This window comes from Lissotriton helveticus, chromosome 12, assembly GCF_964261635.1.
Source record: "Lissotriton helveticus chromosome 12, aLisHel1.1, whole genome shotgun sequence".
NCBI classification, from domain to species: Eukaryota; Metazoa; Chordata; class Amphibia; order Caudata; family Salamandridae; genus Lissotriton; species Lissotriton helveticus.
This window is the reverse complement of record NC_136073.1, coordinates 399,773,286-399,845,374: the sequence shown is the minus strand read 5'-3', so window position 1 is coordinate 399,845,374 and position 72,089 is coordinate 399,773,286.

Sequence of the window (72,089 nt, the reverse complement as noted above, 5' to 3'; positions counted from 1 at the left end):
CATATTTTCAGGGTTCACCTCCGCCCCTTCCACCTCCGAGCTGGACTTGATCTTTTTGAGCGTCATCTTTAAAGCGCCATAAACTGGGGCTCTATGTGGTGAGGTTCGTTTTCTTGTATGCTTATTTGTTGGGGTATCTCACCTATGGGGGCCTTATATTGCTTGTGTGAGTCTGGTTAATATTTCTGGTTAGTATTTCTAGTTCACCATGCAAACAGTACTGGTCAGGGTCCTTACAGGAGGAGAGGGAGGCGGCAAGCGGTGCACACAGGGGGGCCGCGATCTGGGAGACGTAGTCAAGCAGCCCCTTGGTCCGCACCCTCGGCTCTTACTTTGCATCCGCCTCTACAGGCAGCCACGCTCGCCACTGCCACTTACCTCCCGCACTGACTGCACAGTTAGACTCCAGACACACCAAGACACTCCAAATGCTCCAAGCTCCAAATATTCCAGATAAACCAAAGTGCTCCAGTTACCTCCCAAAAGGCAAAGGGCAGCAAAAGGCAGCCAGAAGCTCGCAATGCTCGATGCTCAAGCTCTCGAGCTCAGTTTAAATGTCTGTGCTGCACAATATGTGAGTAAATTACCCAGGCAAATTCTTGAACCAACTAGCACATGAAAGGTAACTCAATACATATTAAAAAAATGAAAATACACTATTGCATGTACATATAAAGAAACAAATTTAATAACATGATATTCATTAAAACTGATACATAATTATACACAAAGGATAAAAAGGTTTGTAGCATTTAAACATATGCATATTTTCAATCATGTAAGTAGTTCATTGGTATGAAAGATTAGATGGTTTCCTGTTTTTTGTCTACGCGTTTCGACACTTATGTGCCTTCCTCACGACTGTACCATCACACTGTAAAAAGATTTAAAAAAAGATAATTTTACAATAGTGTTTTGCTATGTACATAACAACTAGTGCAATAGCTTTTCTACCATGTGCTCAAAGTTGGTTATCTTCATGGCTGATAATGCCGCTTTAAACATTCTAACATTTTGATGAAGCTGCCAATAAACTGCATATAATACAAAATATTTATCTTATATTATCATTGGATAATTATTCAATAGATCTTGTTTTATTCCGAAAAAGAAAGATGCTGTTCATTTCATTCTCATGGCAACATTATATGTATAATTTAGACACCTACTATAACAGAATAAAGACCGATAGAGAGAGGAAACAGATGCATACCTTTCCTACATTTCTAGGTATATTCTAATATTAATAATATTGTAGAATATACCTAGAAATGTAGGAAAGGTATGCTGAAACCCAACCTACTTAGAAGTGCGACGTATTGTCATGCCTCATACAAATGATGCATAAATGACACTTTCTATGTGGCATTACGAAGAGTAGTTTAGAACAACTAGTGGCTAAAATCTTGAGGAATACTCTTCTTAATATGTTAAATAGGGGCCATATACCCACATTCTTTCTTCTTTATTCTTTTTTCTATTCTCTATCCAAATTAGGCCATAAATCTGTCTTTTCTGTGCATCTGTTTCCTCTCTCTATCGGTCTTTGTTCTGTTATAGTAGGTGTCTAAATTATACATATAATGTTGCCATGAGAATGAAATGAACAGCATGTTTCTTTTTCGGAATAAAACAAGATCTATTGAATAATTATCCAATGATAATATAGGATAAATATTTTGTATTATATGCAGTTTATTGGCAGCTTCATCAAAATGTTAGAATGTTTAAAGCGGCATTATCAGCCATGAAGATAACCAACTTTGAGCACATGGTAGAAAAGCTATTGCACTAGTTGTTATGTACATAGCAAAACACTATTGTAAAATTATCTTTTTTTAAATCTTTTTACAGTGTGATGGTACAGTCCTGAGGAAGGCACATAAGTGTCGAAACGCGTAGACAAAAAACAGGAAACCATCTAATCTTTCATACCAATGAACTACTTACATGATTGAAAATATGCATATGTTTAAATGCTACAAACCTTTTTATCCTTTGTGTATAATTATGTATCAGTTTTAATGAATATCATGTTATTAAATTTGTATCTTTATATGTACATGCAATAGTGTATTTTCATTTTTTTAATATGTATTGAGTTACCTTTCATGTGCTAGTTGGTTCAAGAATTTGCCTGGGTAATTTACTCACATTTGCTCTTTGCCCTGACCCAGGAAACCAATCCGTATCAGGGGGTCTTTGTTTGCTTAGCATAAATGTGCGGCACAATATGCCACTGTTACTGCTGTGCAACTCCACATTGGCGCTGTGCTGTGCTCCGCTGTGCTCTGCGGATGTGGGCTCCGGGCGTGAGCTCTAGACGCACTGACCGCCAAACCCTGTGCGGCTTCACAACAGTTTGTCGGTGCAGAGGCTACCCCCGGCTCTCTGACTTCTGGCCGCAGAGTCGCGGGGACGCGGGGTCTGACGGAGAAAACCCCCGGACCCGAATTCAACAAAACACGGCTGGCACGCCGCCGCCGCTGCTCTAGCTCTCACTCACGACACACTGCACACTGCGCTGCTCACTAGCTACTCACTAGCGCTTGGATAGGTGTTGGATTTCTTTTGGAGAAAGAAGTGTCAAGCAAGAGGTGCTCCTCACATACATATGCTACTATGGATTAAAGATGCACCAAAATTTGGAACAGATTCTGATGAGAAAGTGATGAGTTTCATTGAGCAGTATTCTACATGTGCTGTTCCGAAAAGTACAGAAGGAAACAATTTAAGACATCAAGTTTTACGCTTTCCAACCCATCGTTGTGGGAAATACTGTCGTTGAAAATACAAATCCAAGGACAAGTTCTACACGAAATGTCGTTTTGCATTTCCACGTCCAGTAACATCGAAAGGAAGAGTCAACAATTTTATGTCTTCTCTGCGACATACTGTGACAAGAAAATCACCCAAAAATACAAAGAACCTAAGAAGAAATGAGGAATCCAAATTCATAAATGACTACTACCCAGTCATTTTGTCCATGTGGAATGCTAACATGGATATTCAATATGTGGCTGACAACTCTATTGCTGTGGCTCGATATGTGACGTCTTACATCACAAAATCAGAAAAGACAGAACTGAAGGAAATGTGGGAGGAAATTTCACATGAAAAGAGTCTAAGCAAGAAATTATACAGCTACAGTCTGAAGATGTTATCGCATCGAGAAATTGGAGAACATGAATGTTCTGATCGATTATCAGCAAGTCTATATGCCAAATCTAGAACCATCATTTGGGTGAGTCTAGGTCTTGCTGCAAAACGAAACTGAGTTTTGAAATCTGTACAAGAAATAGAGTATTTGGCGGAGAAAGAACCAGACAGTACAGATATTTTGAAGACAAACATGTTGGATACATACTATCCAAATAGAAGTCCTCATCTTGAGAACGTTTGTCTCTATGAAGTTCTGCAAACCTATACTTTTAAAAACAACGTCACAGAAGACATCAATAAAGGTGTATATGCTGTAATTGGTTGTGAAGGCTGTCTAGTGAAACAAAGAAAAGGCCATTTGATTAATCATCGAAAATTGAGTTGTGATTCTCCAGACAAAAGGGAATTTTATTACTTAGCTCTTTTGCAACTCTTTAAGCCTTGGCGTACAGAAGAGGAACTACTTGGAGATTTTCTTACTTATGAAGATTCGTTCAATGCAAACAAGGATACGATAGAATGTCCTGTTTTTTCAAATTATCTGCAAATGTTGAACGAGGAAATACAGCAAGAAGCTACAATTGCAGCAGAGATTGCTAGAGACAGTTCTCAAGATAGTCAGAGTTCTGCTTCATTGAGTCAGGATCCACCAGGAGGACCAATTATATAAAATGAAGCTGCCACTACCATGGATGAAGTTGAAAGAGCCATGGAACAAGCTCAGGAGGATGGAGTTCACTTAGAAGATTTGGAAAAAGAACTAAACGTTGAGCAGAGACAAATATATGACGAAGTCACAGAACACATTGAGCATGGTTTATCTCATGAGAAAAAAGAGTGCTCATGTACATCATTTATACCTGTCCAACTGTATGTGAGTGGAGAAGCAGGAACTGGAAAAAGTTTCCTGATTAAAGCGATTGCAACATATTAGCAGAAAACAACGGAGTCATTGCTGTTGTTACTGCTCCAACTGGATTGGCAGCACACAACATTAAAGGGATTACTTTACATCGCTTATTGATGCTGCCAGTGGAGCATGATAACAAATTACGATACCACAAGCTATCTGGAGAAGCTTGTTGTGAAGTTTCAAGAGTCCTAAAGAAAATAAAACTTCTTATCATTGATGAAGTAAGCATGGTATCAAATGTAATGCTCTCTTTTGTGCATTTAAGAATGCAAGAAATTCTTAGAACAGACTATGATGTGTTATTTGGAGGCAAACACATCATTGTTTTTGGAGATCTACTGCAACTAACTCCAGTGAAAGGACAGCCAGTGTTTAAAATGCTTACGCATGAAGATACCAGGAAGTGCTTAGTAAGCATTGGAAATGTTAACATATGGTTGAATTTCAAATATGCAGAACTGCTTCAAAATATGCGACAGGCAAAGGATGAAGATTATAAAAATATTCTACAAGATGTAAGAATTGGAAAACTAACTGAGCATGGCAAAGAAGCTTTACATGGACGATTAATTTCAAATTTGTTTCCAAATGAAAATATTCTCCCAAAGAATATTTTTAAGAAAATTCCTGAAAACAAATCTGTCATATGCTTAATGCCAACTCTGCAAGAATGTTCAATGTTCAACAACAAAATGTTAAAGTTGGAAAATCAAGAGATTGTGAAACTGGAAGCTATTGATAAAATCGAACATGAAGGAGCAACTATTATTTTGTCAGAAAAGTTGAAATCAAAATTGGATTCTTTAGAGAAGACAATATCTAAAACTGCTGGTATGGAAAAGACTGTACGCATCTTTAAATTGTCGTATAATTGTATGACGTAATTTACATGTGGAAAGAGGTTTAGTAAATGGAGCAATGGGTCATGTTGTGGATTTTGTGAATTACCGAAATAGAGATGGAATTGAATTTATAAACATTAAATTTGATGGTATTGAAGAAGTACAACAAATCAGTCATTGTTCTGCCCGATTTTTGCTTGTGAAAGATTTATATGTCTGCAGAAAACAGTTTCCTGTTTCTTTGGCATATGCAGTGACTATTCATAAATCTCAAGGTTTAAGTGTTGATAGTGCTTTGGTGAATATTGGAAATTCTGTGTTCAAGGAGGGTATGGCATATGTTGCTTTATCTCAAGTCAGAACTTTATCAGGATTGTACTTGATTGATTTTGATGAGACAAAGATTAATGCAGATCTAAATTGTGTAAAAGAATATAATAGGTTAAGAATAGAGTATGCTCCAAATTTACCTCAATATCCTCTATTTGAAAAGCGTGTGGGAAGCCGAAAAAGAAGAAATGAGAAAAATTGTAGTGAAGTTGTAGCAAAAAGAAAAAAGCTAGATGAACCAGTAATTGTAAGCAGAAACGAAATGGATTCAGTTAAAGATGTTGTTGGATTTCAGTTTGAAAATAGTTCTGGTGTGAACTGCTATGCTAATGTAGTGGTTAATGTTGTTTTTTTTCTCCAAACTGTACAAGAACAGATTGCTGAAAATCGTGATCAAACATTTTGTTGTTTATTAAATTCTGTGTTAGAGAAATGTAGCAGTGATAGAACAAAAATACAAAGTGTTTCTGAAATTCGAAATGTTTTAGACATATGTTCTGGTCTAAATCAATTTTCACAGAATATTCAGCAAGATTGTCAGGAATTTCTAATGTATATGCTTGTTGTTTTGCAAGATGAAGGTGTAGATGTAGAAAATCTTTTTGGCCTTTCTTATAAATGGCGGCATGACTGCGACAATTGCTACTTTTCAAGTAGTACTACAATAGACACTGAAAGATTTATATATTTGGCTTTACCAGACTGCAAATCAGTGTGATTTAATAATCTAGTTAGACAAGCAAATCAAAGCATGGTCTGTACTCAATGTAAATCAGCAATGCTATCAACAATATTTATACAAAGATATGGACAGTATGTTATTTTAATGTTCCAACGATGTAGACCTGATGGAACTAAATTGACAACATTAATTAAAAATTGTGTGGCTTCTCAATTATCAATTTCTGGAAGAACCTTTACAACTGCAGCAATTATTTACCACGATGGTCCTTCCACAACATCAGGACATTACACAGCTTATTTAAAATGTCAAAAAGGATGGAAACACTGTAATGATACTCAATTGACTTTCAAACAACGTTTGCCTTCTGACCTACAAAATTCTTACCTAGTGTTCTTACAACCGAAATTTTAGGGAAGGTAATTGGCCTATGAAGATTGCAGCAGTTAATATAACTTAGTTTGCTGTTCAAAATTACTTTCTGAATGAGAGTGATGAAGATAATAAAAAACATGTAGTTCTCATAGAGATAGTATATGTATATCATATAGTGTGTGCTGTGAGTATTATAGAAAATATTTATAAAAAGTAAGCTAGAGGTGGAAATAAAACTCTTATTTCATAATGTAAAAGATGTTGGAGCTTTTCTTTCAGAAACTCGGGTAAATGAGACATTAAGAATACTCTGGACTAATTTCCACAGAAAAGGACTTTCCATATACTATTTGGCCTCGTGGAAAAGTGGATGGATCAAAAGTGAGTTTAGATATGTTTTTTCGAAATTTTACATTATTTATTAAAAGATTGTATGTTTTTTTTTAAACACAATCATTTTGATTGTGTTTTTTGTTGCCCACTGTTATATGATGAGTACTATTGAAGTCACTGTTTAAGTGAATTTCAATATATTCTAAGAACAGCAAAAATAAACCATGTGACATGTTGTTGAAATTATTTTGTATTTTCTATTATTAAATATATATTATTTTCCCATTCTCTTATGCTCACTCATCTATTTCCACCCTCTATCACTCCTCCTACCTCACCCTTACTGGCCTTTTTTCACTCTCCCTCACCTCCCTTCCCTTATTCCACTTTCCTCACTTATTCTCATTATCTACTCCTTCACGGCCCTTTCCCTCTTTCCCATCCACCACTTTCCAGCTGTCAGTCACTCTACTTCACTCCCCTTCCCCTTATTTCCTTTCTTTGTTCCCTCAATAATTCCCCTTCTCTCACTCACCTTATTACACTTCACTCACTCCTTCTCTCACTTCCTCTGTCCTCTCACATCCTCACTCCCTTTCCCTCACTCCCTCTTTCTTAGCTTCAGTCGGTCGATCCTCTCACTCTCTTACTCCTCTTCCGTCACGCTTACTCCCTAAAACTCACCCACACTCCCTTACTTACCTTTCTTTGCTCTCTTACTCAGTTCCTTTCTGCCACTCTTTTCGTCACTACCTCTATGTTCTCACTCCTTCACTTCCTTTGTCTCAAGCTCACTTGCTTTTATCCTCTCTTTATTTTCCCTTTTCATCAACCTCACTGCCCGTCACTCACCCTCCCTCACCATTGTTCCCTTACTCCAGTTCCTTCAGTTATCCTCATTCGTCATCTTTAACTACCCTTCTTCTTTCTCTCGTCACGCACTCACCTTTTCCCAGTCCCTTTTTTTCTTCACTTTTCTTCCCTTTCTTCCCTTCCTTTGTTCCCTCAGTCATTCTCCTTCCTTTACTCACCTTACTGCCGTTCACTCACTCTTTCTCTGACTCACCTCTGTTCTCTCATATTCTCACTTGTCTTCTCTCACTCCCTCTCTGTTACCTTCACTCCCATTGTCTCCTCACTGTCTTACAACCCTACATTCACCCTCACTCACCTTCCATGCCTCATTGTCATTAATCCACCGTTATTCACTCCTGCTTCTCTGTCACTCACTCCCCTTTCTTTACTCCCCTTTCTGCCTTTAGTTTTCCTAATGCACATTCCTTTAGGATCTTACTCACCTTCAGTTAATTTCTCTCTCCTGCTCTTGTTCACTGTCACTGAATGTATCCATGTCATTATCCTTTTAGTAATTTGCTCTCTCTCTATTTCTTTTTAACTCTCTCTGACCTTCACCATTCCTTTGTTTTTCTTTCTGAGTCCTTCACTTCTACTTTATCTCTTACTAACCTTTTATGACTTTTAATCTCCTACTTTGTCTCTTGTATTGTAAAATATATATTAAAAATATTCTAACTTATTTTTTTTGTCTTTCACAGATATAAATTTTTATGAAAATATGTAATTAAGTTTACATTACTTATAAGGTAAGTTTGATGTACAAAATGTACTTTCCCTATACTCTTTTCCTTAAACTCACTACTCTTCTCTGATGCTCCCACACCTCTGTTCCCTTATTGCGCTTGCCTCACTTATTCTGAATCCCCACGTTTACTCCCCTTTTCCTCACTCCTCTCTCACACTCACCTTCTTTCAGACCTTCTCCTTTACTTTCCTTCCTCTCTCTTCTCTTACTTCATTCCTTTACTCTTTTCCCTTCCCTTACTCTCCCTACTCCACTTCACTAACTCCTTCTCTTACTCCCTCTGTCCTCTTACTTCTACACTCCCCTTCCCTCATTCTCTCTCTGTTAGCCTCATTCTCTCCATTTCCTTAGTCTCTCACTCCTCTTCTGTCACACTCACTCTCTATAACTCACACATACTCCCACACTCCCCTTCTTTCAGACCTTATCCTTTACTTTCCTTCCTCTCTCTTCTTACTTCATTCCTTTACTCTTTTCCCTTCCCTTACTCTCCTTACTCCACTTCACTAACTCCTTCTCTTTCTTCCTCTGTCCTCTTAGTTCTATACTCCCTTCCCTCATTCTCTCTCTGTTAGCCTCATTGTCTACGTCCCCTTAGTCTCTCACTCCTCTTCTGTCACGCTCACTGACTATAACTCAGCCATACTCACCTTCTTTCAGACCTTCTCCTTTACTTTCCTTCCTGTCTCTTCCCTTCTTTCGCTTCTTAACTCTTTTCCCTTCCTTTACTCTCCTTACTCCACTTCACTAACTCCTTCTCTTACTCCCTCTGTCCTGTTAGTTCTACACTTTCCTTCCCTCATTCTCTCTCTGTTAGCCTCATTCTCTCGTCCCTTTAGTCTCTCACTCCTCTTCTGTCACGCTCACTCCGTATAACTCAGTCATACTCCCACACTCACCGTCTTTCAGACTTTCTCCTTTACTTTCCTTCCTCTCTCTTCCCTTCTTTCGCTGCTTCACTCTTTTCCCTTCCCTTACTCTCCTTACTCCACTTCATTAACTCCTTCTCTTACTCCCTCTGTCCTCTTACTTCTACATTCCCCTTCCCTCATTCTCTCTCTGTTAGCCTCATTCTCTCCGTCCCCTTAGTCTGTCACTCCTCTTCTGTCACGCTCACTCCCTATAACTCAGCTACACTCCCACACTCACCTTCTTTCAAAACTTCTCCTTTACTTTCCTTCCTGTCTCTTCCCTTCTTTCGCTCCTTCACACTTTTCCCTTCCCTTACTCTCTTTACTCCACTTCACTAACTCCTTCTCTTACTCCCTCTGTCCTGTTAGTTCTACACTTTCCTTCCCTTATTCTCTCTCTGTTAGCCTCATTCTCTCCGTCCCTTTAGTCTCTCACTCCTCTTCTATCACGTACACTCCCTATAACACAGCAATACTCCCACACTCACCTTCTTACAGACCTTCTAGCAGCCATTCTTTTCACAAAAAGGTAGAACAGTAAAGAACAGGTCTTGCTGTCTCCAAAGTGAAAGAAGAAGTGAAGGAAATGGGTGGGGTTTTCATTATTTGTAAAAAAAAACTGTTAACAACCAATGAAAAGAGTTATTTTAAGGTCACATGACTTGACGCGCTTACGCTGCGCGCACCGGAGCGCTTCCGGGGGCGCTTACGCAGCATGAACGTAGGCGCTTCCGGGGGTGCTTACGTAGTGCGCCTAAATGACATTTTGCTAGCTTTTTGGAAATGTAAAATCATTTTAATTCGGAAAATCAAAAATACTACTTTTATAAGTATGGTACTGAATGTCTTGCATTATTATATAGTTTAAATACATATTTTTTTATGCACACGGAAATAGCGCTCTCGGTACGCTCTCGGGTGAGCTTACCGGTGCGCGCACCCTGAGCGCTCCAAGAAAAAATTATACAAAAATAAAAACATGAAAAATACATTGAAAAAATTATTTTTGAAAAAAATAATAATAATTAATAGTTATAAAAAACAGCTAATAAACAAAAAAAACTTTAAAAATTTTAGGTTACAAACTCGATATACAAAGGAATTAGCTTTTAAAAATCTTTAAAGGTTCACTGAAAAAACCATAGGTTTCACAATCGTTAAAGTTAGGAATTAGCACTTAAAAAACCATAGGTTTCACAATCGTTATAGTTAGGATTTAGCATTTAAAAAACCTTTGAAATTCACTGAAAAAACCATAGGTTTCACACCGGTTATAGTTAGCTAAACATTTTACTCATACAAAACCAATGAAATTCCCACGTTATAGTTAGTTGGACTCACTATAACTCGCGCGCCCGCAATCCACTGCTGATGATGTCACATATTACATCATTCATGACATGGTCAGTGACATCACTGATGACATCACTGTTGACATCTCAAATGACATCACTGATGACATCATCCATGTGATAATATAATGCACCTCCTCACACTCTAATCTAACCTTTGATACATCCAGTGATGAATACAGACTACCATTCCTGAAACCATTGACACACCAATACCATTTACTACATTCACACTCACTGATTCCTAAGTCTACACACACATCCACACATTCACCCATACACTCACTCATACATACAGACACTCATCAATACAACACTATCATATGTACTCATACACCTATACAGACACTCACACAGTGCCACTCATGCATGGAGTTACTCACAAACCTAGTCAGTTATGCAAAGAATCAATCACACTCCCATTTCCTCATCTATACAGTTATACACACATAACCTTACTTATTAAAACATATACTAACACATACTTACTCTCTTTTACAATCACTGATACAAGTACACATTGATCCATACAGCCACTTACGCAATCACAGGCTCCCATGTATAGTCATTGATATATGCCAACTCTCAAATGCACTGTGTTTTACATATGTACTTACTTGGACATGTAGCACTGAGATATCCATTCACTCTTCAACACAGCCATGCACACAGTCAACCGCACATACAACTGTTTCCATATGCACTCTTGAACCCATATACCTGGTGAATCAACTGCTCACACCTCTATGCAGCGAGACACACACCTCCCAGCCACCCACACACACACACACTCAGACTCATATACAAATACTTTGGCAACCAATCAATAATCCACATAGCCACTGATATAGCTATTGATCAACACATGCAGCAGCTTGCACAACAACAGACATACTGATGCACACATTCAGACAGTTTAGTCACTAACCCATGCATTACGTAAAACACATTTAATCACCCACTCATACAGTCAGACACGCACCTACTAAATCCTTTATCCAGACACTCATACATACACTCATTCTTCAATATGTTAAACATATTTTAACTTTACAGAAACACACAGACACTGGATGATGTCATCAGTGATGTCATCAGTGATGTCATTTGAGATGTCATCAGTGATGTCACTGACCATGTCATGAATGATGTAATATGTGACATCATCAGCAGTGGATTGCGGGTGCGCGAGTTATAGTGAGTCCAACTAACTATAACGTGGGAATTTCATTGGTTTTGTATGAGTAAAATGTTTAGCTAACTATAACTGGTGTGAAACCTATGGTTTTTTCAGTGAATTTCAAAGGTTTTTTAAATGCTAATTCCTAACTATAACAAATGTTAAACCTATGTTTTTTTCAGTGAATTTCAAAGGTTTTTAAATGCTAATTCCTAACTATAACAATTGTGAAACCTATGGTTTTTTCAGTAAATATATATATTACCTACTGGCGGTCGCCAGTAGGTATATATAGTTAGGATTTTTTCTCTATGGGATTTTTGAAAATTCTATGTCTAATAACTTTGGCGTTTGTGGACGGAATTGGCTGAAATTTTCAGGAAAATGGCACATTTTGTTTCTGAGCAGCCCTTGAAAATTGGGGGGGGGTTCGTCAAGGGGGGGCCGAGAAAAAAGGGGGGTCCCAAAACGTGTTTTTAACATTGAGTTTTCCATAGGGCGGTTGGCCTCACTTTTAGCCCGAACGGCTGAATGGATTTGCACGAAACTTGGCAAAATTGTAGGGACTGGTAGCCCGATGTGCCTTTTGTAGGTCTCAATATATGTGCTACAGTGGATTTTGAGAAATTAACGTTTAAAAAAAGATATATATCTGTAACAGCGGACCGGGCAGGGCTCCAGGACGCGTACTTTTCGCGCAACGGAGCTTTGTGAAGCGAAGCTGATTGGTTCTCCGGCGTCTGTCAACATTCCAAACAGTCCGTAGCGGCCGCCATCTTGTCTCTCGGTAGGATCGAGAGACAAGAGGAGGCGAAAGCGAAGGGGCAAATGACCATAAGGGGGAATAGTAGATCCTCGCTGACCCCCTAGGTTTGATGTGGAAGTTTTAAAAGGGCCCCGCGGGGCAAAAAAAAAAAAAAATAATAATAATCGAACGGCTGAATGGATTTGCACGAAACTTGGTAAAATATTAGGGACTGGTAGCCCGATGTGCCTTTGCTAGGTCTCAATATATGTGCTCCAGTGGATTTTGAGAAATTAACGTTCAAAAAAAGATATATATCTGTAACAGCGCTCCGCTTCGCGTAACGGAGGTTTGCGAAGCTGATTGGTCATTCTGTCACTGGGCTATAGTTGGGCTACATCTGGCTGATATTTGGGCTACATTTGTTTTTTTTCGTCTCTGGCGGCCATCTTTGGGCTACATTGGGCTACATTGGGCTTCATTGGGCTTCATTGGGCTACATTGGGCTACATTTGGGCTCCAACATATATATAGGCCAATGTAGCCCAATATATATTTTTCAAAGTTAATTTTCGTAAAAACCACTGGAGCATATATCTTGAGACATAGCAAAGGCACATCGGGCTACCAGTCCCTACAATTTTGCCAAGTTTCGTGGAAATCCATTCAGCCGTTCGAGCTAAAAGTGAGTCCAACCGCCCTATGGAAATGAAGGAAATGAATGGGTAATTTGTAATTAGCAAATAGCTCATCGCAAACTAGGAATGGTAAAGAATCGCTATTTTTTCCTTATAGTTCGCTATTTAGGAAATGCAAAAAACTTTGATGATACATATGGCGGTTCATCTCTAACAAGATAAGAAGCATAGGGATAGATTTATGATGACTGGCGCATCACCAGGGATGTGTTAGTCATTCTGTGCCGCTTTTCCGTCACCTATGGTGTGCTGCATTTACAATGCGGCGCATCATGGGGCAAAAACAGCACAGATGCGTGATGTATCTGTGCCGTAAAGGTGGCGCATTGCTGGAGTTGTATCGCAAGTGTGATGAAGCTCCAGCAAGGGTCGGGGGTGCCCCTGTCGCAGGGTTTCTGTTCTCACACAGAACTGTGGACAGAGGATTGGAACCTCGGCAAATTAGGGTGTCCCAAAACTCACCTTAGTAATCAAAAACCCCTTAGCAAGCTAGGTACAGTGTCACATTGGATATAACAAACTCTCAATGTTTAGACAATCCAGAATATGAACTTATAGTACCTCAGGATACGTGGAACTCATGAACAGTCGGTCGTTATATATTTCTTAGAAACCAGAACATGGAGTTAAGAAGAACACATGTGTATTTGAAATGTTTATTTACTAATGCCGTCTTCTCAGGCGTAGTATCTTAGATAATACAAGTACACATATTATCAGTAGCAAAATTACCAGCATAGTTACTAGTACATAAAAAGCGAATGGTGACAGTATGTTAACATGCTGTAAATGAATAAGAGTTAGCAACACTTATAAGCAGCCGCGGGCCGTGGAGGGAGTTACGGTGGGGCAGGGAGGCGGGGAGGGGGAGGGGAAGGGTGGGGAGGGCTCCACCCTGCTTCTCCCCCTCCCCGCCTCCCTGCCTCACCGTAACTCCCTCCACGGCCCGCGGCTGCTTATATCTCACCCTCCCTAATACACATATTATATTATTTGCTAAGAAGGTCTCTTTGTGTTGGTTTAGGGCGTGCCCATACTTTAGTGTCTTAGATTTGAAGGAATCACATCAGCATACACCAGCTCTCTCTTCATGTGAACCGCATCAAGTGTTGTGTATGTGTGTTCGGCAAAGCAATATAAAACCCGCCTCATGCCCAGAATTGGCAGAAGTTGCACTTATGTTATGAGTATGAAGTCGTGGAGATCAGACCTCATAACAATTCTGTATCGTGTTGTTCTTGAAACTTTAGCACTCGCTGTACAGATATAGTTTAACAAGCAAAGCAGATAGTAGAGCAATAACATATTATTCTCATGTAAACCACGATGAACTACTAGGTTGAAAGCTAAAGCAACAACTAAGTGTCGTGTGCAGAAGTTGCAAAAAAGGAAAAATGGCGTTTAAACCGGTAATGAGCCCATGCTAACTTAACACGGTGTAAAGATATCCAGGACCTAGATGACACCTCCCCATGATCCGGAAACGAACTGAATAAGATAATAGAAGTGCCATCTCATGAGAGCAGATTGCAAGTTTATATGTGGACGGTCCGCAAGGTAAAGCATTAAAAACTAGGAAAATTTAATGCTAAAGAAAAATAAAACAGCCAAGTACTTTATCGAGTCTTAAGCCAATAGGCAAGGTAAATAATAAAAACTTGACAAATAAGTCAATGAATTGTCAATGAAATGCTAGTACTCAGCATATCAAACATGAAAAAGGTCTATGACATAACTGTGTATGCAAAATAAGCTGCAACAGCCTCCAATAGGAAGTCACCGTCTTCATCCGAAAACAGTTCAGCCATCCAATTTAAAAGTGGAAAAGAACATACGTGCTCTCCCAGCACCGGATCCTCTATTACCATCAGAGGACAGCTCGGTGGGTTTTCAAGAAAGCTCTGTTCCAAGAAAGACTGTGTTGCCGCCAGTAAATTCCAGGGACCAATTAGTCCATGCATCAATGCCACAGCCATAATCCTTTCGCCAGGACAAACCAACTCGTGAGTAATGATAGGAGTCATCAGCTGATTAAAGTCGACGTCAGGAGAAACCGGTCCGCAGAGACACAAATCAATGGCCCAATCGAAATCACAGGTCAGGCAGTGAAATACAGGCTGGACACAGGTGAAGTAGGAGAATCGAAAAGATAATCCATATGCCGTGCTTAATATCGCCAACGGCATTGTGCCATAATATTCTAGCATGCGATTGCGGAACAGTGTCAGCAGCTGCAGGGCGGGAGGTTGCATAGGAGGGACATCCATATTTAAAAATGTAAAAAAGCACAAGAGCGTCCGCTGGTAATGCAAGTAAAAATGGCAATCCACGAAGCAGAGTGGAAAAAATAGAATGAAAGAAAGCAGGGATGACTCCAAAGATTTTCTCAAATGAAGTCACGAGACCACTGGTAACAACTTTAAAAAAGTGCGCCAGGGCCTTTGTGGAGGATGCGTTAAAGATAGTCCGAACCATCTTGCTGAAATGGAAAGGCAAATCTGAATTGAAAAGGGTCTGCACCTCTGTACGGGTGTTCGCTATGTGAAGCACGAAAGTTTCACGGGCCGAACTCAAGGCCACCTCTCTCTGAGACAAAAGAGCTCTTAGTCTTGCCATGCCGTTGAAATCTGCTCCCAAGGTTGGTATTTGTGGCGAGATTGAAAACTCCCTATGTTCATGTGTGGGAGGAAATAGAACATTTCTGCAGCAAATAACCCGTTCACTTACTGTTACGATAAAAGGAATACTTTTAATTAACCCAGAACAATCTTCATTATTGAGCATCAAATAACTACCATTTTCCAACAACTTGAACGTGGGGATGATAGCAGGAACTGGCGTGCCTTGCAACACGCAAGCCATATTTGGTCGGTGTTTGTTGCATGAACCGTGTAACTGTATGTGCCTACACATTAGTGAATGATCTGGCGTCTCAGTGCATTCCTCTCCATTCAGATAAACTTCTTGATCATCTTTGAAACATCTGTATGTGTATGGAAGCGACCAGACCTCATGAAGAAAAGCACTACCTAAAGGTTCATAACGACCTATTGGTATATATTTCATACAATTTGAAAACTTATATAAAGCAAAAGGCAGCGTTATTAAACCGTGGATAAGGCACGTTGCCAAAAAACCCGCAATCCTCTGCTGATGATGTCACTGAGCATGTCATGAATGATGTAATATGTGACATCATCAGCAGTGGATTACGGGTAATAGTATCTCTAGTTTACTCCCCTATAGCTGTCTTTCTTTTAACATAAGTGTCTGTTTCCTTCCCTTATACTTACTGTTTTTGGTTCGCTTCCGGTTCGCGTACCGGCGAGCGAACTGGGAAGCGAACTAAGAGAAATAGAGGTTGGCACAGTTCCAAATATTGTACCAATTTTTTAATAACGGGGAGGTAGTTCTGAAAAGAACTTTTTTTGTATTGTTTTTGTTGTTTTATATTTTTTTTATTATTTTTCGGAACATTTTTTTACTTTTTTTGAATTTTTCTGAACAGTTTTATATTTTTTGGGGTTTTTCTTGGAGGGGGCAATGAAAACGATTCATTGTAAAGGGCTCAACAGGAGCAACAAAACAAAAAAAAAGTATTTATTATTTTGGGCGTTTCGTACAAACTTGCATATGATAGTCAATAGCTCTGTTGATCAGAGTGATGCTTCTTTCTCCGTAGCAAATGAATCCATCGCAAAATACGCAGATGTGTTTTACTTCACCAAATCTCATTTGTATATTTGGCACCATCTCCCTGCCCTCTGGTCCCGTTACTTCCGGTACAACAGATCTTCTGGCCATAATAGGGAGATTATCTAGGTCGTTCCGAAACTGTGCAGCACTGTAGTTGTTAGGATGCCACCTAGTCATATGGCGATGCATTGTGTAGTTTCCGAAACTGTATTTTTTCTCGGTTCCTCTGGACAGTCTATCTTGACATATAAGGCAAGTTACGTATCTTGCATTTACTTTTTTCTGACCTTTGGGAATTTAAAAAAATTGCCAAATTAAGTTTTCTTTCCGGTGAGACGTCCTGGGCTCCTCAGGCAAAAACTGCCTCTCTTCGTGCTCGTCGTTCTGTTCCTCTTCTTCCTCTTCTTGTTGAATTATAACTTGAGCAGGTGGTCCACTCTTCCTTGGATGTGGTGGAGGTGGTGGGGAAGCACCAGCTGAAGCTACTAAAGAAGCCATTGCTCAGTGATCACAAAGGGTCTTTCTCTCACAATGATGAAAGTCAGAGTGAGGAAAGAAGGAGGGATTTTCATCATTTGGGAAAAACAAGAGTTCTCAACCAATGAAAAGTGTTCATTTTAGATTATATGACCTAGTCTTACATCATTAGGAAACCAAAAGTGAAATGAACCAATGAAAAGTGTTATTACCAAGTCACATGACCTGCTGTGTTTACGTTAAGCGCTTTGCAGGGCCTCCCGGTTTGCTTCCAGAAACCTGCGCTTTGCGACTCGCTTCGCGTACCAGTTCGCTAACGTAGCACGTCATATGACGTATCACGCGACAACGTGAAACGTCATGCGGACGGGAGGCATCACGATGTTGTTTTCTAACGTGGCAGTTGCGGTAAAGAAACGTTTACCGGCTCGCGGTCTATTTCGCGGCATCAAGGTCAGCTAACGGGAAGCTTCCCGATTCGCGAAGCGGGAACGAAGAAAAAAAAATATTAAAAAAAAAAATTATTCATAAACATATAAAATATATTTTTGGATTTAAAGAAGAATACATTTTACAGCTACAGATATTAGCTGTTAAAAAACCAATGAAATTCACTGAAAAAACCATAGGTTATAGACCATATATAGTTAGGAATTAGCATTTACAAAACCTTGAAAATTCACTGAAAAAACCATAGGTTATAGACCATATATAGTTAGGAATTAGCATTTACAAAACCTTATTTTACTCACACAAAACCATTGAAATTCCATATATAGTTAGTTGCACTAACTATATATCGCGCACCCGCAATCCACTGCTGATGATGTCACATATTACATCATTCATGACATGGTCAGTGACATCACTGATGACATCACTGATGACATCTCAAATGACATCACTGATGACATCACTGATGACATCTCAAATGACATCACTGATGACATCATGACACACCAATACCAGTTACTACATACGCACTCACTGATTCCTACGTCTACACACACATTCACTTATTCACCCATACAATCACTCATACATACAGTCACTCATTATTACAACACTATCATATGCACTCATACACCTATGCAGACACTCACACACTGCCACTCATCCATGGAGTTACTCACACACCTAGTCAGTCCTGTAAAGAATCAATCACACTTCCATTTCCTCATCTATACAGTTAAACACAGAACACCATACTTCAGTGACATCACTGATGACATCACTGATGACACCTCAAATGACATCACTGATGACATCTCAAATGACATCACTGATGACATCATGACACACCAATACCAGTTACTACATACGCACTCACTGATTCCTACGTGTACACACACATTCACTCATTCACCCATACAATCACTCATACATACAGTCACTCATTATTACAACACTATCATATGCACTCATACACCTAGTCAGTCCTGTGAAGAATCAATCACACTTCGATTTCCTCATCTATACAGTTAAACACAGAACACCATACTTTTTCACACATATACTAACACATACTTACTCTCTTATACAATCACTGATACAAGTACACATTGATATGCACAGAGTCACACACCTCCCAGCCAGCCACACACACACTCAGTCTTCCATACATCCACTCATTCTTCAATATGTAAAACATATTTAAACTTTACAAAAACACACAGACACTAGATGATGTCATTTGAGATGTCATCAGTGATGTCATTTGAGATGTCATCAGTGATGTCATCAGTGATGTCACTGACCATGTCATGAATGATGTAATATGTGACATCATCAGCAGTGGATTGCGGGTGCGCGATATATAGTTAGTGCAACTAACTATATATGGAATTTCAATGGTTTTGTGTGAGTAAAATAAGGTTTTGTAAATGCTAATTCCTAACTATATATGGTCTATAACCTATGGTTTTTTCAGTGAATTTTCAAGGTTTTGTAAATGCTAATTCCTAACTATATATGGTCTATAACCTATGGTTTTTTCAGTGAATATATATATATATATATATATATATATATATATATATATATATCGAAAACACCGTCACCTTCCTCGCGCTCTGGACCAACTCCAGCCAGGAAAAAAGTCAACAGACACGGACCATCTGTAGTGCTCCAATTTTTAATTAAGGTGCAGAAAAAAGCCTCATGACGTTTCGGCTCGCAAGAGCCTTGTTCACATGACAATGTTCATTTGCATGAAACACCATTTTATAATGCCAGTGATTGGGTAAAGGTCGTCACATGGGAGGGTAGTGTGTTGCAATAAACATAGAAGAGACACTTTATCAGTTTCCAAACGTGAACATCATTGGAAAACATATTTAAACAATTTTAACAGCATCGTGGTAAAATACCAAAAGCGAAAAAAATAAATAATATTGTCCTTTAAGTGTAAACAGAGGTTAAAATCAATACAGTGCATGAGGTTCATCAAAAGATCGCAATAGATCTAATTGGACTGAAGATATTAAATCATGGTAAAATACCCAATTGTATATACATTGCCACATTGATTACATATTTCAAAATAAAGTGCAAATGCATATCGATCTAGTATGTGCAAGATTCGCAATAGTGCAATTTTCAATGTGCAAAATATAGCAAATGTGCAAAGATCTGCAATGTGCAAAATACTGCTTGAAAGTGCAAGAAATATATCCGTAATCATGGTACAGGTTGTCCTACCAAATTCAGGGCCCTATCATGTACTACTAAATCATTACTAGTATAAATCATATATCTATTAAACTCCAAATGCATATCAAGTATAAATAGGTATATTAAGATCAACAATCCCTAATTTATGATGAACGATTAAACCTCTGTTCAACCTCTGGTTGATACCGATATCATAATATCTCTCATAGAATTTACTGCATTTAAATAAAAAACACTGTGAATATAGTGCATTGAACAGATGCGTATGAATGACTACCAGGGACCAAGGACTCAATTAGTCTACCATACTCAACCATACCCATCTAAGTGAAATCAGCCAATTCCTCAAAAGGCAGTAAGTATAGGTCAATGTCAGATTCAATTAATCAGAAGCTTGAACATTTAGAATGATCTAAGCATTTTACACTACATTGAATAATTCCCAGCCGGGCTAAAATTATCCTGATATATCAAGACTTGTTTCATACTGTTTACATCTAGGAAAAATCAGGGTAAACACATGTAGAGATCCTCCGTAACATTAAGCCCCCCCGGACTCTTGGTGTTAAGTAAAAGGATATATTTGGTTTCTAGTTTCCTCAGTTTAGTTTCCCTATCTCCACCCCTTCTACTAGCTAGGATAGAGTCAATTACCCAGTATTTGAGTAAGCTGTTATTGCTCTGATGTATTTCTCTAAAATGCCGGGCAACTGGATAAGTGTTATCGCCATTTGTTATCGCACGTAGATGTTGTAAAATGCGCTTAGGTACCGCAAGTTTCGTGCTGCCTACGTATCTTAGCAGGCAAGGGCATTGGAGTACATAAACCGCAAATTCGGTTTTACAGGTTAAGACCTGTGTTATAGGGTGAGGAATTTCAGTGAAACCGTCCATGTATATTTTGGTATTTACTCCATGGACACACGCTGTACAAGTTTTACAGCGATAGAATCCTTTGTTTTGTTGCCACCATGAAGTTTTGTTAAATGGTTCAGGACTAGTGTCAACGATTTTGTCTCTAAGGGAGGGTGCCTTACTGAAGGTCAGAGAGATTTTGTTAGGGAAGGTGGCTCCAATGATGGGGTCTCGGGTGACTAGAGGCCAGTGTTTGTTTACAATCTTGTATAGTTCTTTATGTTGCCTACTATATCCTGTTATCATTCGAAACTTTTTGTTTCCCGGGCCAACCTCATTGTCCACATCTCCCATCTCTGACACTGACTTCCTTTTACTTCCTTTTAAGAGTTCCTCCCTAGTTGACATCATGGATTTCTCTATGGCTTTGTAAATTGTTTGTTTAGAGTATCCACGTTCTAAAAATCGTTTCTCACTCTCCTCCTGGGCTACCTTCAAGTCTTCAGAATTACTGCATACTCGGCGTAATCGAAGCATCTCCCCATAGGGGATGCTCGAGATTAAATGCGCCGGGTGAGCACTAGCTGCATGGAGTATACTGTTTCCAGCAGTTGGTTTCCGGAAAATTCTGCTCTCAAGATGGCCATCATGCATGTAAAGTTCAGTGTCCAAAAATGTAATCGATTCCTGGCTAAGGGTGGCAGTGAACCTAAGATTGAGATTACAGAAACACACAGACACTGGATGATGTCATCAGTGATGTCATCAGTGATGTCATTTGAGATGTCATCAGTGATGTCACTGACCATGTCATGAATGATGTAATATGTGACATCATCAGCAGTGGATTGCGGGTGCACGAGTTATAGTGAGTCCAACTAACTATAACGTGGGAATTTCATTAGTTTTGTATGAGTAAAATGTTTAGCTAACTATAACTGGTGTGAAACCTATGGTTTTTTCAGTGAATTTCAAAGGATTTTTAAATGCTAATTCCTAACTATTACAAATGTTAAACATATGGTTTTTTCAGTGAATTTCAAAGGTTTTTAAATGCTAATTCCTAACTATAACAATTGTGAAACCTATGTTTTTTTCAGTAAATATGTATATATATATATATATATATATATATATATATATATATTTCTGTAGCAAAAAGCCCTTGAGCTTCGAAAGGGCACACAACGCTCACTCACACCATCCAGCAGTGCAAACCTCGCTGTTTCTTGGCTGCTGAAATCTTTTTGGATTAATTTCCCATCCGACGCGTTTCGAGGCTTGGGACGCCTCGTAATCATGGAAAAGCTCAAATGAGGGAAAGAAGACTCTGTGCACAATTCGTTCTTTTATTAGTCAAACAAAAAACACCCTAAGTGGGTGTGGCTTCCTGAATGCCTCCAGGCATGCTGGTCCACGAAGTCCATATTGCACAGAGTAAGTGAACACCTTGAGTAGGCTCTGTCCCTCAATTGTAGTTAGCGCTTATTAATATCCTTGAGTAGGAGAAAGAATTTCACAGCCAAGTGCAATCCCCCTTGAGTTAGCGTGCTTGGTGGAAAGGAAGGTTATTTTCCAAAGCCGTCTCTCATGTGACATGGCAGTCCTAGGAGAGACTGGTGCATATATATATATATATAGTCACTAAAAAAAACATAGATTTCAGCCACTTTATAGTTAGAAATTAGCATTTAAAAAACCTTAGAAATTCACTGAAAAAAACATAGGTTTTAGGGAATGTTATAGTTAGTTGGACATTTCACTCATAAAAAAACAGAGAAATTCCCCTGTTATAGTTAGTTCAGCTAACTATAACTCGCACTGTTGCAATGCACTGCTGATGACATCACATATTACATCACTCATGACATGGTCAGTGATATCACTGATAATATCACTGATGACATCATCCAGTGACTGTGTGTTTCTGTAAAGTTTAAATATGTATAATATATATAGGGAAAGGCGTATTGAAGAATGAGTAGGTGTATAAGTGTCTGAATGGATGATTAAGTAAGTGCGTGACTGACTCTATAGGTGAGTGATTAAGCATATCTAACTGAATGCATGGGTTAATGACTAAACTGTGTGAATGTCTGTATCTGTCTGTCTGTTGGTGTGTAAGCGGCTACATGGGTTTGTGAACAGCTACATGAGTGTCTATATGGGTTATTGATTGGTTGTCTGAGTATCTGTATGGGTGCCTGAGTGTTTATGTGAGTGGGGTGTGTGTGACTCTGTGCATAGATGTGTGAGTGGGTGATTCACTGGGTGCATGGTTTCAAGAGTGCATCTGTGATGGACTGTATGGGTGGGTGAGTGTGTGTATGGGTGTGTTAGTGAGTGAGTGTATATCTCAGTGGTACATGTGTGAGTAACTGCATATGTGAAAGGCAGTATATATGTGTGTTGGAGTACATAAATGGCTATAAGTGAGAGTGTGTGATTGTGAGAGTGGCTGTATGGACGAGTGTGTGTTTGTATCAGTGATTGTAAAAGAGCGTAATAATGTGCTAGTATTTGTATGAGTGATTGAACTGGTGTGTGTATAACTGTATAGGTGAGTAAATGGCAGTGTGATTAATTATTTGCAGGACTGACTAGGTGTGTGAGTACCTCTATGCAGACCCTCCAGGATTTTGCGATTTGCAAAACAATCGCGAAATTGGCAGGTTTGTAAAAATGCTGCGATTTTTACAAAACTGCCCGTGAAATTCGGACGGTTGGTCAGCTCATGGAATTAGGGCCCTTTTAGGTCTGTGTTGACAGTACAGCTGTCAGCTCTACTCTAGTGGCTGAGAAGTACATGCTTCGGTATCAGATTTGTCTTTCTAATTTTTCAGGAGCTGGGGGAGGTCTCTTTTTAGCAGAACTTGCCCAACCTGCTGGAATGACGGCCCCCATGTGTCTACTCCTGCATATCGCCCTCGTGGGGAACAGGGGGCAGCTTCACTCTTAGGGGACTCTCTGGTAGATGCCGGAAAAGAGAGATTTCAGACAGACTAAGCATCCTGTGGGGGAGCAGGCGGCAACTGCAGGCATGTAAATGAAGAAAAAACTGTGAGGGACGGAAAGATGTGCAGCATGGAGAGGGTGGGTGTGGAGCTGAAAAGTAAGAGTTGAAGGAGCTGCAAATGAGACGTGAGAACAAGGATTGGAGGAGGAAAGGGAGGGAGAGGGAGAAAGAATGAGAGGGCGCAAACGGGGAGGGCAGGAGGATGTAGAGGCCAGGGGAAGAGAGATTGGAGGAGGGGGAAAGGTGAAGAGACAAGAAAGGGAGAAAAGGGTGAGATGTGAAGGAAGAGTGAAGGAGCTAGAAAGGGGAAGGTTGGAAAGAAATAGAAGGTGTGAGTTGGAGCGGATGGGAAGGAAGATAGAGATGGCAAAAGAGAGATGGGATAGAAGAATTAGGTGTGCGAAAGGAGGTCAAGTCTAAAGAGGGGAGGGAAAGGAGAGGCCTTGAGGGGGGCAGAACGAGGTTGAGATGGGGAAAAGAGGAGCAGAAGAGATATGAGAAGAAGGGAGAAATAGTACAAGATGTAGAGAGTGGTGGGACAGGAGAATAGAGATGTGAGGAGAATGAGTGAAAGGTTCCCCTAGCGGAAATAGAGAGGGGGGAGGGAGAGCTTGAGAGCTGAAGTGGGGGAGAAGGGCAAAGAGGAGGGAAGAGAAGAGGTGGAGAGGTGGAGAGATGGAATATAAATGAGAGAAAAAGATTGAAGAGATGGGAAGACAAAGGAGAAGTGCGGGAAGTGAATGCACAAGAGAGGCGGGAAGGAATAAGTGAAAGATAAGGAGGGAGGGAGCGAACGATGCAGAGGGAATGGGAGCCAGAAGGTAAAGAGGAGGGGAGAAGATAACTTAGAGGACTTGACAAAGAGTGAACGGTGTATAGAAGGATGAAAGTGAGAGGAAGAGGAGGGACGCCTGGGAGGAGGAATAAAAGGGGTAGAGGGAAAGCTAGAGGGTGAGACGTGGGGAGAAGAAGAGCAGTAACCCAAGGTTAAATGCTCTTAATTCCTGAGAAACGCAGACTCTGTTAGACTGTTTTTTGAATAGTTTCAAACTTAGAATAAAATGGCTTAAACAAGCCTGACAGGTTGGCTGAGTCTTTATTTCAATTATTTATCTACTTGATACTTGTTGGCAATTCTGATTTTGTGGGGCAATAACATGTTAATTGTATTCCTTAATGCACAAAAATGTGCCTGTCCTGTACATACCATGCCTTTTCCTCTGGCCAAATTCCTGCAGGGTTGCTTTGCTGAAATCAAACAAAGGGTAATTGCCGAGTGTGATAGGCATCACAACACTTACAATCTCGGTCTCTGGGCAAACAGGTGTTTGAAGGGGGATCGCAATTTAATGGGCGTGTTATAATCAGACCGTATACTTTTATGTATTCACAGTCCAAGATCCATAAGGAAACTTATGCCTGCAAGCAATGTTACTTAAATGTAAATACTAAGCAATAGACTCTCCAGCAACATTAAATAGTTAATTTTCATTGCTTGATTTGGTTGCTTGATTTTGCAACTAAGAAAGTGTCACTCGTAGTCGTTGAAATGTCACTCATAATTTCACTGGAATTATGAAACTGTCACACATCGCAATCTAAAACCTTGGCAGCTATGTGTGGGTCAGTTTGGGGAGGATGAGGCAGGGAGTAAGTGGTGGGCCTTCATGGAAAGGTAGTCATGGCGCCCCAAATCTAAGCCAAATCCAGGCCGATATGTGGTGCATACTTGTATTACCATTTCGCGTGATCTTCCCAATGGCCATGATTAAGCCGGGTTCTCATGGTCACATGTTCAAATCCCGGTAGGTCCACTCAGCCTTTGATCTTTCTGAGGTCAATAGAATTAAACCACAGAGTTGGATAACAATAAACATCTGTTATTCAGCGTTAAGATGCCCTTTGGTGAACGTTTGCTTTACAAATACTTATGCTATGTTACTGGCGGAATCTCCTCAGCGTTGGATATTACTCAACAGAGGATCTGCACCCCCCATGGGAGGAGCCACTTTGGTGATAAAACATTATGGCTGAAACCCTCCAAAGTATTTCTTCCCATGGTGGATGCTGCAACTTTATTGGACAACCCTCCTGTGCACTGCTGGTTAATCCTTCATAAGGTGAATTTTCAAAAGCTGCCTTGTCAGAGGGAGTAAGTCTGCCAGCATGGGGGGTGGAAAATCTGCCAACCCAAGTCAAAAGGTGGTTGTTTGTTGTTTAATTAAAAACAAGATACAGGGTTTGTTTGTCATTTCAGTAATCCCATTTTGGCCACATCCAGTAAGGCGACCCTAAGCTTAGCTGCCCGTCTCTCCGTGTAGGACAGAATAAACCTTTCTAATTCAGAAGTTGCTTTAATATATGAAAGTATGGGTTCTCCCAATGCATCAAGATATATTTTAAATACAATCCCATTGGACATGGAAGGTGAGGAGGTAACATGGCCAACTAGAGCATGGGCATCAATTCACTAAAATGCTAGGGGTAGTGAAAGGGACATCAAAGGAAATTACTTCACATCAGGGCCCACTTCAAAGTGGAATTATCTGCTAAAACAGTTTCCATTGTTTAAATGCTGAAAATGAATGATTAGGAGTAAAATAAAGTGCCGCAAAAAGGCCGCTAAGTTTCCATATTTGTGCCGCTAAATTTCCATATTTGTGCCGCTAAATTTGCTAATCCATGCCGCTATATCCTGGGGGGTCTGTCTATGGATGAGTGGTGGTGTGTGAGTGTCTATATAGGTGTATGAGTGCATATGATAGTCCTGTACTAGAGACCATAAATATGAGTGACGGTATGGGTGAGTGTGTGGATGTGTGTGTAAACCTAAGAATCAGTGAGTGTTTATGTAGTTAATGCTGTTGGAGTGTCTATGGTTTTGAGAATGACAGTCTGTAATTTAGAGTGGGTGTATCAAAGGTTATATTAGGGTGTGAGAAGATGCATCAAGTTATCACATGGATGATGTCATCAGTGATGTCACTGACCATGTCATGAGTGATGTAATATGTGACGTCATCAGCAGTGCATTGCAGGGTCGCGAGTTATAGTTAGCTGAACTAACTACAACAGGGGAACTTCTCTGGTTTTGTATGAGTGAAATGTCCAACTAACTATAACTTTCCCTAAAACTATGTTTTTTTCAGTGAATTTCTAAGGTTTTTTAAATGCTAATTTCTAACTATAACGTGCCTCATGCCTATGGTTTTTTCAGTGAATTTCAAAGGTTTTTCAAATGCTAGGTTCTAACTATGCCTACAGAGGTAGGACATGTGAAGAAAGAAGAAAAAAATCACAGAAAGGAGCAAAAGAAAGCAGAAAGAAGCAACAGAGTCCACAAAGACGAAGAAAAGTGCAGGAAGAAGCAAGACATGTGCAGACAGAAACAACAGAGGAGCAGAAAGAGGCCTTGTTGCAAAATCATCCTGTAACCACAACTTTTTCAGACGGGTAATGGTGGTAACTGACTCTGACAAACCAGGCCTATAGCCAGTGCTATGTTAAAAGAAACTTAAAATACAGTGAAAACACCTATATACACTAGGAAACAGTATGCATTGGGGTACCCCTATGATTAGCATGACCTGTTCTGTAAGGCCCTAGCACTTAATAGGGCAGGGGGATTAAAACTCCCTCTTAAAACGCGCTATGGGAGTGTTTGCACAGTGGTAAAGGGAGGGGGGCCTGAGGTGACATGTGTGCAAACACACCCTGTGGTCGTTTTAAGTTGGGAGATTAAGTCCCCTTGAATCCTGACGGTCCCTGGGGTTCAACTAGCCAGCCTGGTACCTCCAGTAAGCGCCACAAAGCTGCGTTGCAGAGAGGTGTAAAAAGGGGTGTGGCCTGGCCCACCTCTCTGCAACACAGCGCAGTGGAGCTTACTGGAGGTACCTGGTGGGGTTGTTGGCCCCCAAGGACCCTCAGGATTGAAGAGGAATTAATTCTCTCTGCAACACAGCACCCTGGCGCCTATATATACATATATATATAAATATATATAGTAGTGAAAGCAGCCAGGCACGGCTCCGACACAAAACCAGGTACAGACCACAACAAGAGTTTCGTAATTCAAGTGAAGTGCTTTATTCCATCGATGGGAACGGCAACATGGCGCGTTTCGTCCGGGAAACCCGGACTTGATCACATGACAATCCCAGAGATCACAGTGGTTATATACTGGTAGTTCCCAGCCTTTCCAGTTTTCAGTCTTGCAGGAAATGGTGCTCCTCTACCACGGCCAGAGCTGCCGTGTGAAAAATGTTTGTAACCAAATGCCCTTGAGCTTCGAGAGGGCACACAAGCTGTCCCCCACCATCTGGTCTTCATACCTCGATGCAGCGCGCTCTTTTTGCATCCTTTTCTTTATTGCTTCCATCCCGACGCGTTTCGAGGCTGAACACCTCGTAATCATGGGCTGCACACAAAGAATTTGAGGGCTCACCTGGATTCTTTTTCATTCTTAGTTTGAATGAAAAAACCGCCCACACTGGGCGTGGCACACAACAGATGCCAGATGGCATGACGGTCGTTGTAGTCCAGACAGGTGAGGTTCACACGGCAGCTCTGGCCGTGGTAGAGGAGCACCATTTCCGCAAGACTGAAAACTGGAAAGGCTTTGGAGTGAAACTTCTTCTCTCCGCTAAGCATGTTGTACCCGGAGTAATCAGCCCGCTCTCGTGACATTTCTTGTCTACTCAAGGTTTTAAACTGTGCTAAAATTAACACTGAGAAAGCAAACCTACTCAAGGTAACCACAGAACCTCACCTGCCTGGACTACAACGACCATCATGCCATCTGGCATCTGTTGTGCCACGCCCACTGTGGGCGGTTTTTTCATTAAAACTAAGAATGAAAAAGAATCCAGGTGAGCCCTCGAATTCTTTGTGTGCAGCCCATGATTATGAGGCGTTCAGCCTCGAAACGCGTCGGGATGGAAGCAATAAAGAAAAGGATGCAAAAAGAGCGCGCTGCAGCGAGGTATGAAGACCGGATGGTGGGGGACAGCTTGTGTGCCCTATCGAAGCTCAAGTATTTACAACAAGGGGTGGTGATGGACAGAGTCTCTGAATTAAGCAGAGTACTCTCACCCAGTCAAGAGATCAGGGCTAGATCCAACACCGTTTTTTAGCTCATTGCACCATCCCAGTTTCAGAACCTGGCTGTATGCAAATTAGTCTGTCCCTGGCCCAGTGCATCGTGGGAACAGGGCAGACCAGACTACAAAAGCCAATTCTTACACTGGGAAGGAAACAAGCTTCCGGGGACCTGTTTCTGGCATTACAGCCGTCTTCGGCCCGGCTTGCTTGAATCCTGATGGTGCAATGAGCAAGGGACTCACATCTGAGTATACCCTTCCACGCTTAGGGTGGACAAAAATATTTACAACAAGGGGTGGTGATGGACAGAGTCTCTGAATTAAGCAGAGTACTCTCACCCAGTCAAGAGATCAGGGCTAGATCCAACACCGTTTTTTAGCTCATTGCACCATCCCAGTTTCAGAACCTGGCTGTATGCAAATTAGTCTGTCCCTGGCCCAGTGCATCATGGGAACAGGGCAGACCAGACTACAAAAGCCAATTCTTACACTGGGAAGGAAACAAGCTTCCGGGGACCGGTTTCTGGCATTACAGCCGTCTTCGGCCCGGCTTGCTTGAATCCTTATGGTGCAATGAGCAAGGGACTCACATCTGAGTATACCCTTCCACGCTTAGGGTGGACAAAAATATTTACAACAAGGGGTGGTGATGGACAGAGTCTCTGAATTAAGCAGAGTACTCTCACCCAGTCAAGAGATCAGGGCTAGATCCAACACCGTTTTTTAGCTCATTGCACCATCCCAGTTTCAGAACCTGGCTGTATGCAAATTAGTCGGTCCCTGGCCCAGTGCATCATGGGAACAGGGCAGACCAGACTACAAAAGCCAATTCTTACACTGGGAAGGAAACAAGCTTCCGGGGACCGGTTTCTGGCATTACAGCCGTCTTCGGCCCGGCTTGCTTGAATCCTGATGGTGCAATGAGCAAGGGACTCACATCTGAGTATACCCTTCCACGCTTAGGGTGGACAAAAATATTTACAACAAGGGGTGGTGATGGACAGAGTCTCTGAATTAAGCAGAGTACTCTCACCCAGTCAAGAGATCAGGGCTAGATCCAACACCGTTTTTTAGCTCATTGCACCATCCCAGTTTCAGAACCTGGCTGTATGCAAATTAGTCTGTCCCTGGCCCAGTGCATCATGGGAACAGGGCAGACCAGACTACAAAAGCCAATTCTTACACTGGGAAGGAAACAAGCTTCCGGGGACCGGTTTCTGGCATTACAGCCGTCTTCGGCCCGGCTTGCTTGAATCCTGATGGTGCAATGAGCAAGGGACTCACATCTGAGTATACCCTTCCACGCTTAGGGTGGACAAAAATATTTACAACAAGGGGTGGTGATGGACAGAGTCTCTGAATTAAGCAGAGTACTCTCACCCAGTCAAGAGATCAGGGCTAGATCCAACACCGTTTTTTAGCTCATTGCACCATCCCAGTTTCAGAACCTGGCTGTATGCAAATTAGTCTGTCCCTGGCCCAGTGCATCATGGGAACAGGGCAGACCAGACTACAAAAGCCAATTCTTACACTGGGAAGGAAACAAGCTTCCGGGGACCGGTTTCTGGCATTACAGCCGTCTTCGGCCCGGCTTGCTTGAATCCTGATGGTGCAATGAGCAAGGGACTCACATCTGAGTATACCCTTCCACGCTTAGGGTGGACAAAAATATTTACAACAAGGGGTGGTGATGGACAGAGTCTCTGAATTAAGCAGAGTACTCTCACCCAGTCAAGAGATCAGGGCTAGATCCAACACCGTTTTTTAGCTCATTGCACCATCCCAGTTTCAGAACCTGGCTGTATGCAAATTAGTCTGTCCCTGGCCCAGTGCATCATGGGAACAGGGCAGACCAGACTACAAAAGCCAATTCTTACACTGGGAAGGAAACAAGCTTCCGGGGACCGGTTTCTGGCATTACAGTCGTCTTCGGCCCGGCTTGCTTGAATCCTGATGGTGCAATGAGCAAGGGACTCACATCTGAGTATACCCTTCCACGCTTAGGGTGGACAAAAATATTTACAACAAGGGGTGGTGATGGACAGAGTCTCTGAATTAAGCAGAGTACTCTCACCCAGTCAAGAGATCAGGGCTAGATCCAACACCATTTTTTAGCTCATTGCACCATCCCAGTTTCAGAACCTGGCTGTATGCAAATTAGTCTGTCCCTGGCCCAGTGCATCATGGGAACAGGGCAGACCAGACTACAAAAGCCAATTCTTACACTGGGAAGGAAACAAGCTTCCGGGGACCGGTTTCTGGCATTACAGCCGTCTTCGGCCCGGCTTGCTTGAATCCTGATGGTGCAATGAGCAAGGGACTCACATCTGAGTATACCCTTCCACGCTTAGGGTGGACAAAAATATTTACAACAAGGGGTGGTGATGGACAGAGTCTCTGAATTAAGCAGAGTACTCTCACCCAGTCAAGAGATCAGGGCTAGATCCAACACCGTTTTTTAGCTCATTGCACCATCCCAGTTTCAGAACCTGGCTGTATGCAAATTAGTCTGTCCCTGGCCCAGTGCATCATGGGAACAGGGCAGACCAGACTACAAAAGCCAATTCTTACACTGGGAAGGAAACAAGCTTCTCGAAGCTCAAGGGCATTTGGTTGCAAACATTTTTCACACGGCAGCTCCGGCCGTGGTAGAGGAGCACCATTTCCTGCAAGACTGAAAACTGGAAAGGCTTTGGAGTGAAATTTCTTCTCTCCGCTAAGTATATTGTATCCGGATTAGTCAGCCCGCTCTCTTGACATTTCTTGCCTACTCAAGGTTTTAAACTGTGCTAAAATTAACACTGAGAAAGCGAACCTACTCAAGGTAACCACTGAACATCTATATGGAAAACAATCCTAACTATATATACCTAGGTAATATATATATATACCTAGGTAATATATATATATATATTACCTAGGTATATATAGTTAGGATTGTTTTCCATAGGGAAATCGCAACATTCTATTGGAAATAACTTTGGCGCCGGTTGAGGAATCTTCCTGAAATTTTCCTTAACTTTGCCTCGCGGCGCTCCGCTCCTTCCCTGAAAGTTTGGGGGGATTCGTCAAGCAGGGGCCGAGATAAAAGGGGGGTCCCAAAACGTGTTTTCCCCATGTTAATTTCCATAGGGCAGTTGGACTGACTTTTAGCCCGAACGGCTGAATGGTTTTCCACCAAACTTGGCAAAATTGTAGGGACTGGTAGCCCTATGTGCCTTTGCTATGTCTCAAGATATGTGCTCCAGTGGTTTTTACGAAAATTAACTTTGAAAAAATATATATTGGGCTACATTGGGCTATATATATGTTAGAGCCCAAATGTAGCCCAATGTAGCCCAATGTAGCCCAAAGATGGCCACCAGAGACAAAAAAACAAATGTAGCCCAAATATTAGCCAGATGTAGCCCAACTATAGCCCAATGACAGAATGTGCCAGAGTGTTCTAAAGAACAACTAGAGCGCTAACAGTCTTACTTATGACAAAAGTATGGCACACCTGAAGTCATCTTGATTGGAATAAAGTGTTAACACTTAAAACATTTAATTTGCAAAGGAACAAAATGAGGGGGTTCATTTTGCCATAGAAATTATGATTAGTGCTGAAGAAAGAAAAATTAGGGCACATTTTGAGTGACTTCTCAAATCCTCTTATATTTCATTAAACAAATTCTGATATGCAGTCTCCCAAGATGGCCACCAGAGACAAAAGAGCCCAAATGTAGCCCAAATATAAGCCAGATGTAGCCCAACTATAGCCCAATGACAGAATGTCCCAGAGTGTTCTAAAGAACAACTAGAACGCTAACAGTCTTACTTATGACAAAAGTATGGCACACCTGAAGTCATCTTGATTGGAATAAAGTGGTAACACTTAATACATTTAATTTGAAAAGGAACAAAATGAGGGGTTTCATTTTGCCATAGAAATTTTATATATATATATATTCACTGAAAAAACCATAGGTTACACACCAGTTATAGTTAGGAATTAGCATTTAAAAAACCTTTGAAATTCACTGAAAAAACCATAGGTTTCAAACCAGTTATAGTTAGCTGGAAATTTTACTCGCATGAAACCATTGAAATTCCCACGTTATAGTTAGTTGGACTCACTATAACTTGCACGCTTGCAATGCACTGCTGATGACGTCACATATTACATCACTCATGCATATATTTAAATATTTAAACATTACTCGCTAATATATGTATTCACTAAGATACACTTAATAAGCCAGTTAACCAATCCATTTTTTTTTTTTAAACTGAAAAAACCATAGGTTTCAGGCCTTATATAGTTAGGAATTAGCATTTAAAAAACCTTTGAAATTCACTGAAAAAACCATAGGTTTCAGGCCTTATATAGTTAGGAATCAGCATTTAAAAAACCTTTGAAATTCACTGAAAAAACCATAGGTTTCAGGCCTTATATAGTTAGGAATCAGCATTTAAAAAACCTTTGAAATTCACTGAAAAAAACATAGGTTTCAGGCCTTATATAGTTAGGAATTAGCATTTAAAAAAACCTTTGAAATTCACTTTAAAAACCATAGGTTTCAGGAGTTATATAGTTAGGAATTAGTTTTTAAAAAACCTTTGAAATTCACTCAAAAAACTATAAGTTTTAGTGGTGTTAAAGTTAGCTGGACATTTAACTCATACAAAACCAATGAAATTGCTCCTATATAGTTAGTTGTACTAACTATATTTCGCGCACCCGCAATCCACTGCTGATGATGTCACATATTAGATCATTCATGACATGGTCAGTGACATCACTGATGACATCTCAAATGACATCACTTTGTGACCAAGGCCTCTGGGTAGGCCGAAACGTTATGCGGGTGGCGATGCACTTTATTCAATAAAACAACTGTTTCACCTGATGGCTGGGTCGGCTTTCGTTTCTTGCTGGATCGGTGGTGCCCTGAGACACTAGGGTTCCGGTTTTTGACGGACGAATGCAGTTTTCATATATATATATATATATATATATATATATATATATAATTGAAAAACGCACTACAGTTACCAGCATGTGGTGCGTTCGCTGCCTTCTCCCCATGCCAGTGAACAAGGGCGACCACACGCCTGAAACGCGTTTGGCTGAAAGACATTATGTGAAGGAGCAGCTGGTCTGTGTATCCTGCATTCTACAAATCAAATTAAAGGGTTAACTTGCCGTGGTGTGGCTTCTTCTTTGGAGGCAACTCTTCTTGTTTGTGTTAAGCGGCGTGCCCCGCCGCAAGGAAGCCCCACTGCTATCAGGTTGGGTCTGCAGCGACAACAATAAAAGACACTGCGGGGATGGCAAGTCCGCTTTGTGGAAGGAGTATGGGCAGGATGCCAGCCCTGTCAGCTTCGAGCAGCCCACTTGGATATGAATATGTACATTTTGTTGGGGGCAAGGCATGCGACCCAGTGGGTGAACATTAAAAAACGCACTACAGTTACTAGCATGCAAGTCGCGCATACGCCCACTGGGGCGGGATATTTAAATTTGCGATGGTGGTGCGTTCGCTGCCTTCTCCCCATGCCTGTGAACAAGGGCGACCACACGCCCGAAACGCGTTTGGCTGAAAGACATTATGCAAAGGAGCAGCTGGTCTGTGTATCCTGCATTCTAGAAAGTAAAGGTTCAACTTGCCGTGGTGTGGCTTCTTCTTTGGAGGCAACTCTTCTTGTTCGTGTTAAGTGGCGTGCCCCGCCGCGAGGAAGCCCCACTGCTATCAGGGCGGGCCTGCAGCGACAACAATAAAAGACACTGCGGGGATGGCAAGTCCACTTTGTGGAAGGAGTATGGGCAGGATGCCAGCCCTGTCAGCTTCGAGCAGTCCACTTGGGTATGAATATGTACATTTTGTTTGGGGCAAGGCATGTGACCCACTGGGGTGAACACTGAAAAACGCACTACAGTTACCAGCATGCAACTCGCGCATACACCCACTGGGGCGAGATATTTAAATTTGCGCAGGTGGTACGTTCGCTGCCTTCTCCCCATGCCAGTGAACAAGGGCGACCACACGCCCGAAATGCGTTTGGCTGAAAGACATTATGCGAAGGAGCAGCTGGTCTGTGTATCCTGCATTCTACAAATTAAAGGTTCAACTTGCCGTGGTGTGGCTTCTTCTTTGGAGGCAACTCTTCTTGTTCGTGTTAAGCGGCGTGCCCCGCCGCGAGGAAGCCCCACTGCTATCAGGGCAGGCCTGCAGCGACAACAATAAAAGACGCTGCGGGGATGACAAGTCCGCTTTGTGGAAGTAGTAGGGGCAGGATGCCAGCCCTGTCAGCTTCGAGCAGCCCACTTGGGTATGAATATGTACATTTTGTTGGGGGCAAGGCATGCGACCCACTGGGGTGAACATTGAAAAACGCACTACAGTTACCGCCATGCAAGTCGAGCATACGCCCACTGGGGCGGGATATTTGAATTTGCGCAGGTGGTGCGTTCGCTGCCTTCTCCCCATGCCAGTGAACAAGGGCGACCACACGCCCGAAACGCGTTTGGCTGAAAGACATTATGCGAAGGAGCAGCTGGTCTGTGTATCCTGCATTCTACAAATTAAATGTTCAACTTGCCGTGGTGTGGCTTCTTCTTTGGAGGCAACTCTTCTTGTTTGTGTTAAGCGGCATGCCCCGCCACGAGGAAGCCCCACTGCTATCAGGGCGGGCCTGCAGCAACAACAATAAAAGGCGCTGCGGGGATTTCAAGTCCGCTTTGTGGAAGGAGTATGGGTAGGATGCCAGCCCTGTCAGTTTTGAGCAGCCCACTTGGGTATGAATATGTACATTTTGTTGGGGGCAAGGCATGCGACCCACTGGGGTGAACATTGAAAAATGCACTACAGTTACCAGCATGCAAGTCGCGCATGCGCCCACTGGGGCGGGATATTTACATTTGCTCAGGTGGTGCGTTCGCTGCTTTCTTCCCATGCCAGAGAACAAGGGTGACCACACGCCCGAAACGCGTTTGGCTGAAAGACATTATGCGAAGGAGCAGCTGGTCAGTGTATCCTGCAATCTACAAATTAAACGTTGAACCTGCCGTGGTGTGGCTTCTTCTTTGGAGGCAACTCTTCTTGTTCGTGTTAAGCGGCGTGCCCCTGCGCGAGGAAGCCCCACTGCTATCAGGGCGGGCCTGCAGCGACAACAATAAAAGACGCTGTGGGGATGGCAAGTCCGCTTTGTGGAAGGACTATGGGCAGCCCTGTCAGCTTCAAGCAGCCCACTTGGGTATGAATATGTACATTTTGTTGGGGGCAAGGCCTGCAACCCACAGGGGTGAACATTGAAAAACGCACTACAGTTACCAGCATGCAAGTCGCGCATACGCCCACTGGGGCGGGATTTTTTAATTTGCGCAGGTGGTGCGTTCGCTGCCTTCTCCCCATGCCAGTGAACAAGGGCGACCACATGCCCGAAACGAGTTTGGCTGAAAGACATTATGAGAAGGAGCAGCTGGTCTGTGTATCCAGCATTCTACAAATTAAAGGTTCAACTTGCCGTGGTATGGCTTCTTCTTTGGAGGCAACTCTTCTTGTTCATGTTAAGCGGCGTGCCCCGCCGCGAGGAAGCCCCACTGCTATATGGGCGGGTCTGCAGCGACAACAATAAAAGACGCTGCGGGGATGGCAAGTCCGCTTTGTGGAAGGAGTATGGGCAGGATGCCAGCCCTGTCAGCTTCGAGCAGCCCACTTGTGTATGAATATCTACATTTTGTTGGGGGCAAGACATGCGACCCACTGGGGTGAACATTGAAAAACGCACTACACTTACCAGCATGCGAGTCGCGCATACGCCCACTGGGTCGGGATATTTAAATTTGCGCAGGTGGTGCGTTCGCTGCCTTCTCCCCATGCCAGTGAACAAGGGCGACCACACGCCCGAAACGCGTTTGGCTGAAAGACATTATGCGAAGGAGCAGCTGGTCTGTGTATCCTGCATTCTACAAATTAAAGGTTCAACTTGCCGTGGTGTGGCTTCTTCTTTGGAGGCAACTCTTCTGGTTCACATATATATATATATATATATATATATATATATATATATATATATATATATATGTATATATATATATATATATATATATATATATATATATATATATATATATATATATATATATTCACTGAAAAAACCATAGGTTTCACACCAGTTATAGTTAGCTGGAAATTTTATTCGCATAAAACCATTGAAATTCCCACGTTATAGTTAGTTGGATTCACTATAACTTGCGCGTGCAATGCACTGCTGATGACGTCACATATTACATCACTCATGACATGGTCAGTGACATCACTCATTACATCACTGATGACACCATCCAGTGAATGTGTGTATTTTTTAAAAATAATTATGTGTTATATATTTATATGTAAAAGTTGATGGAAGAATAAATGTTTAAATAAGGGTTTACATGGATGTTTTTTAAAAAAAATTGATCGGTTCACGGGCTTATTAAGTGTATCTTAGTGTATACATATATTAGTGAGTAATATTTAAATATTTAAATATAAGGATTAGTGTTTCACTTTGTGTATAAGTGGCTGCATGGGTTGGTGAGTAGCTACATGTGTATGTATATGGGTTATTAGATGTTTTTTTTTTATATCAATATGAGTGTCTATATGTTTGGTGGGGGTATTACTTAGAACATAGATGCATGAGTGACTGACTCTCTGTATGTGTTTTGAAGACAGCATATGTGCAGGACTGTATGGGTGGATGACTGTGTATATGTGTGTGTTACTGACTGAATGACTGTCTCACTAGTGTCTTTATCAGTAACTACATATGTTTTAATGTAGTATATGTGAATATTGATGTATATAAGTGAGTATATGTGAGAGTAAGGGATTGTAAGAGTTCCTGTTTAAATAAGTATGTGTTTCTATAAGTGATTGTTTAAGAGAGTAAGTATGTGTAAGGTTCCTTAGAAGTAAGGTGTAGTGTGTGTATAGCTGTATATGCAAATAAATGGATGTTCAATAGTTTATTTGCATGTGTGAGTATGTGTGAGAGTATCTTTTGGATGACTGTCGGTGTGTAACAGGATGTATAGGTGTATCACTACATATGATGAGTGAGTATACGTATGAGTGATTATATAGAATTGTTGGTGAATGAGTGGATGTGTATATAGATGGTGGAATTATTGAATTGGTTGTTGTAACTGGTATGGTATCTCCATTTTTTTGAAAATTTTAGTTTCTATTTTTGAATATGTGTTTTAAGGGTTACATTACAGTGAAAGGAGGTCTGTCACTGTATCACAAGGATGGTGTCATCAGTGATGTCATGAGTGATGTCACTGACCATGTCATGAGTGATGTAATATGTGACGTCATCAGCAGTGCATTGCACGCGCAAGTTATAGTGAGTCCAACTAACTATAACGTGGGAATTTCAATGGTTTTATGCGAGTAAAATTTCCAGCTAACTATAACTGGTGTGAAACCTATGGTTTTTTCAGTGAATTTAATAGGTTTTTTAAATGCTAATTCCTAACTATAACTGGTCTGAAACCTATGGTTTTTTCAGTGAGTTTCATAGGTTTTTTAATAGCAAATCTCTATAGGTATGAAATGTAATATTTTTTATAACGAATTTTATATTGTATAATTATGTAATATTTTTTTTTTTTTTTGCCCCGGAGCGCTCCCGGGGAGCGTACCGATGCGCTCACCGGTAAGCGTAGTGCTACAGCGCGCCCCGGGGCACGTACTGGTGAGCGTCCCGTTAGCGCTATTCCCACGAACGAAAACAACATCGTGATGTATCGCGTAGCCGCGTGATGCGTCATATGACGCACAGCGTAAGCGCACCCAGAAGCACGCGAGCGCATACGATCGCAAAACGTCCTGACGCACTTACGCAACGCGCCCCCGGGCGCATAGCGTAAGCGCGTCGGGTCATGTGACCTGAAAATAACACTTTTCATTGGTTCACAACACTTTTGGTTTCCAAATGATGAAAGCCCTGGTCATGTGACTTGAAAATAACACTTTTCATTGGTTCACAACACTTTTGGTTTCCAAATGATGAAAGCCCTGGTCATGTGACTTGAAAATAACACTTTTCATTGGTTAAGAACACTTTTGTTTTCCAAATGATGAAAGCCCCCACCTTTTTTCCTCATTTTCACTTTGTTATTTGAGTGAGGAAGACCTGCTTTTTCCTTACAGAGATGGCTACAGTCATATCAGCAGCTGGAGCATCTGCCCCACCACCACCACCACCATCAAAAAGACCACCAGAAGTTCACATTGGTGGTCAAGAAGAAGAGGAGGAGGATGATGAAGAGGAGGAACAGACAAGGCATTTCCTGCCTGAAGATAATCAGCCCTACAAACCAAAAGAGCACTTCGTATGGGAGTTCTACAAAATCCCAAGGGGTTTCAAAAAAGTCACCGCTGCGAAGGTGACTTGTTTGATTTGTGGTGCTGAGCTGTCCAGGGGGAACCCTAACAAAAAATATTCCTTCGGGAATCATACCATGATTCGGCACATGATGCGTTGGCACCCAAACAACTATTCTGCTGCAGAGGTAAGGGACCTCTGCAGTAAGCTACCCCCATCAACATCCAGACCCTCAACATCCAAAGAACCAACTCCGTCGGGTTCAGAGGCAATAGAGACGATGCCTATCATACAACCAAAATTTAACGATTTTAAAATCGTGTGCAAATATTGTGGAAAGACACTTTGCTATGGTGAGCAAAGTATAAAACTTATCATATGTGCTGGTGATAACCACAAGTGCCCGAAAAAACCCTAATTTTTTCTGATTTTTTTTGCTCCAGTTGAGCCATTTACAATTCCCTGTTTTTTGTTTCTCCCCATAAAAAAATACAAAAAATATAAAACTGTTCAGAAAAGCCAAAAAAAGTAAAAAAGTTCAAAAAGACAATAAAAAAATATAAAATAACAAAAAGAATTAAAAAAACAGTTCTTTTTAGAACTACCTTTAATTTATAAAAATAAAACTATATTTTTAAAGAATCTCTGTCAATCTTTTTTCTGCAGGGTACGCGTACCGGTATGTGCACCGGGGCGCGCACCGAGGCGCGCACCCAAAAAAATAAATAAAGAAAGAGTGAGCATGAGGGAAGAACACAGAGAGAGTAATGTTAAGAGAAAAAGAGCTAGAGGGAGCAACACAGAGGGATTGTTTATTACATAGTAAAAAACAGAGAAGGTGTAATAGGGTGTAAGTGATAAAAGGAAAATGAATAAGGGAGCGAAAGAAGGGAAGAGAGAAAAAGAAGACTAAAGTAGAGGTACTGGTAGAATGTGAGTGGGTGTTGAAAGTAAAAGGAAGGACAGTAAAGAATGGGGAATGAGGGGTAGTGACGGAACCGGAATAAATGAACAACGGTGAGGGAGGGTGAGAAAAGAGCAGTGAGTGTAAGTAAAGAGGGGTGAAAGTGGGTGGGTAAAAGTGAATAAGGGTAAGACATGGGGAGTGACAGAGAAAAGAGAGAGAGAGTAAAGGAAGGAGTGACTGAAAGAGTCTGAGTGAAACAGGAAAGAAAGGTAAGTAAGGCAGTGTGGGTGACTTATAGGGAGTCAGTGGGTGTAGGTGGGGTGTGGGTGTGTAACGTGTGTGTGGTTGTGAGTGTGTGGGGTGTTTGGGTGTGGGTGGAGGTGTGGGTGTGTGAGATATGTGTGGGGGTGTGGGGGGTATGTGTGTGGAGTGTGTGTGTGTGTGGGATGTGTGGGTGTGTGTGTGTGAGGAGTGTGTGTGTGGCTGTGTGTGTGTGTGTGTGAGGTGTGTGTGTGTGGTGTGTGTGGGGTGTATGTCAGAGGTGTGTGTGTGTGTTGGGGAGGTGTGTGTGTAGGAGTGAAGTAAATGATTAAGGGAAAGAGAATGAGTGAGGGAGCAAAGGAAGGGGACAGAGGGTAAAGGAAGTAAAGAATGGGGACTGAAAGAAGTTGAATGTGGGGGGGAAATAGGGAAAGGGTAGTAAACATGGAGAATATGAATAAGTGAGGGAAGCAGAGTAAAGAAACAGGAGTGAGGTAGGTAGAGAAAATAGTAGTGAGGTTAAAGCAAAGGGTGATGACAAACTAAATTTTTTTAGTCACACTTACCATATAATAAATGTAACTTTAATTAAAAAATTTTACTACATTTTGTATCTGTGAAAGAGAGAAGAAAAAATAAGTTATAATTAGTAAAATATGTATTTTAAAATAAAAGATACAAATGAAGAGGTTAAAAATCATAACAGTGTATTTAGAAATAAAGTAAGAGTGAAGGACACAGAAAGGGAAATAAAGTAAGGTAGAAGAACAAAAAGAGGGAAAAAGAAATATAAGGAGAGCAAATTACTAAGAGTAAGGCATATAGATTCACTGACAGAAAGGAAGAGAAGAAGAGAAAAATGAACTGAAGGTAAGAAAGATACTAAAAGAATGTGAGTTAGCAAAACTAAATCAGGAAACAGGAGTAAGTAAAAAGATAATGACTGAGAGGGAAAGGAGTCTAATTAAGGATGCATTTAGAAGAATGAGGAATGGAAGATAACTGAGAGTAAGTGAAGGAGAGTCATAGAGTGAAGGGATGAAGGGAGAGAGGATAATATAGAAGGATTGAGGGGAAAGGAGTGAGGAAGTTAGTAGACAGAGAGGTTGAGGGAACGACTGAGTGAAGTGGAGTACAATGAGTGAGGAAAGAAAAATGAGTAAGGGAGCAAAAGAAGGAAAGAGAGGAGAAAAGGACTAAATCAGTGGTACTGAGAGAAAGTGATTCGGTGATGAAAGTAAAGAGAAGGACACTGAAAGATAGGAAATGAGGGGTAGTAATGGAACCGGACTAAAAGAAATGGGTTGAAGAACGATGAGAGAGGAGCAGTGAAGTTGTTATAAGAGAAATGATAGAAGGTAGATAAACACAAGTGAACATAACACAAGGAGAGTGAGGGACTGAGGACATAGAGGTAGTGAACGGAAAATAGAGAGAAGAGGTCAAAAGAAAGGAGGAAACAAAGATAAGCGAGGGAGAGTGGGTGATTTATAGTGATAGAGTGCGACAATACTGCTGAGTGAGTAAAGAGGAATTACTAAAAGAGCAAAGGAGGAAAAGACGGAAAAGGGAAGTAACGCAGAGAGACTGAAAGCTGAATAGTTATGCAAGGGAGAGAGGGGATGCAGACAGTTGAAATGAGAATGAGGGGTTGTGAAAGAAGTGGAGTAAAAGAACGGGGCTGAAAGAGAGTGAAAGAAAGACATTATAAGTGAGTAAAAAGAGCTGAAAGAGGGTGGAAAAAGGAAAGTGAGTGTGAGACAATGGGAATACAATTTAAATCACACAATACAAACTATAGAATAACTTGTACAACATGTTACATAGTTTATTTTTGCTGTTCTCAGAATATATTGAATTTCACTTAAAAAAGTGAGTTCAAACTACTCATCATATGACAGCGGGGGAAAAAAAACGCAATCAAAAAGATTGTGTTTAAAAAAAAAACATAACAACTTAAAAATCACAAATGTACACTAATCTTTGATTCACTTACTTTTCCTTTAGGCCAAATAGTATATCATGAAGGTCCTTTTCGTTGGAAAGTACTCTGCTGTTCACTAAAAAATCCATTTGATCGACTTTCTAGAAGAAAAGCTCCAAGAACATCTGAAATATTTTCATTATTTTCATATACTCCTATTTTTTCAGTCATGACTCTTTGCTCATTCCTTCACTTTCCTTAAGGCCAAATAGTGTCAGATGTATCATTATATTTTCAAATTAATTAAAAGAAACTCTGAAATTACCGTTTTCCCGACGTTCTGAAAGAAAGGCTCATACAACATTTTCACAATATTTAAATATTGGTAATTCAATCTCTGACTCACTCATGTTCATCATTTCCTATAATACTGATATCACTTACTATGAGATCCACTTACAGTACCTATATGACAACTCAATTTTTTATATTATCTTGATCACTTTTACTCAGAATATAATTTTAAACAGCAAACTAACCTTTATTAACTGCTCCCGTCTTCATAGGCCAATTACCTTTACTTAAATTATGGTTTTCTAAAAACAATAGGTATGAATTTTTTAAGTCAAAAGGCAAACGTTGTTTGAAAGTCAAATGAGTGTCATTACAGTGGGTCCAACCTTTACGACTTTTTAAATAGCATGTGTAATGCCCTGATGCTGTTGAAGGACCGTCATGATAAATAATAGCTACAGTTGCAAAGGTTCTTCCTGAAATTGATAACTGGGAAACCACAACATTTTTAATAGAAGTTGACAATTTACTTCCATCAGGTCTACATCGTTGGAACATTAAAATCACATATTTACCATAAGTTTGTAAAAATAATGTGGACAGCATTGCAGACTTACATTGGGTACACACCATATTGTGATCAGCTGCTTTAACTAGATTATTAAAAGGCACTGATTTGCAGTCTGGTAAACTCAAATATATAAATCTTTCAGTGTCTATTCTAGTACTACTTGATAAACTACAGTTGTCGCAGTCATGGTGCCATTGATAAGAAAGGCTAAAAAGATTTTTTATATCTACACCTTCATCTTCCAAAACATCAAACATATACATTAAAAATTCCTGATAATCCTGCTGAATAATCTGTGAAAATTGATTTTGACCAGAACATATGTCTAGAAGATTTCTAATTTCTGAAACACTTTCTATTTTTGCTCTATCACTGCTACATTTCTCAAACACAGAATTCAATAAACAGCAGAATGTTTGATCCCGATTTTCAACAATCTGTTCTTGTAAATTTTGAAGAAAAAAAACAACAATAACCACTACATTAGCATAGCAGTTGACACCAGAACTGTTTTCAAACTGAAATCCAACAACATCTTCAACAGAATCCTTTTTCTTTCTACTTACAATTACAGTTTCATCTACTTTTTGTCTTTTTGCTACTACCTCACTGCAATTATTCTCATTTCTTCTTTTTCAGCCTACCACACATTTTTCAAACAGAGGATATTGAGGCAAATGTGGAGCATACTCTCTTCTTAACCTATTGTATTCTTTAACACAATCTAGATCAGCACAAATCTTTGTTTCATCACACTCAATCAAGTTCAATCCTGATAAAGTTCTGACTCGTGATAATGCCACATATGCCATACCCTCTTTAAACACAGAACTTCCAATGTTCACCAAAGCACTATCTACACTTAAACCTTGAGATTTATGAATTGTCACCGCATATGCCAATCAAACAGGAAACTGTTTTCGGCGAACATATAAGTCTTTCACAAGCAAAAATCTAGCTGAACAACGACAAATTTGTTCTATTTCGTCAATGCCATCAAATTTAATTTTTAAAATTTCAATTCCATCTCTATTTTTGTAATTCACAAAACCAACAACATGACCCATTGCTCCATTTACCAGACCTCTTTCAACATTTAAATTCCTTCTCAAAATGATACGACAATTTAAACACACATTCAGAGTCTTTTCAAAACCAGCAGTTTTAGATATAGTCTTCTCTAATGAATCCAATTTTGATTTCAAATTTTCAGACAAAATAATTGTTGCTCCCATATGCTCTATTTTGTCTATAGCTTCCAGTTTCACTATCTCTTCATTTTCTAACTTTAACATTTTGTTGTTGAACATGGAACATTCTTTCAGAGTTGGCATCAAACATATGCCAGATTTCTTCTCGTTAATTTTCTTAAAAATATTCTCTGGAAGAATGTTTTCATTTGGGTACAAATTTGAAATTAATCGTCCATGTAAAGCTTCTTTCCCATGCTGACTTACTTTTCCGATTCTTACATCTTGTAGAATATTTTTATAATCTTCATCCTTTGCCTGCCGCATATTTTGGAGTAGTTCTGCATATTTGAAATTTAACCATATATTAACGTGTCCAATGCTTCCTAGGCACTTCCTGGTATCTTCATGCGCGACCATTTTAAACACTGGTTGTCCTTTCACTGGAGTCAACTGCAGTAGATCTCCAAAAACAATAATGTGTTTCCCTCCAAATAACACATCATACTCTAAGAATTTCTTGCATTCTCAAATGCACAAAAGCAAGCATTAGATTTGAGACCATGCTTACTTCATCAATGATAAGAAGTTTCATTTTCTTCAGGAATCTCGAAACTTCGGAACACGCATCTCCAGATAGCTTGTGGTATTGCAATTTGTTATCATGCTCCACTGGCAGCATCAGTAAATGATGTAAAGTAATCCCTTTAATATTATGTGCTGCCAGCCCAGTTGGAGCGGTAACAACACAAGATAGTGGTGATTCAGTCCTTTTCTGCAGATAAGTTGCAATTGCTTTAATCAGAAAACTTTTTCCAGTTCCCGCTTCTCCACTCACGTACAGTTGGGCAGGCTTAAATGATGTACATGAGCACTTTTTTTCTCATGACTGAATCCATGTTCAATCTGTTCTGTGACTTCGTCATATATCTGCTTCTGCTCAAGGTTTAGTTGTTTCACCAAATCTTCTAAGTTAACTACATCATCTTGAGCTTGTTCCATAGCTCTTTCCACCTCATCCATGGCTGTGGCAGCTTCATTTTGGATAATTGGTCCTCCTAGTGGATCCTGACTCAATGAAGTAGAACTCTGACTGTCTTGAGAACTGTCTCTAGCAATCTCTACAGCAATTGTGGCTTCTTGCTCTATCTCTTCGTTCAACATTTTCAGATAATTTGGAAAAACAGGACATTCTATGGTATCCTTGGTTGCATTAAAAGAATCTTCGTAACAGAGAAAATCTCCAAGTAGTTCCTCTTCTGTACGCCATGGCTTAAAGAGTTGCAAAAGAGCTAAATAGTAAAATTCCCTTTTCTCTGGATTTTCGCAACTCAATTTTTGATGATTAATCAAATGGCCTTTTCTCTGCTTCACTAGACATCCTTCACACCCAATGACAGCATATATTCCATTATTGATATCTTCTCTGATGTTCCTCTTATAAATATATCTTTGCAGAACTTCATAGAGACAAGCGTTCTCAAAATAAGGACTTCTATTTGGATAGTATGTATCCAACATGTTTGTCTTTCAAAATATCTGTACTTTCTGGTTCTTTCTCCGCCAAATACTCTATTTCTTGTACAGATTTCAAAACTCGGTTTCGTGTTGCAGCCAGACCTAGACTCACCCAAATGATGGTTCTAGATTTGGCATATAGACTTGCTGATGACAATCGATCAGAACATTCATATGCTCCAATTTCTCGATGTGACAACATCCTCAGACTGTAACTGTATAATTTCTTGCTTAGACTCTTTTCATGTGAAATGTCCTCCCACATTTCCTTCAGTTCTGTCTTTTCTTTTTTTGTGATGTAAGACATCACATATCTAGCCACATCAATAGAGTTGTCAGCAACGAACTGAATATCCATGTTAGCATTCCACATGGACAAAATCACTGGGTTGTAGTCGTTGATGTACTTGGACTCTTCGTTTCTTTTTAAATTGTATGTATTTTTGGGTGATTTCCTCGTCACAGTATGTCGCAGAGAAGACATCAAATTATTTACTCTTCCTTTAGAAATCACTGGTCGAGGAAACGCAAAACGACATTTCCATCATCCGAATCTGTTCCAAATTTGGGTGCATCTTTAATCCACAACAACATATGTATATGAGGAGCACCTCTTGCTTGATACTCCTTTCTCCAAAAGAAATCCAAAACCTCTCCAAGGGGAGGATTTTTTTTGTTGGTAATAAAAGACATCATAGCTTCAAATCTATGATTGAAATATCTGCATACATTCACCGGATCCAAAGAACACAGTTCTCCAGCAGTTTTGAATTCTATATTTTGTATATTTGCATTTGCCTCTCGTAGAAATTGAAGTAAGTCGTCCCATGCATACTCAGCACAGCTAAGAGTGAGGAACCATGTAGGAGTTCCTAAGTTTCTTAGCATACATTTCAATTCCCCATGACGACGGTATCAATACTCATTTGTACCACGCTGACATGCCATGAGATTGATTAGATGAGATTCCAAAATATTATCTTGCAGATTGACTTTCTCCATAAAGTCCCTTGCCGAAACATTTTGCAGATGTGCTCCACCTTTCAGTATATGGTTTACTGCATGAGAAAGCCCAGACAAGTCACTTTCATACAGTAGATGAACAAATATGGAATGCACTGACGAAACCTTGGATCTTCAGCATATAATCTTAAAGTTCGATATTCAGATGCAGGAATTTGAAGTGGTCGATCGTCATATCGTCCACCTCGACCTGTTGGAAATAAATGTGGAAAACAACGAGCTTCCAAACTTTCTTCCCATACACTAATGGGACTTCCTTTTGCTGCTTTCATTTGAAACAAGTTAATTGTATTCCCCATCACTTCTTTGGAATGCAAAGGATGAACAGTATAATGTTCATATATTTCTTCACTTCTAGACACATCAACTTTTTCAATTTGGCCAGACGAAGAATCACTGTCTTCATCTGCAGCTGTTTCCTCTGCTCCAACACATACATGTTTGTAGTACTCATTGTTTTTGACCAAATACAACGTTGCCTTTTTGACTTTCCTAACATCCACTAAATCTTGCCAGATTTTCTTACTCTTTGTCGGAACCCCATTAACTAGAATAACCAGAGGTTCCTCTTCCACTTTCTCTACACCAATTGTATCAATATTTTTCTTGAAATCTAGAGGCAAATAAACAACTCTTCCCTTTAATCCTCTCTGTAAATCTGAAGGAGGCAATTTCCCTATCTTAGGCTCCATGCGAACAATTGCCTGAAAAGGATGGACACATTGAATCAAAATACACTCATATGTATTTAAATCCATCAATTCAGGAGGAATGTCTACCAACTCCAGATTATTATGAACAGCTCTAGCAGGCATTCTGTTTTGATTTAATTTATCATAACAATATTTACAAATACGCTGATCAGAAGTCAAATCAAAAGAATTCTCCACCCACAAATAAGTGGCAAAATCCTTCCACTCATAATTATTTATCTTTTCACTTTTTACGTATAAATCAACTAATCTAGTTTGATGCTTATAATGAGTTCGTCGACAACACACACAAGTAAAATTCGGCCTTTCACTTGATTTCACCTTAAACCTGGTAATTTCCTGGTCAAACTTTTCTGTACTTGAAATCTGTACATTGTCTTCCACATTACCTTGAATTTCTGTGTCAATTTCTACACTGTCCTCTTTATCACCAAAATAACAAATCTCAATTTCTTCACAAATCTTCTTCACATCTAATTCAGTTCCATAAAAAAGAGCACTGTTTAATTGTTTAAGCTTAAGTGCTGGACTTTTTGCATAATACAACCTTCTCACTAATTTCCTCATTTTGTTATGATGCACTGCTAACATCCTAAAATGATGAAAAACACTCTGACATACTTTTCTAGAAAGACAAGCCAGTGAATGCCCTTGCAAACCTGTGTTTTTTCTCACTCTACAAGGATCTAAGTCTTGCAACATCTTCATTTTCTGTTTTAGAGTTTTCTTACTATATGTACGTAAGAAATTACAAAACAAATCGATTGATTCCTGTCGCACACTACAAATACTACTACACTTCCAAGTGTACACTGGACCCTTAGTACCTCTCCCTAAAACTTCATCATTTAACACCTCTTCTGGTTCTCTAGGCACAAGTTTCTCTTTTTCAATCGGACAACCGTCTTTCACCTCATATGCTCTGTAGTGTAGTTCCTATAGTCCCAATAGGCTCTGCGCATTGGAATAATATATTCAGCAGTGTAGACGTAGGACTGAGGTTAACTAGGTCTCTACTGACTATATTAGACTTAAGTTTTTGCCAGCTAGCTCAGAGGTCACTAGAAACTTTCTCGAATAAGCGAGGAGGAGTTTAACCTCCCTGGATAGACAAGAAGGGATTTCGTTTCTGACAACCATAAAACATGACAACTTTGCTCTCCCTGATTAAGAGTATATCTCTAGAGTCGTGTGAAAACAAAAGACAGGTATTTCACTCAGTCAAAGGTGCGTACTTAGTTTCACCAGATTGCAGAGAAAAGAGAGACGGGCGTTTTCAATAAAGGTATTATTTATTGAGCAGTGTCCTTCCTCATGCAAGCGAAATGAATTGCTATAATTGCAATACTTATAGTAAAGTAAAGTGCGTACAGTAAAAGCAGGATTATAAAATAATACTGTAAAAGCATTGATATGGTTTCTTAGCCATATGATACTTTAAAATAGATAAAATATATACATACATATATACATTGACTAATCGTACTCAACTGGTGCTTCTAAATACGCCTACCCCGGTGTATCTGACCTAAGCCTAATACATGGGAGGGAGTAAGTAAGTAGCAGTTTAAGTTGAGTTTGTTTTGCCAAGAATCTGACTCAACAATTCTCTGTAAGGGTTTAGTCAGCTCCGTACCTGGGTAATAGAAAGCAGGAGGTCTGGTATCTCTCTCTCAGGACTCGATATCCCAGCAACCCGCAAGGGTAGGCTGGAAACGCCGGAGCTGGATTTCTCGGCAAGAGAAAAGACAGCGTCTTTCTCAGCGCGTCAAAAGGGAGGGGCAGCGTCCGTGGGCTCTCGCATCAGCTGGGCTCTCGGAAGTAGATAGCTGCTCTGCTCCAGATTCACCACCGTGTGTTTGCTTAAGGCAGCGTTGGTATATTTATACCTGAAAGGTGCCGGGTTTGACGTAAGGTTGGACATAAGACGTCAATAAAGATGTCACTAAGAACTGGCCGTTCTTACAGTGCTTTACAGGAGTTCTAGTTTGAAATCAAAACAGTAGCAAGGGGGATTTCCCAGGTTGCTGGAGGCTTGGTTTTGTTTAGAGAACTCGGTGTGCTTACTAGGGGGCCGGAGAAGTAGCCTTGCTTAATGTGACAGCATGTGCTACGACTGAATTATGGATATGATTATTATGCCGTTGTATGGATATTATTGATTATAGCCGGACAAGGGCATGAAATAGGAATATCGATTCAGGTTTCCTAGATAACACACTACAGCTCGACCACTGGTATCAACTGCATGCACTAAATCATTCTCCTGAAAGTAACTCTCCTCATTAAAAAATGGCTCACAACTTGAACTGTGCATCCATTCTCCAGAAAAAACTTTACAAAAATTAGTCCGATTAATTACTCTTTTCCATTTACTGTTTGATTTGAAAACATCAATTGTCTTGTTAAGTGTCCTAATTCTATTGATTATTAAAATAAATATTTTTTTCTTAACTTCAAAAGCCTGATCAACAATCTTCTCTACACTTTTCTTTTTCTTATAAAAAGCAGATCTCTGTTTACCTTTTTTAATATTTTTTAACAAATTTAAAACCACCCTATTGCGAAACATTCGTTAACGAATGTCCCTAAATTGATTTTGCCTTCTATTCCTATACATATTATTGTCTCCTGCTGCAGTAGTAACATTTTTTAGGAATCTATCCTTCCTCTTCAAATTTGCTCTCTCCTCTTTTTCTACATTCTGTCCAACATTTTTTTTTATCTACATATGTCCCGTAAGAAAGACTTAGTTGTCTTACCAGGAGCTTTTTTCCTGTTTTTTGAAGTATTTGTTGTAGGAGACTGCTTTAATTCCGTTGCTGTTTTTGATTTTTTCCGCTTAGCATCTTTTCGTCTCCTTTGCCTTGAGGGCATATTTCCTTACTATTGAAATCTTGATTTTAATCTGTGGAAAACAAAAAAAAATTCGTTATAGACCACTATTACCAAACAACAAAACAATGACAATAAGAAAACAATATAAACACTATAATACTTATACATATGACCTTATCTCTGTTTTTTAAATATAATTCTAAAAAAATATTTCAGGCACATGAATTGGTTTTACATTATTGACAAGGATTAGATAGTATCTGCATGATTAAAAAAATATATTTGCACATTTCACAATCATATCACCTGTGTTTCCTCAGATTAGTAAGCAGATTGTACACATGAGGTAAGGACTGTCCTGGGGAGCATAGGTGGTGAGGCCGGTGTCTAAGAGTGCACTGGACTGCACTTCATGAAGCCTATCCCCCACTGCACTCTTAGACACAGCCCTCACCTCCTTTCCACCCCTGGACAGACCTCTCTTCCACTACACTCTTCAACACAGGCATCACCTCCTATGCACCCCTGGACAATCCTCACCTTATCTGCAACCCTGAATAGACCTCAACTCATCTGCACCATTAGACAGGCCTCAGTTCATCTACACCCCTGGACACGCCTCATCTCATCTGCACCCTGTTACCATCAATTATACTCAATGTATTGAGGCCTGTCCAAGGGGCACAGATTAGATAATGCTTGTCTAAGGGTCAGAGGAGGTAAGTCCTCTCAATTGCACTCATGGACACAGGCCTCAACTCCTTTGCGCCCCTGGACATGCCTCACCTCATCTGCACAATCCACTTCCTAATTTGAGGAAACACAGGTAACATACATTTCCTCTCTCTTGCAAACATTCCTACCAAGCATTACCAAAAAAATGACACAAACCAACAGCAAAGAAGCTCAGTGTCCTTCCTAATCTGAGGTAACACAGGTGACATGATTGTGAAAAGTTCAAGTTCAAGTTCAAGAATTTATATAGCGCACTACTCACCCAGAGGGTCTCAAGGCGCTTGGGAAGGGGGTTTATTATTTATCGAATAGCCAGGTTTTAAGTTCTTCTCTGAAGGAGATGTGGTTCTGTGTAAGGCGGAGGTGAGTGGGGAGTAAGTTCCAGGTCTTGGCCGCCAAGTAGGAGAAGGATCTACCTCCCATGGTGGATCTTTGGATACACGGAACTGCAGCGAGGCCTTTATTGGAGGATCTTAATTGGCGGGTGGGTGTGTAGAAGGATAGTCGAGTGTTGAGGCATTCGGGCCCTAATTTGTAGAGGGCCTTGTGTGCGTGGGTGAGGAGACGGAATGTTATTCTCTTGTTGACGGGAAGCCAGTGGAGGTCTTTCAGGTGGCCGGTAATGTGATCTTGGCGAGGGATGTCCACAATGAGTCTCGCTGATGCGTTTTGGATGCGTTGGAGTTTTTTCTGTAGTTTGGTTGAAATTCCGGCGTAGAGGGTGTTTCCGTAGTCTAGTCGACTCGTAACCAGTGCGTGGGTGACAGTCTTTCTTGTCTCGGTGGGGATCCAATGGAAGATTTTTTTGAGCATACGAAGTACGTTGAAGCAGGAGGAAGAGACGGCGTTGACTTGTCTGGTCATCGAGAGGGAGGAGTCTAGGATGAAGCCTAGGTTTCGTGCGTGGTCTGTGGGTGTGGGCGCTGAGCCCAGATCCGAAGGCCACCATGAGTCGTCCCAGGCAGAGGGGGATGATCCTAGGATGAGCACTTCCGTTTTGTCAGAGGTAAGTTTTAGGCGGCTGTTTTTCATCCATATGGCTACTTCTTTCATGCCTTCGTGAAGATTGGTTTTGGCGGTGTTGGGGTCTTTGGTGAGGGAGAGGATCAGCTGGGTGTCGTCAGCGTAGGAGATGATGTTAAGGTTATGTAGACGCGCGATGGAAGCGAGTGGACTCATGTAAACGTTGAAGAGGGTGGGACTGAGTGATGATCCTTGTGGTACACCGCAGATGACTTTGATGGCCTCTGATTTGAATGGGGGAAGACGGACTCTCTGAGTTCTCCCAGCTAGGAACGAGATGATCCAGTCCAAGGCTTTTCCTTCTATGCCGATGTTGCTGAGGCGTTGTATGAGGGTGCTGTGACAGACAGTGTCGAAGGCGGCGGAGAGGTTGAGTAGAATGAGGGCTACTGTTTCTCCGTTGTCCAGTAGTGTTCGGATGTCGTCTGTTGCTGCGATGAGGGCAGTTTTGGTGCTGTGTTTGGCTCAAAAGCCGGACTGTGAAGGATCGAGGGAGTTGTTCGATTCGAGGAAGGCGGCGAGTTGGCTATTGATGGCTTTCTCAATGACTTTGGCCGGGAATGGGAGGAGGGATATGGGGCGGTAGTTTTTGAGTTCAGAGGGGTCTGCTGTGGGTTTCTTCAGGAGGGCGCTGACTTCGGCATGTTTCCAGCTTTCTGGGAAGGTAGCAGAGATGAAGGAGCAGTTGATGACATCACGGAGATGGGGTGCGATGATGGAGTCTGCTTTGTTGAAGATGTGGTGGGGACATGGGTCGGTTGGCGAGCCATAGTGGATGGAATTCATTAGGCGGACGGTGTCTTCAGTGGTGATTGGGTTCCAGGTGTTGAGGTTGTTGGAGGGCGGTTTAGGTTCTGAGGGGGGTGGGGAGGATTGTTCGTTGGAACTGTTTTCGAAGCTGTTATGTATGTCGGCAATTTTGTTGTAGAAGAAGGAGGATAACGAATCGCAGAGGTCTTGGGAGGGAGTGATGTCGTTTGAGGCTGTGGTGGGGTTGGTGAATTCTTTGACGATGTTGAATAGTTCCTTGCTGTTATGGGCGTTGTTGTCGAGTCGATTCTTGAACGCTGATTTCTTGGTGGATCGAATCAGCTGGTGGTGTTTGCGGGTGGCTGCCTTGAAGGTGGTCATGTTGTCAGTGGTTGGGTTTTTTCTCCATGTTTTCTCGAGAGTACGGCATAGCTTCTTGGATTTCTCAAGGTCATCGTTGAACCAGGGGGCCTTTTTGCTGTTTTGTTTGGTGTGATGGTTTTTCAAGGGTGCTAATTCATCAGCGCTGTGAGTGATCCATTGTTTGAATTTGATGGCAGCTTGGTTTGGGTCCGATGAGAGGGCGGGGGGGTTTTGGTTGAGCGACGTGAGGAGTTGGTCGGAGGTGATTTTGTTCCATTTTCTTCGGGGAATAGGTTGTGTGGGGTTGTGGGTTGAGGTGGTTTTGTAACTGAGGTGAACACAACAGTGGTCCGTCCAATGGAGAGCTGTGGTGCGGTCGAAGGAGATGAGTTTGCTGGAGGTGAAGATTGGGTCGAGCGTATGTCCGGCTACATGGGTGGGGGTGTCAACAAGTTGTTTGAGGCCGAGATTGGCCAGGTTGTCAAGAAGGGTGGTGGTGTTGCTGTCGCTTTTCTTGTCCAGGTTTAAGTTGAGGTCTCCTAGTAGGATGTAGTTCTCGGAGGCGAGGGCATGTGGGCTGATGAAGTCAGTGATGTCTTCGCTGAATTGTTTACGGGTTCCTGGAGGTCTGTAGATGAGGGTGCCTCTGAGAGTGGTTCTAGGGTCGGTGTGGATCTGGAAGTGGAGGTGTTCGGCGGTTGTAAGGTTATCGTCGGAGCTGGTTGTGATTTTAATGGTGTTCTTATGGACGATGGCGATGCCTCCTCCTGTTTGGACGGTGCGGTCTTTTCGGATGATCTTGTAATAGTCCGGGATGGCAATGGCGATGTCGGGTGTTGATGATGCATTCATCCATGTTTCAGTAAGGAAGGCGACGTCCGTTGATGTAGTGTCGAGTAGATCCCAGAGTTCAGTGGCATGTCTGTGGACCGAGCGGGTGTTCAACAGGATGCACTTCAGGTGGTTGGAGTCGAAGCTGTGTTTGGGGTTAGTGGATTTGGTGTGGGTTATGATGCTGGTGAATTTGCAGGAGTGGCAAGCAAAGGGACCGTGGGTACGTCCGGGGGCAGCTTCGTAGCATAGTGGTGTGCGTCCGGGGTTGAGTGCTGAGAGGGTGGCGGAGTCGTACGTAATGCGGGTGGAGTGGGTTTTGCAGGGGACAGGGGGTCTGGCGCTGGGCGCAGTCCAGGCGCGGACGGGCGTAGACGGGCTTACCTTTGGCGCACCTTCGGTGCGCATGGGGCGCGACCGCTGCGCGTGGACGCTGCGCGCAAGTGCATCTGTCATATTTGGATATTGGGAGGGGAGGGGCGAGGGAGAGTCAGCTGGGAGGCGGGGCGGGCTGTGGAGGTCGGGCTCTGAGGCCCCACAACAAGTAAAATGGCCGCGAAAAACGAAAGTGGAGCTAGGCTGGGGCACAGAGTTAAATAATGGCTGGGACAATAATCGCTTTAAGATACAGGCAATGCACTTTTAAATAACGCTGCACAAATAGCGCTACAGCTGCAAATGCGCGATTCAGAGCACAGTGCTGCAAACCCCTAAAAGCGCTCTAAATATTTCTAAAGTTCCACAATGGTTATCGCGCTATAGCGTTAATCAATCTAGGAGCTAGCAGATAATAAGCAGCAGACCAGTCCACAGCGTAATTAACGATACCAGGTCAAGGCTTTGGGCGAAGGGAGCGACCGCTTCTGAGAGCGTCAGGATGGTCACAGCGCTCAGGGAGTTGGAGCGGGATATACAGTCCATGGGATGGAGGGTCAGCTGGGAGGCGGGGCGGGCTGTGGAGGTCGGGCTCCGAGGCACCACAACAAGTAAAATGGCCGCGAAAAACGAAAGTGGAGATAGGCTGGGGCACAGAGTTAAATAATGGCTGGGACAATAATCGCTTTAAGATACAGGCAATGCACTTTTAAATAACGCTGCACAAATAGCGCTACAGCTGCAAATGCGCGATTCAGAGCACAGTGCTGCAAACCCCTAAAAGCGCTCTAAATATTTCTAACGTTCCACAATGGTTATCGCGCTATAGCGTTAATCAATCAAGTAGCTAGCAGATAATAAGGAGCAGACCAGTCCACAGCGTAATTAACGATATCAGGTGAAGGCTGTGGGCGAAGGGAGCGACCGCTTCTGAGAGCGTCAGGACGGTCACAGCGCTCAGGGAGTTGGCATGTCCAAATATTTTTATGTAATCATGCACACAATATTTATTCCTTCTCAAAAATGTAAAAGCCATTGATTTGCCCCAAAATCGTTTTTTGAATAACATTTTAGAAACAGAGCGCAGGTCCTATGTACAAGCATTCCATTTCAGTACTGAAAACTCACTATTTTACAAAATACATTTCCTCTCTCTTGCAAACATTCCTACCAAGCATTACCAAAAAAATGACACAAACCAACAGCAAAGGAGCTCAGTCTGCTTCCTAATCTGAGGTAACACAGGTGACATGATTGTGAAAGGTTCAAATATTTTTATGTAATCATGCACACACTATTTATTCCTTCTCAAAAATGTAAAAGCCATTGATTTGCCCCAAAATCGTTTTTTGAATAACATTTTAGAAACAGAGCGCAGGTCCTATGTACAAGCATTCCATTTCAGTACTGAAAACTCACTATTTTACAAAATACATTTCCTCTCTATTGCAAACATTCCTACCAAGCATTACCAAAAAAATGACACAAACCAACAGCAAACAAGCTCAGTCTGCTTCCTAATCTGAGGTAACACAGCTGACCTGATTGTGAAAGGTTCAAATATTTTTATGTAATCATGCACACACTATTTACTCCTTCTCAAAAATGTAACAGCCATTAATTTGCCCCAAATTCGTTTTTTGAATAACATTTTAGAAACAGAGCGCAGGTCCTATGTACAAGCATTCCATTTCAGTACTGAAAACTCACTATTTTACAAAATACATTTCCTCTCTCTTGCAAACATTCCTACCAAGCTTTACCAAAAAAATGACACAAACCAACAGCAAAGAAACTCAGTCTGCTTCCTAATCTGACATAACACAGGTGACATGATTGTGAAAGGTTCAAATATTTTTATGTAATCACGCACACACTATTTATTCCTTCTCAAAAATGTAAAAGCCATTGATTTGCCCCAAAATCGTTTTTTGAATAACATTTTAGAAACAGAACGCAGGTCCTATGTACAAGCATTCCATTTCAGTACTGAAAACTCACTATTTTACAAAATACATTTCCTCTCTCTTGCAAACATTCCTACCAAGCATTACCAAAAAAATGACACAAACCAACAGCAAAGAAGCTCAGTCTGCTTCCTAATATGAGGTAACACAGGTGACATGATTGTGAAAGGTTCAAATATTTTTATGTAATCATGCACACACTATTTATTCCTTCTCAAAAATTTAAAAGCCATTCATTTGCCCCAAAATCGTTTTTTGAATAACATTTTAGAAACAGAGCACAGGTCCTATGTACAAGCATTCATTTTCACTACTTAAACCCATTGATTTGCCCTAAAATCGTTTTTTAAATAACATTTTAGAAACAGAGCACAGGTCCTATGTACAAACATTAAATTTCACTACTGAAACCCATTGATTTGCCTCAAAATCGTTTTTTTAATAACATTTTAGAAACAGAGCGCAGGTCCTATGTACAACCATTCAACTTCACTACTGAAACCTCACTATTTCACAAAATAAAAATCCTCTATCTTGCAAATGTAGATACCAAGCATTATCAAAAAGCATGACACAAACCAACAGCAAAGAAGCTCAGAGCCTCATTTATGAGGCCTTGCGTCAGTTTTGCTCTGGTGATGCGTCACTTTTTGTGACGCATTGGCGGCATAAAACATGTGCCTTGTTGCGCCATATTTAAAAAATGACGCATCTAGGTAGATGCGTCACTTTTTAAACCCCTGCGCCACAATATACCTGTGTCAGGTATAATGTATGCAGAGGGGGCATTCCCCCGTAAAAAACCTCTAATAGTGACGCAGTGAAATCTATGAGATTTCACTGCGTCACTTTTAGGACGCTGTTACATCAAAATCTTGCGCCTGCCTCACAGCAGGCGTAAGACTGACGCAAACCCTTTCACATGGGGCTTTCCCCATTTGAAAGGACGCATTGCTGGAGTTGCGTCACTTTTGTGACACACTCCAGCAATGCGTCACTTTTGCGCTTACAGATACGTCAGAAATACTGACTTATCTGTAACTCCTTGCGACATGATGCGTCATACATTAAATATGACGCATCATTGGTGTCGCAAGGAGTGCGCAGTGAAAACTGACGCATCGCTGTTTTCATAAATAAGGCCCTCAGTGTGCTTACTAATCTGAGGTAACACAGGTGACATGATTGTGAAAGGTTCAAATATTTTTATGTATTCATGCACACACTATTTATTCCTTCTCAAAAATTTAAAAGCCATTGATTTGCCCCAAAATCGTATTTTGAATAACATTTTAGAAACAGAGCGCAGATCCTATGTACAAGCATTCCATTTCAGTACTGAAAACTCACTATTTTACAAAATACATTTCCTCTCTATTGCAAACATTCCTACCAAGCATTACCAAAAAAATGACACAAACCAACAGCAAAGAAGCTCAGTCTGCTTCCTAATCTGAGGTAACACAGGTGACATGATTGTGAAAGGTTCAAATATTTTTATGTAATCATGCACACACTATTTATTCCTTCTCAAAAATGTAAAAGCCATTGATTTGCCCCAAAATCGTTTTTTGAATAACATTTTAGAAACAGAGCGCAGGTCCTATGTACAAGCATTCCATTTCAGTTCTGAAAACTCACTATTTTACAAAATACATTTCCTCTCTCTTGCAAACATTCGTACCAAGCATTACCAACAAATGACACAAACCAACAGCAAAGAAGCTCAGTCTGCTTCCTAATCTGAGGTAACACAGGTGACATGATTGTGAAAGGTTCAAATATTGCATTTTCAAAAAGCATCACACAAACCAACAGCAAAGAAGCTCAATGTGCTTCCTAATCTAAACTCTCTATCTATATTGAATGAATCATAACTCACCTTTACAAATGCTTTGGGAGATTGAGAACAGTGTCAGATACACACACCAATACTTCTTTAGCAGAGCAAAAGGTATGTACTCCAGGCACTGCAACCATGAATGGCACAGAAAACCTCTAATTCTACACACATATCCCTCATGTTAGCCAATTAAAACTCTTCCCTCTCTAGTTTCAAATCAACACCCTTCCGACCCCTCAACCCTTTCTACCTGTTACCATAGCAACTCCCTCCTCACTGAGCTCTCAGGGTTAAAAGTTTATTCTACAATGTTGCAAATGAACTCAGCAAGGATGTTTGACCTCTCAATACACCAGCTTATCAGGTGCAATCTTTCTTTTAATGACTTTTTCTTAACCATTCAAATTACTTCTTTCACAGAACAGAACCATGCACCCTAACTTTCAGTTTTCAACTATCTGAATCCACCAATCATTGCTTGTGATTCAAGAGCACTGAAACTCCACAGTTTTTTTTTGCAAACTCCTACTGTTCCAACTGCCATTTCATTCCTACACTTCATCTCACTGCACCAGAACCTCCTCTCACCATGTACTCTGTCTGGATTATTGGACATAGCTACATTCACTGGGCTCAAAGGTATGCAGCTATTAGAAATTTTCACAACCTTGATTTACCAAATGTGCACATAAAATGGATTGGCCAAAGAGGATTGAGATGTCATCAATTGATACCATTGGTGAAAACCTTTTACCATCTGCCACACCCTGACCTCATAATTTTGCACTGCGGTGGAAATGACTTAGGCACTTTGACTGGGGTAGGTCTGGAGATGGTTTTAAAGGACACCTTTGGGCAATTGATGACACTTTTTCCACCAACTGCCTTGGTATATTCCAATATATGCCAAAGACAGAAATGGAAGTGGTCCAACCAATTTTGTCCACAATTTGAGAAAGCACAGAAACATGTGAATAAATCTGTTTCTGCTTACATGAGAGACTATGGAATGGGTTCAATATGCAACAATAACTTGCGTTACAACATGCAAGATATCTACAGAGGAGATGGTGTGCACTTCTCAGATGAGGGGAATAGAATATTCCTTCTGAATATAAGACTGTGCATTGGAACCTACTTGTAGGTACCTAAATCAGCCACAGAACCCAAAAGCTCTTTTCAGAGCTACCCTACCTCTGATCACTCAAACTGATTACTTTTCTCTAACTTTTTTCACTATTTTTCACCAAAGTACGCTCCCCGGTACGCGTACCGGGCGCTCCCCCGCGAAAATTAAAAATTGTTTTTTTTGCCTATATGGGCCTCCTAAGACCCCCTCAGAAAACCTAGGGGGTCAGGGGTGTCTACCGTACCCCCTTTTACCCATTCCCAACGTTGTTTGTCCTCCATCTTGTGTCTCAATTCTTCCGAAACACAAGATGGAGGACTCCCGTTGCACTTACCGGTACGCGTACCGGGGCGCTCACCGGTAAGCGCTCCCAAACATTTAGTTAATTTACATAAAAACCTCTGTAGAGATGTTCACCAAATATATAATAGGCCATACTACATACAAGTCCCTACCATTTTCCCAAATTTGATGGAATTCCATTGAGCCATTTGGCCTGTAGCCCTGTCTAAATATCCTGAGGTAAATTACATGACAAAAACACATCTGAATTGTTAGAATTTACAACTAATTAAAATGTTACTTTCAATTTCTAGTATTATTTCCTGACATTTGATTGGTTATGTACATGAATATAAATGAAAAAAGAGGGAAACACAGCCATTTTGACTACAACTACCTGAGGTACATCTTGAAAGGATTTTCAAATTTTTTCTTCTTCACCTCTCTCAAAAGTAAGTTGTTAATTTGTAAGGAGCACTTTAAATTAATTAGTAAAAACGTTTTCTGATAGTTATTTATTGTCCCTCTGTTATAGTTATAGCTTGAGATGCGCTTCTCTATTATACTTATGGATTAAGTTAGGCTTCTCTAGTATAATTATGATTTTACTTAGGCTTCATCACATGCACTTTTTAATAGTTCTACTTCCTGCCTGATACCATACACTGCCCAAAGATAACTTTACTGTTAAAAACTCAGAAGTACGTGTCTGAACTTAAACCTAACAGTGCCCTATCTCTACTGATATATTTATTTTTTATGCAATTTACAGCAAGAAAATGGAAGGAGAACAAAAGAAATTTAATATTTCATACGAAATTGATCTCGAGAACAACCCAGAGGAAGAGATTGATCATTTAGACTTTTTGGATCAGTCTCTTGATCAAGAGTTTCTTAAATGTGTGGAAGAAATGGAATCATGGAATCCAAATGAGGACATTCCTGACGATATAATGTTGGAAGTGTTATTAAATTTTGAAAAATCAGAGCAATACATTTTTATTTAATAATTAAAAATTGTTCCAGACATTATTCTTTTTATATGTAATTCATGAAATAGTACCAAAATGAATATAATATAATGTGAGACTTATAGTATGCTGTGCAACTTTTTTATGTTACATAGTAATTTTGCTCATAGTTACTTCCTTTCTCCCACTATATTATCTCCAATGTGTATTTGACATCTCTTTTTCATCTCCTGCCTCCATGTTGTTTCTACTTTCCTGACAAACTATGGTATGGATTCCATATACCACAATAACTTCTGTAACAACATGCAAATTATCTACAGAGACAATCTACATTGAATTTAAAACTCTGCATTGGTACCTACATGCTGGTACTTATATCACCCACACAACACAACAACTCTATGCAGAGCTACCCTACCTCTAAGCACTTTAAATTATTATTTTACTGTTTCACTGGGTTTGCCTCTTGGTACGCTCCCCGGTAAGCTCCCCGGTGCGCGTACCGGATGCTCCCCCCGCGAAAATCGAAAAAATGGCCCCCACATCAAACCTAGGGGGTCAGGGAGGTCTACCCTGCCCCCTTTTGGCCATTTCCACCTTTGTTTTTGCCACCTCTTGTGTCACGATCCTACCGAGACACAAGATGGCGGCCGCTCCGGACTGTTTGGAATGTTTACAGACACCCGAGAGCCAATCAGCTTTCCGCGCGCGAACTCGCGTTGCGCGCTGGTACGCTCCCCGGTGTGCGTACCGGGGCTCGCTTATAGATATATATATTGTTTTGAACCTAAATTACTCAAAATCCTCTGGAGCACATATCTTGAGACATAGCAAAGGCACATCGGGCTACCAGTCCCTACAATTTTACCAAGTTTGGTGAAAATCCATTCAGCCGTTCGAGCTAAAAGTGAATCCAACCGCCCTATGGAAATTAACATGGGGAAAACACGTTTTGGGACCCCCCTTTTATCTCGGCCCCCGCTTGACAAATCCCCCCTAAACTTTCAGGAAAGGAGCGGAAAGGAGCGGAGCGCAGCGAGGCAAATTTGAGGAAAATTACAGGCAGATCCCTCAATCTGCGCCAAAGTTATTCCCAATAGAATGTTGTGGATTTCCTATAGAAAACAATCCTAACTATAACTACCTACTGGAAGAACTAACAGTGGTAAATTTATCTGATACTTTACTTACTGACATTCAAATTAATGTGTTGTCCCTGGGATTAACCTTTTGTCCGACTAGAAAATTTGATTATACTAGCGGCAGAATAGACCTCTTTCACTCTACAAGAAAACTCAAACTTAAAAATGGTTTGAGTATAAAAAAACATCACAGACAGTTGTCTGTGAGGACCCCACAGATCTAACGATAGGATATCTAACTACTATGCAGGTGTTACATGAGCTAAGAGATGAGGAAAATAGAAACATTGATCCCATCATGGTAGCAGCTGAGGAACAAATTATTATTGACCAGTGCAGTGGCAGTGGTTTTAAACCTCAATCCATATTTTTGCCTCAGATTCATTGCGATGCTATTGACATCTTCGAAAAAGGTGTCAAAGAGGAGTTCAGAAAACTGAGCCAAAGTAAAAGTAGAACTACCCATAATCTTACAGTTGAACAAAATAAAGCAATTCTAGAGCTGAAAAATAACACTTCAATAGTGATAAAGAAATCCGATAAGGGTGGTAACATCGTGGTTTGGCCCTTAAAAATGTATTTGGATGAAGGGTTAAAACAGTTGGGAGATAAAGAAAATTACTGTGTAGCAACTAGAATGTGTTACGAAAAGAGTAATGAGCAATTTAAGAATTGTTTAAAAAAATGGAAAAGCGAAATGTTGATTACTGAGGATGAATTCAAATGTTTGTACTGTGAACATCCTAGGCTATCAACCCTTTATCTGTTGCCTAAGCTTCATAAAAACAAAGAGGTACCACCAGGGCGACCCATAGTTTCATCCATAGGGAGCTTGTATAAAATGACTTCCAAATATATTGATCATTTTCTAAGACCCTATGTTGAATCCCTACCCTCATATGTGCGTGACACAGGGCATTTTTTAAAACTGATTGATGACATCAAATGGGAAGATGGAATGTTGCTGGTAACGTTAGACGTAAATAGTTTGTATACGTGTATACCTCATTCCCTAGGTATAGAAGCCAGCCGTTACTTTCTAAAAAACAGAAGGGTGTCCTACTTTAAACACACAGCCATGTTGCTGAACATGATGGAGGCATGTTTAAGCAACAATTTTTTTCTGTTTAACCATGTGATTTACCGCCAAACCCAGGGGACGGCGGTGGGAACCTGCTTTGCCCCCAGCTACGCAGGATTATTCCTTGGCTGGTGGGAGGAGCAGGTGGCGAGTAAGATCAATGCCTTTTCCCATAATGTCGTCCTCTGGGCCAGATACATTGACGACATCTTTTGTATCTGGCGAGGTACGGAACAGGAAGCACTGGAATTCACTCAAACTTTGAATGATAATGAGTTAAATCTCAAATTCACAAGTACCATGGATAAAAAGAGAATCGAATTCCTAGACGTAGAGATCTCTGTAAATGAGGAGAGATTAGAAAGCAGGCTGTTTAGGAAGAAAACATCAGGCAACAGCCTACTACATTCCGACAGCTGCCATCCTAGAAACTTGGTGAACAGCATCCCGTATGGGGAGTTGTTACGTGCGAAACGTAATTGCAGCACGGACATAAGTTTCTTGGAGGAAATGAAGATTATGTCTATGCGCTTCAGGAATAGAGGTTATCCAGAAAAGATTATTAAACAGGCATGTGATAAAATTCAACTCGTAGATAGAAAAGATCTGTTGGTTGATAAAAATGATGACAATTACACCAACGTTCCATTACGTTTTATTACAACGTTCAGTAACCAGGCCTGGGAAGTACGACGTTGTTTAAAAAAGATTTGGAATGTCCTGAAAACCGATAGTACCCTTAAAAAGTGTGTGGGTGAAAACCCAAAAATAATGTACAGGAAATGCACATCTTTTGGAGACATGTTGTGCAGCAGTGAGTTGCGGGACAAGACTGAAAAATCACAAGTAAGAGGATTCTATACTTGTAGGGCATGTAAAGCCTGCAAACATAGTAACAACATGAAGCAAATAGATCTGTCCATACACCAGAAACCATATATCATTGACAAACATCTAACATGTAAGTCTGATTTCTGTGTATACGCCTTGATATGCCCCTGCCCAAGAATTTACATAGGAAGCACCATACATCAGGTGAAAAAACGTGTTCTTGAGCATAGACGAGCTATCGTGAATGAGGATAAGCAGTATCCGATAGCTCGGCACTTCAAAGAAAAGCACAACAAAAATGTAGATCTCTTGAAATTCTGTGCACTTGACAGACTTCCGAAAGGGGAAAGAGGAGGGAATCGTTTAAAAGAACTTAGGCGCCATGAATCCAAAATGATTATAAAATACGAGACGAAGTATCCCTTAGGGCTAAATAAGGATGAAGAGCTTGAAGTCCATTTGGGATAATCATTTGCACTGTTGCATGATCTAAAGTAGCCTGTAATTATTTTGTTCTGTATATGAATTTTTTAAGATGAATACTGATTACATGTATATATGTATTTTATTATAGGAGACGGAGACACCATCATCTGTTTAAAAAATTGGGAAATTGATAAAGAAGCCAGTGTTGCCAGACAAAACCGCCCACTTGGGCAGAATTGGAAAGAATGTATATAAATTTATACTGCAATAATCCTGAATAATAATACTTGTATGTCTATTGGTAATCTACAATTAGTAAGCCCACTGGGGCGGAATTGACATAAAACAATTGCAAAAAAATTTAAATAACGAAACAAAGCGTAAAAAAATGCCAAATAATACATATACCATGTGTAATAATGAATTTTGATTTACACGTTTAAATGATCATTTATAAACTACAGACATATTGAATGAACTGATGTGACATTCAAAATCAGAATGAAAATTGTTGTATTAATTGAACAAAATAAGATATCCAGTGTGCAAACAGTATCTCTAGGGAATGTAAAACACATTACAAAATGGCGACTATGTTTACTTACCCATTGATGTGGTGCAGGAGTCCTATGTCAATGTTAATGTTTTTGGTAATGTCTTCACTTATGTTTTCTTTATCTACTTTATTGAGACAAATGTTTGTTGACCCGTGATGAAGGAGCTGGGCTCCGAAACGCGTCTGGCAAGGATTTGCCGATGTTAATTAATTAAAAATATTCACACGCATACGGAGTTTGGGCTCGGTTCTTTCGTTCAAAAGAATTCACGAAGGAGTTGCTGCAATATATATATATATATATATATATATATATATATATATATATATATTACCTACTGGCGGTCGCCAGTAGGTATATATAGTTAGGATTTTTTCCCTATGGGATTTTTGAAAATTCTATGTCTAATAACTTTGGCGTTTGTGGACGGAATTGGCTGAAACTTTCTGGAAAATGGAACATTTTGTTTCTGAGCAGCCTTTGGAAATTTGGGGGGGGTCGTCAAGGGGGGGCCGAGAAAAAAGGGGGGTCCCAAAACGTGTTTTTAACATTGAGTTTTCCATAGGGCGGTTGGCCTCACTTTTAGCCCGAACGGCTGAATGGATTTGCACGAAACTTGGCAAAATTGTAGGGACTGGTAGCCCGATGTGCCTTTGCTAGGTCTCAATATATGTGCTTCAGTGGATTTTGAGAAATTAATGTTCAAAAAAAGATATATATCTGTAACAGCGGACCGGGCAGCGCTCCGGTTCGCGGACTTTACGCGTACCGGAACTTCACGTAGCGAAGCTGATTGGCTCTCTGGTGTCTGTCAACATTCTAAACAGTCCGGAGCGGCCGCCATCTTGTCTCTCGGTAGGATTGAGAGACAAGAGGAGGCCAAAACAAAGGGGGAAATGACCATAAGGGGGCATAGTATATCCTCCCTGACCCCCTAGGTTTAATGTGGAGGCTTTAAAAGGGCCCCGCGGGGCAAAACATTTTTTTTATTTTTTTTTGTTTTTTTGCGTGGGTAGCGCCCGGTTCGCGAACCGGGAAGCGTTCTGGGCAGCGTACTATAATGAAAAATGAATGATAGACTTTTCAAATACTGTATGTTAATTGATTGTTGGTTTTGTTGATTATTTTTTAATTTTTTTATTTTTTAAGCAATTATTTATTATTGTGATTGTGTTTCAAAATTTAATAACATTTCTAACATTTAACTAGTTTATGAATTACATATAAAAATGATTAAAGACTCAAACAATTTTTTTATTTTACATACAATTTTATTTTTCAGATTGTTTTTCAAAATTTAATAGAACGTCTAGCATTTGACTGTCCGATATGTCCTCTTGTTGAGTGAACATAAGTTCCCACATTTGACCGTCATCATAATGGAGTAAATGATCGACAGATTCTACACATTGAAGTAATTCATAGTCCCGTGACTCATCCATGAATTCTAAGTCATCAATGGGTTCCATAACTTGTTCATTGTTGCTGTCCAGAACAATTTCGAAGGAAACATTCTGCTCACCTTCCATTTTATTGCTGTAATTTGCATAAAAAATAAATATATCAGTAGTGATAGGGCACTGTTGGGTTTAAGTTCAGACAGGTACTTGTGAGTTTATAACAGAGAAGTAATCTATGGGCACTGTATGGTTTCAGGCGTGAAGTAGTACTATTAAAAAGTGCCTGTGAAGAAGCCTAAGTAAATTAATAATTATACCACAGAAACCTAAATCAATCCATAATTATAATAAAGAAGCCTTTCTCAATGTCTAACTCTTACAGAGGGATAGTATATAACTATCTGAAAATGTTTTCAAATTTATAAAATAATATCTCACCTTCTAAAAACAAGTTTAAGTTGTGAGTGAAAATGATCTTGCAATGTAATTCAGGAAGTAGTAGTCAAAATGGCTGTGTTTCTCTCTCTTTCTTTATATATATTCAGGTACATAACCAATCAAATGTCAGGTAAAAAAAGTAGAAAATGAAAGTAACATTTTAATTGGTTGTCAATTCCAACACTTCAGATGTGTTTTGAGAAGTAATTTACCTCAGGGTATTTAGAGAGGTCTACAGGCTAAATGGCTAAATGGAATTCCAATCAAATTTGTGAAAATGGTAGGGATTGGTATGTAGTATGAGCTAATCTATATTTGGTGAAATTGTCTCCAGTCGCTTTTCTGTAAACTACTTTCCCACCTTTTTTGATGGTGCGCTTCCCAGGGAGCCACCCGGTACGCGAACTGGTGAGCGCCCCGGTTCGCGAACCTTAAGCGTTACGGGAGTCCACCATTTTGTGTTTCGGTCGAATTAAGATACAAGATGGAGGGCAAATAATGTTCAGAATGGGTAGAAGGGGGCACGGTAGACTTATTTTGACCCCCTAGGTTTTCTGAGGGTGGCTGAGGAGGCTTATATGTGCGAGAAAAAAACATTTTTTTTTTAAATTTCGCGAGGTTAGCTCCCGGTTCGCGTACCGGGAAGCGCCCCAGGGAGCGTACTTTGTTGAAAATTAGTGAAAAATGTTAGAGTAAAATAATAATTGTGAGTGATCAGATGTAGGGTAGCTCTGAGAAGAGCTTTTGGGTTTATGGTACATTTAGGTACTTATAAGTAGGTACCAATGCACAGTCTTAAATTCAGAATGAAAATTCTGTTGCCCTCATCTGAGAAGTGAACTCCATCTCCTCTGTAGATATCTTGCATGTAGTAACGCAAGTTATTGTTGTACAGGGAGCCCATTCCATGGTCTCTCATGTAAGCTGAAACAGATTTGTTTACATGCTTCCTCGACTTCTCAATTTGTGGACAAAATTGGTTTGACCACCTCCATTTCTGTCTTTGGCATATATTTGAATATACCAAGGCAGTTTGAGGAAAAAGTGCCATCAATTGCTCAAAGGTGTCCTTTAAAAGCATTTCCAGACCTACCCCAGTCAAAGTGCCCAAATCATTACCTCCACAGTGCACAATTAACAGGTCAGGTTTTGGCAAATGCATAAAGGTTTTCACCAATGGTATCAATTGGTGACATTTTAATCCTCTGTGGCCAAACCACTTAATTTCCACATCTTGTAAATTGAGGTTAGGTAAATTTCTGTTCTCAGCATACCTGTGAGCCCAGTGGATATAACTATGTCCAACAATCCAGACAGAAAACATGGTGAGAGAAGGTTCTGCTGCAGTCAGATGAAGTGTGGCAATGAAATGGCAGTTGAAAAAATGAGAGTTTAAAATGAAAAAAACTGTGGAGTTTCTGTGTTAATGAAGCAGTAACAGTGATTGGTGGATTTTGATTGCTGAAAACAGAAAGTTAGGGTGCATGGATGAGTTCTTTGAAAGATGTATTTTGAATGGTCAATAAAAAGTCATTAAATGAAAGATTGCAGTGGATACGCAGGTGCACTGAGAGTTCAGAGTTCAATTGCAACATTGTTGTGTGAACTTGCAAACACCAGAGGTCTTCCAAGAGGTGGTTGCCATGCAGAAAAGGCATGAAATGGCAGAGGGGGGAAGGGTTTTCATTTGAAAAAAAGTGAGGGAAGAGTTTTGATTGGGTGACATGAGAGATATGTGTGAAGAATTACAGCATTTCTGTGCTTTTGATAGCTGCAGACTCTGGAGTGCATACCTTTTGCTCTGCTGAAGACAAATTGGTGTGTTTCTGAGACTGTTTTCAATCTCAAAGTATTTGCTAAGGTGAGAAAATATTTCTTTAATTTAGATAGAGAATAGTGTGCTTTAAGGAGAAAATTATGAAGAAAGTTGTGTTTTTCAAATGTTGCTTTGTCTCAAGTGTTTTACAAATAGATTTTGTTTCTTTGAGAAAATGTAATTGGAGAAAATGTGAAGTATTAGTACTGACAGGGTGTTTTTCTGCATAGGAGCTGTGGAGTCTTTTCAAATTATGACTTGAAAATCGTTTTTGAGGAAAATGAATGTTTATAATATTTCTGACAATGACATAATGGTGTATGCTTCTTTATAATGCAATTGACTGTCTCTGATGTTATTTTTCCCATTTTAATGTAAGACCTTTCTCTGTGGCGCAAATTGCTTGTAAATATGCTCCCACCTGTGCATGGCAAATTTAGATTTTGAATGTTTGTGTTACATAGCCATGTTAAAAGTGATACAAACATGCTGCAAAGGCAATCAAAAAACGCTTTTATGTGTCTTAAGGACATTTTAAGTAATTTTCCCATGTGCAGTGTTTTGAAATTATGATTTGAAAATCGTTTTTGGGGAAAAGGAATTGTTTTTAAATTTATGACAAGGACATAATGGTGTATGCTTCTTTATAAGGCAATTGACTGTCTCTGATGTTATTTTTCCCATTTCAATGTAAGACCTTTCTCTGTGGCGCAAATTGCTTGTAAATATGCTCCCACCTGTGCATGGCAAATTTAGATTTTGAATGTTTGTGTTACATAGCCATGTTAAAAGTGATACAAACATGCTGCAAAGGCAATCAAAAAACGCTTTTATGTGTCTTAAGGACATTTGAAGTCATTATTCCCATATTACATTAAAAGACCTTTCTCCGTGGGGCACATTCCTTGTAAATATGGTTACACTTGTGCATGGTAAATTTAGATTTTGACTGTTTGAGTTACATAACCATGTTAAAAGTGACCCAAAAAAATTGCAAAGGCTTTCAAAAAACACTTTCATGTGTCTTAAGGACATTTTAAGTCATTTCCTTGTGGGCAGTGTTTTCAAATTATGACTTGAAAATCGTTTTTGAGGTAAAGGAATGTTGTTAAATTTTATGTGCGCCATATGCCCCCAAATTTCTTTTTCAGGGGTGCAGCAGAGTGTTCTTGAGACACCCCTGCACCTTTGGAAAAATTCCTAATTTGCGATGAGCTAATTGCTAATCGCAAATTGCACCTTCATTCCTATGGGCATCCTGGCCCATGGAAATGAATGGGTAATTTGCAATTAGCAATTTGCTCATCGCAAATTAGGAATGGTAAAGAATCGCTATTTATTCCTTAAAATTCGCTATTTTGGAAATGCAAAATAGTTTGATGATACATATGGCGGTTGATCTCTAACAAGATAAGAAGCTTAGGGATACATTTATGATGACTGGCGCAATGAAGTGGACATCACTTACTTCATTGGTAGAGCTTTACATGTATTATCTCCTCTGTATTCTTCATCAAGCGTAACTTTAATCTGCAATCCTGAGTAGGCCTCACCTTAAACAAACCTCTGGATAGGCCACACCTTATCGTCATCCTGAATTAATCATTTAAAATGTTAGGGACAGATTTATGATAGGTGTATGCCTCTTTTGCGCCACTTACAAAACACTGCCCATGGGGAAATGACTTAAAATGTCCTTAAGACACATGAAAGTGTTTTTTTAAAGCCTTTGCAATTTTTTGGGTCACTTTTAACATGGCTATGTGACTCAAACAGTCAAAATCTAAATTCACCATGCACAGGTGGGAGCATATTTACAAGGAATGTGCTCCATGGGGAAAGGTCTTATAATGTAATATGGGAAAAATGACATCAGAGACAGTGAAATGCCTTATAAAGAAGCATACACCATTATGTCCTTGTCATAAATTTACAAACCATTCCTTTTCCCTAAAAACGATTTTCAAATCAAAATTTGAAAACACTGCACATGTGGAAATGACTTAAAATGTCCTTAATTCAAAATTTGCTATTCCTTATTTTGCGATTGCACTGAAGGATTTGCAAATTTTGCGATTCCTTAAATGCAATGTATCAAACAAAAAATATGTAAAAAATGACATTAAGGATTTGGAAACTACCACCAACTTCTAGTTTGTGGTAATTTACGAATTCTTTTCAAAAAGCTTTTTTTCCAAAAAACAAAAGGTGCCATATGACGCCAATACATGCCCTTAGGGCATGTATGTGCGCCATATGCCCCCAAATTTCTTTTTCAGGGGTGCAGCAGGGTGTTCTTGAGACACCCCTGCACCCTTGAAAAAATTCCTAATTTGCGATGAGCTAATTGCTAATCGCAAATTGCACCTTCATTCCTATGAGCCTCCTAGCCCATGGAAATGAATGGGTAATTTGCAATTAGCAATTTGCTCATTGCAAATTAGGAATGGTAAAGAATTGCTATTTATTCCTTAAAATTCGCTATTTAGGAAATGCAAAATAGTTTGATGATACATATGGCGGTTCATCTGTCACAAGATAAGAAGCTTAGGGATACATTTATGATGACTGGCGCAATAAAGTGGACATTACTTACTTCATTGGTAGGCATTTACATGTATTATCTCCTCTGTATTCTTCATCAAGCGTAACTTTAATCTGCAATCCTGAGTAGGCCTCACCTTAAACAAACCTCTGGATAGGCCACACCTTATCGTCATCCTGGATTAATCATTTAAAATGCTAGGGACAGATTTATGATAGGTGTATGCCTCTTTTGCGCCACTGTGCGTCACTTTTATGATGCAGTGGCGGTGCAAAAGATTTGCTATGAGGCGACAAAATTACAAATTGATGCATTTAGGCAGATGTGTCATGGTGTAAAAAAAACGTGCCACATGAAACCGATGCAGCAGTGATGCAAAAGATGCACCATGTTGCAAGACAGGCCTCACTTGGGGCCATATGTATCAAGCTAATTAGCATTCGCAAAGATCAAAATTCTGCAAATTTCGGCCTTTGCGAATGCTAATTAGACAAATGGTATGTATCAAACAAGTTTGATGCAAAATAAGGAATAGCAATATTTGCTATTCCTTATTTTGCGATTGCACTGAAGGATTTGCAAATTTTGCGATTCCTTAAATGCAATGTATCAAACAAAAAATATGCAAAAAATGCCATTAAGGATTTGCAAATTACCACCAACTTCTAGTTGGTGGTAATTTGCGAATTGTTTTCAAAAAGCTTTTTTTCCAAAAAACAAAAGGTGCCATATGACGCCAATACATGCCCTTAGGGCATGTATGTGCGCCATATGCCCCCAAATTTCTTTTTCAGGGGTGCAGCAGGGTGTTCTTGAGACACCCCTGCACCCTTGGAAAAATTCCTAATTTGCGATGAGCTAATTGCTAATCGCAAATTGCACCTTCATTCCTATGAGCCTCCTAGCCCATGGAAATGAATGGGTAATTTGCAATTAGCAATTTGCTCATTGCAAATTAGGAATGGTAAAGAATTGCTATTTATTCCTTAAAATTCGCTATTTAGGAAATGCAAAATAGTTTGATGATACATATGGCGG